The sequence below is a fragment of the Staurois parvus genome, unplaced genomic scaffold (assembly GCF_062004578.1).
Source record: "Staurois parvus isolate SC_StPar_1 unplaced genomic scaffold, SC_StPar_1.0 ptg001493l, whole genome shotgun sequence".
NCBI lineage: Eukaryota > Metazoa > Chordata > Amphibia > Anura > Ranidae > Staurois > Staurois parvus.
The window spans coordinates 51326-123414 of record NW_028319289.1 but is presented as its reverse complement, the minus strand read 5'-3'; the positions used below and the strand labels follow the sequence as shown (position 1 = coordinate 123414).

The 72089-nt window shown below is 46.5% G+C and overlaps 1 protein-coding gene and 1 long non-coding RNA gene across 3 annotated transcripts; one reads left to right on the top strand and one right to left on the bottom strand.

The window, feature by feature from the left end:
* Window positions 1-16365: 16365 nt before the first annotated feature.
* LOC149435515 (solute carrier family 66 member 2-like) lies at window positions 16366-43918 on the bottom strand. Of its 2 annotated transcripts, none has more exons than XM_089662579.1 (5): window positions 43762-43918; window positions 32925-33137; window positions 29629-29762; window positions 27052-27268; window positions 16366-19398 (listed from the first exon to the last, which is right to left on the bottom strand). In XM_089662579.1, exons 2-5 carry the CDS (start codon window positions 33113-33115, stop codon window positions 19224-19226), a joined length of 717 nt encoding a protein of 238 aa, XP_089518705.1. In that variant the 5' UTR covers window positions 33116-33137; window positions 43762-43918; the 3' UTR covers window positions 16366-19223. The 2 variants fall into 2 exon arrangements, with proteins under 2 accessions (XP_089518705.1, XP_089518706.1); XM_089662580.1 differs by lacking the exon at window positions 43762-43918 and adding an exon at window positions 38926-39060.
* Window positions 43919-53519: 9601 nt separating this feature from the next.
* On the top strand, window positions 53520-61614 carry LOC149435514 (uncharacterized). The gene is made up of 2 exons (XR_016308462.1): window positions 53520-53604; window positions 60540-61614. It is a non-coding gene; the product is annotated as an uncharacterized LOC149435514 (long non-coding RNA).
* Window positions 61615-72089: the final 10475 nt, after the last annotated feature.

Below are 72089 nucleotides of genomic sequence, written 5' to 3'. Positions count from 1 at the left end.
ATTACTCTGCTGCAGGCAGGCAATAGGAAGTATTCCCTCAGTTCCCCCCAGGACCACTCTACTGCATGCAAGTGGAAGCCTTTCTTTATGCTCCATTACCCTTCTGATCACTCTGCAGCAGGCAGTAGGAAGCATTTCCACAGTGTCAATCCCCCCCATTTCATGATCACTCTGCTGCAGGCAAGATGAAGCATTTCCTCAGTCTCCTCTAACCCATGACCACTTTACTGTAGACAAGAGGAAGCATTTTCTTAGTCTCCTCTACCCCTCTGATCACTCTGCAGCAGGCAAGAGGAAATATTTTCTAACCCCCCCGAACCCACTCCATGATTACTCTGCTGCAGGCAGTAGGAAGCATTTCCACAGTGTCAACCTTTCCCCCCATGAGCATGCTACTGTAGGCAGACTACAACATGTAACTCTGTAGCAAGTCATTAGGTGAGAGAGGTGAGAGACTGCAGCAGGGTCTGATCTATGTCAGACATTTGTGAACACAACCAAGAACAGCCCAGGCACCAGGATTTACATGATTGTGTCATCTCTGAGCCGGGATCTCAGTCCAGGAAGTAGATGGTGCTCCTGGTTGATGCCTGAACAAAGATGGCACCGTACTTCTGGAGCGAAAAGAAGAGGAAGGCATTGTGAAAATAAGATGACATTACATTTTTTACAGTGGTCAGCAGAAGAGAAGGTAAGCTGAGTATTTTCATTAGGTTGTCACCTGTTAAGGTGACAACTGTCTGAGCAGGAATCTCTCCCTCCTCTCACTTCCTGTTGTGTCTTGGAGACAGGAAATCCAACTGGAATACAGACATAAAAAAACCCGACAAGATCTAACCGTTCCCTACTCCACACCGAACTATAATGCTCTGGCTTTAGATGTATACTGATTCCACAAACCCCATATACTGGCAGAATCATGTGCATCAATGGATAGGAACTACTGTATATTACTGGAGTTCTGACAGCTTTCTCTATAGTAGTGATCACATGATGACACCGTGTGGCTCTGGGCGATCACATGATGACACCGTGTGGCTCTGGGCGATCACATGATGACACCGCATGGCTCTGGGCGATCACATGATGACACCGCGTGGCTCTGGGTGATCACATGATGACACTGTGTGGCTCTGGGCGATCACATGATGACACCGCGTGGCACTGGGCGATCACATGATAACACCTCATGGCTCTGGGCGATCTCATGATAACACCTCATGGCTCTGGGTGATCACATGATGACACCATGTGGCTCTGGGCGATCACATGATGACACCGTGTGGCTCTGGGCGATCACATGATGACACCGCGTGGCTCTGGGCGATCACATGATGACACCTCGTGGCTCTGGGCGATCACATGATGACACCGCGTGGCTCTGGGCGATCACATGATGACACCGCGTGGCTCTGGGCGATCACATGATGACACCGCGTAGCTCTGGGCGATCACATGATGACACCTCGTGGCTCTGGGCGATCACATGATGACACCTCGTGGCTATGGGCGATCACATGATGACACATCGTGGCTCTGGGCGATCACATGATGACACCGCGTGGCTCTGGGCGATCACATGATGACACCGCGTGGCTCTGGGCGATCACATGATGACACCGCGTAGCTCTGGGCGATCACATGATGACACCTCGTGGCTCTGGGCGATCACATGATGACACATCGTGGCTCTGGGCGATCACATGACGACACATCGTGGCTCTGGGCGATCACATGATGACACCGTGTGGCTCTGGGCGATCACATAATGACACCACGTGGCTCTGGGCGATCACATGATGACACCGCGTAGCTCTGGGCGATCACACGATGACACCTCGTGGCTATGGGCGATCACATGATGACACATCGTGGCTCTGGGCGATCACATGACGACACCGCGTGGCTCTGGGCGATCACATGATGACACCGTGTGGCTCTGGGCGATCACATAATGACACCACGTGGCTCTGGGCGATCACATGATGACGCCGCGTGGCTCTGTGCGATCACATGATGACGCCGCATGGCTCTGGGAGATTACATGATTACACCATGTGGCTCTGGGTGATCACATGATCTTGTGGCATAGGACAAGTGACTCCATCACGCCAAGTCCAATACTCGGCCTCCTGCACCTGACCTGCTGGACTTGCCTACTCCCCTCTGCCATGTCTCATGTGCTCGGAGTTTGCTATTTGCAGATAACTAAACACAGCGTCCGGGGATACAATGTAATTACAGGAATGAGATGGAAACGTTATGGATCTGTTCATTCAGGTCAGCGCCGGAGCTGATGATTCAATTACCAGCGACTGTGATGAAAAGTGGCGGTAATATTTGTTCTATAAATATCGAGGTGACCGCAGGGCTGCGCCGGCCTCTCTCTATCGGGAGGATATTACAGATGGTCAAAATGAGAGAATCACACGGCTCATCCAAAGGCCACATTTCTGCAATTGTGATTCAGGCTACACGCAAGTCAGCCTGATTTGAAATTTCAGCTAGTGTGCAGTGAGAGATGTGACCTTTGTATGTAATCTACTTCAGGGGGACACAGACTATCTAATCAGCTTCTGATTATCACCTTCTGCACCTGGCTGCCCTGCAATGGTTCCTCTTCCTCTGACTTGACATTGGGAAAATGCAGACATTGTGTACTCAGATTCCCAGCTCCACCCCCTCTCTGAGCCCAGGCCACACAATGAAGCATGAGAGGGAGGTTACACAGCAGCAAATTTTATAATTATAACTTGGCTACCATCCACCCACTCCCCCCATGCACACGCACACTGGAGCATGAGAGGGAGGTTGCACAGCACAGAATTGTATATCTTTGACCTGGCTACCATCCGCCCAACCCCAACTCATCCCCCCATTGCATACACACACTGGAGCATGAGAAGGAGGTTGCACAGCAGCGGATAATTTCATAATTATGAAATTATGGGACTTTAATGCAGCAATAGGATATATTAAAAGAGACATTTTGTTAAAAGGGATTTTTATCAACTTTATTACATACACTTTTCCATTGTAATATTAATATGACACAATATGCATTAATATGAAAATGTGTATGTGATGGGCAGCACAGTGGCTAAATGGTTAGCACTTCGGCCTGGCAGTAATAGGGTCGTTGGTTCGAATCCCAACCACGGCACCACCTGCCTGGAGTTTGCATGTTCTCTCTGTGCCTGTGTGGGTTTCCTCCCACACGCCAAAGACATGCTGGTAGGTTAATTGGCTCCTGTCTAAATTGGCCCTAGTATGTGTATGTATGAATGTGAGTTAGGGACCTTAGATTGTATGCCCCTTGAGGGTTAGGGACTGATGTGAATGTACAATATATATGTAAAGCGCTGCGTAAATTGATGGCGCTATATAAGTACATGAAATAAATAAAGTTGATAAAAATCCCTTTTCACAAAATGTCTCTTTCAATATATCCTATTGCTGCATTAAAGTCCTACTGGGGGTTCTTTGGGTATATGCATTTATATAGAGACCAGCAGCCAGATACTCATCCTTTTTGGTTATAATTATGACCTGAATGCCAACCCCCCCCTCCCCCCCATATACACGCACACACACACTGGAGCATGAGAGGGAGGTTGCACAGCAGAGAATTGTATAATTATGACCTGACTGTCCCCACACACTGGAGCTTGAGAGGACGGTTGCACAGCAGAAAATGTTATCCTTATGACCTGACACCCCCCCCCCCCACACGAGAATGAGAGGGAGGTTGCACAGCAGAGAATCATATACATTAACTAATGCTCTGTGCAAGGTGTCTGGATCACAACGCCACCTGAACAGAGTTACAAACCTTCCGGGAGGTTAAACAATCCCCACATTGTATTTCACTCTGTGTATTTTATAGTTTTCCTGGACTTCAGCTTCAATACACTTTTCCAGCTCATATGAATCAGACTTCACGTTGATTTATCGCTGAATATATGATTTATGGTTTTCACCAGTGACTGGAGCTCTCCGAATATATCCTCCATCTATGATGTGAGCGTTGATCCAGAAAAAACTCAAGTGATGGGATTGAAGAGAAATTCCAGATAAATAAAAAAGGGGAATGGAGAGCTGATCAACACTGCAACCAGAATCCAGAGAGCTGCTCACAGGGTGCCGGGTGGTGAACATCCTGACACTTCCTCTCTCTCTCTGCCAATCTCTACATCCGATAGTGCGGCTGATTATCTAAAGACTTTCTAAGTGAACAGGCTGAAGGGTGAGGAGGGTTCAGAAGGGAATACATAAAGCAAACTCTGACCTCTTCTAGTGAATTGTGGGCTCGGGGAATTTGGTGAGCTCCATGAACAGAAATAAATATGGTGGAGTTTGTCAAGTTCCATCCACCTTTCTGGGAATGCCAGACGCTGTCATGAAGGATACAATTTTATATTTGTAGAACACTTGTGAATGTTTATTACACAAACTCTACATCACGTTTTGAATTTAATTTTTACTTTTGGCCGGAGTGTCCCTTAAATTTCAGCGGGCACGAAATTTCAGGACCTCGTGGAAAGGAGTTTTGGTGAACAGTCGGTGAGCCGGTGCTGCCCAGCTATAATTACAGTGAAAATCCCCCTCTTATAAATCATGCAGAGTTGGGTCACCTCCTACCATCCTCCATATTGCCGGCGGGAGCGCCGCGGACTCTGGGAAACGTTTCCTAAATTAGCCCCGGAGGGCCTCATTTGGCGGCTCCTCCAACAGGCACAGCCTGTAGAGTGCAGCTAACATCCGCCTCACTTCACACGAGGGGGGGGGGGTTTGGCATGATTTATCACATGCTAGTATGACGGATGGTGGATATTGTCTGGACCGGAGCTGTCATGGCGTCTTTGATCACATTGCCATCAGCAGTGTTGTCAGCGTGCCATGGTCTATCACCTAACTAGTAAATAGAGTCCACCTGTGTGTAATTTAATCTCAGTATAAATACAGGTGTTCTGTGAAGCCCTCAGAGATTTTTTTTAGAGCATCATGAAGCCCAAGGAACACACCACACAGGTCAGGGATAAAGTTGTGTAGAAGTTTAAAGCAGGGTTAGGTTATAAAAATATATCCCAAGCTTTGAACATCTCACTGTTCAATCCATCATTCGGAAATGAGAAAGAGTATGGCACAACTGAAAACCTACCAAGACATGGCTGTCCACCTAAACTGACAGGCCGGGCAAGGAGAGCATTAATCAGAGAAGCAGCCAAGAGGCCCATGGGAACTCTGGAGGAGCTGCAGAGATCCACAGCTCAGGGGGGAGAATCTGTCCACAGGACAACTATTAGTCGTGCACTCCACAAATCTGGCCTTTATGGAAGAGTGGCAAGAAGAAAGCCATTGTTTACAGGAAGCATAATCGCAAAACACTATGTGTGGCTGAAAACTAACACTGCACATCACCCTGAACACACCATCCCCACTGTGAAACATGGTGGTGGCAGCATCATGTGGTGGGGATGCTTTTCTTCAGCAGGGACAGGGAAGCTGGTCAGAGTTGATGGGAAGATGGATGGAGCCAAATACAGGGCAATCTTAGAAGAAAACTTGAGACTGGGGCGGAGGTTCACCTTCCAGCACGACCCGAAACATCCAGCCAGAGCTACAATGGAATGGTTTAGATCAAAGCATATTTATGTCTTAGAATGGCCCAGTCACAGTCCAGACCGAAATCCAATTCAGAATCTGTGGCAAGGCTTAAAAATTGCTGTTCACAGATGCTCTCCATCCAATCTGACAGAGCTTGAGCGATTCTGCGAAGAAGAATGGGCAGAAATGTCCCTCTCTAGATGTGCAAAGCTGGTAGAGACGTCCCCAAAAAGACTTGCAGCTGGAATTGTAGCCAAAGATGGTCCTACAAAGTACTGACATATTTATTTGTAAATTTTGAAAACCATTTATCATTTTCCTTCCACTTCACAATTATGGGCCACTTTGTGTTGGTCTATCTATCACATCAAATCCCAGTAAAATGCATTTACATTTTTGGTTGAAAGATGATAAATTGTGGAGAATTTCAAGAGGTATGAAAACTTTTTCAAGGCACTGTATTGCTGTCTGTGTACCTCCTGGAGCCATTCACCCCTCTATTTGTTGTGGTGTCACCCGTATAGGAAGTGATGGGGCATCCAAAATATCACAGTTGTCACCAGGACATGAATTGAGGAGAAATCTTTCAATCTCCCAAATTTCTCTTTCCTTCCCTCCTATTAGACTCCAGCCGACTCCACCTTCAACTAAACTAAGAACTGTCTGTGTTGCCCCTATAACAGCACATGAGGTGTCTTGGAGAGATGATTGGGGTAGGACAGTCTGAACCTGATTGGTTGCTGTGGGCCAGCACAGACAGTTCATAGAGCACAATTATACATTGTATAAAAATCCTGGATTTCTACTGAATAAATATGTTCAGCCGCTGATATTGGTCCTTTCCGGAGTGGTTTCTTCTTCTGTTATTTCACCTTGAAACAATTTAAAATCCCAATAAAATACATTTAGGTTTTTGGTTGTAAGATGATAAAATGTGGAGAATTTCAAGGGGTATGAATACCTTTTCAAGGCACTGTAATATGTGATATAGGATTCCCAGAGCACTATAGGTTAGTACTATAGAGATAGCACAGGAGAACCTGCCTGATTTGTAGCTGACTTTGTCTGATTGGAAACTCTTACTAAGTCATCCAATGAGCGAGGGAGGGGTATGTCCCTCCTCTAAACTAGTAGTCTGTGCAATCTGATCTTTTTTGAAATTCTGGTCTATTTCACAGCATAGCTATAAAAAAAATTAAAACAAACAAAAAAAACAAACAAACATGCTAAAAAATGAGTAAGTGGGTGGAGCCAAAGGATGCAGAACAATTGAATTTTCACAAAAAATTTAATAAAATAACAGTAATGTGGTGGAATCATAGCAATTCCTTTCATGAGATGTTTGGTAAGCATGGGAACGATCCCAGTGAAGACTTCAGATATTAGCGGTCTCCCCTTTTATATGAGCTCCAGCCGCAGACTGAAGCAGTGCTTAGCTAACCGGGGCCTGCGGCCTTTACACACAGCGGGGGCGGCTCCTGCAGTGAAATGCGGCCCCCATCAATATGTATGGTGGTAAAGATTTGCATTCCATACAGATGTAAAGGCGCGTCGGGATAAATTATTTTGAACGTATTACGGATATAATTTTAATTGGAGCGGGCACTTGACGTGGCACCGCTGATATCTGATGCTAATGTGTGTAATGTTCTCTGATCCTCGCCAGGAAGGGCTGCCAGCGATTTAAGGAGTTTAATAAACGTGTCGCCCTGGGGCAGACTCCATGATGGAGGGCACTGCGTCCGCCCGGTGCACCGCTGATGACATTTCACACCCAGAGCTTGTCACAGGTGGATCATCCTATTAGGAGAGATGAGTGTGAACCCTCAGAGAAGATCTCTTCTCTTCTTTTCTCTTCTCTTTTTTTCTCTTTTCTTTTCTCTTCTTTTCTCTTTTCTTCTGTTTTCTCTTCTCTTCTCTTTTCTCTTTTCTTTTTTCTTCTCTCTCTTTTTCCTTTTCTTCTCTTCTCTCTCTTTTCTTCTCTTCTCTCCCTTTTCTTCTCTTCTCTCTTTTCTTCTCTGCTCTCTCTTTTCTTCTTTTCTCTTTTCTTCTCCTTTTTCATTTCTTTTCTTTTCTTCTCTTTTCTTCTCTTCTCTTTTCTGGCTTTTCTTTCCTTTCCTTTCCCTTTCCTTTCCTTTTTTTCTTTTCTCTCCTTTCTCTTTTCTCTCCTTTCCCTTTCCTTTTTACTTTTCTCTCCTTTCCCTTTCCTTTTTACTTTTCTCTTCTTTCCCCTTCCTTTTTACTTATCTCTCCTTTCCCTTTCCTTTTTACTTTTCTCTCCTTTCCCTTTCCTTTTTTCTTTTCTCTCCTTTCCCTTTTCCTTTTTTCTTTTCTCTCCTTTCCCTTTTTCTTTTCTCTCCTTTCCCTTTTCCCTTTTTCTTTTCTCTCCTTTCCCTTTTCCTTTTTTCTTTTCTCTCCTTTCCCTTTTCCTTTTTTCTTTTCTCTCCTTTCCCTTTTCCTTTTTTCTTTTCTCTCCTTTCCCTTTTCCTTTTTTCTTTTCTCTCCTTTCCCTTTTCCTTTTTTCTTTTCTCTCCTTTCCCTTTTCCTTTTTTCTTTTCTCTCCTTTCCCTTTTTTCTTTTCTCTCCTTTCCCTTTTTTCTTTTCTCTCTTTTCTCTCCTTTTCCCTTTTTCTTTTTTCTTTTCTCTCCTTTTCCCTTTTTCTTTTTTCTTTTCTCTCCTTTCCCTTTTTCTTTTTTCTTTTCTCACCTTTCCCTTTCCTTTTTCCTTTCCTTTTCTCTCCTTTCCCTTTGCATTTCCTTTTCCTTTTCTCTCCTTTCCCTTTGCCTTTCCTTTTCTCTCCTTTCCCTTTGCCTTTCCTTTTCTCTCCTATGGTGATTTGTAGTGCCCCCAGATTTTTATTTTACATCTAAAGCTGAAGTGGAATCCACTTTTATTTTGCTTTCCCTGGTTCTCCCTCCCCCCTTCAACATACTAATATCATTTGTAAATAAAACATTTCCATTTTATTGCATACCTTATTTTAGACCCAATAACTTCATCACTGTCTCTCTGCGCTTCTCAATACAATGCAGGCAAATCATGACTGGTGGGAGGGGCTGGCAGGATGCTAGCACTCTACCTCAGTACTCAAGAGCCCTCAGCTCTGATGCAAGCAGTGGGATGAGTTATGCAAATGTAAAATTCATTAATAGGTGTATGCCAGTGTGGAGGCATGTGCTTCTAGGCAGGCTGCATTTCCATAGGTAACGCCCACAAGTGACACTAAGTGTTCAAGATTGAAAGAACTGTGTCCAATGAATGAAAGGGGTGGGCCAGGGGCAGTCAGGCTGGGGAGGAACGTGCTAGATGATGCTGGACCAGGGGCGGACTGACCATTTGGAAACTCGGGCAATACCCGAGGGCCAGTAGGGGGCCCATGAGATGCCCCTGGTACCTTTTTCATAGGCTTTTTTGAGTTTGGGCAAGGACACAGGGGCCCCATGAGTTGTCAGTCCGCCCCTGTGCTGGGCGTCCTCCAGCCAGGAAATGAGGCGGGCTCTATCTGACTTCCAGCTTCTAATGCACATTGTGAGAAGCTCACAGTGTGCAGTGAAATCAGAGTAAGCCATTTCAGTCCAGGAGAGGAGCCGGTACAATGGTGCAAGACTGAAGGGGAGGCCGGTTAAAAGCAGATTTCAGCCTACAATAATGATTAGACTAAAGGTTCTGGCTGGAGTTGCACTTTAATGAAATGTTTTCTAGTTCCCTTTGTGCCGTTTACCCAGAATTCCTCAGACACAGGTCCGCCGTGTTTCTGTTCGCCGTCTGCTGACACTCTGCTTCACTTTCTTCGGAGTCGCCTTTTTCCTTTCTCATCAAATCGCTCTCACATGTTTTCTATTATCTGCGTCGGCTCTCCGGGTCCCATAGATAAGTTCTCCTATCGTTTCCTTTTATTGTTATCATAATCTTCAGACGCACAGCGACGCTTCAGGAACGTTTCTGATATACAATCCCCCACCGGCGATGTGGAAGAATTAGCCGTCTCATGACAAAGACGTCTAGAATCTTCCTTCTGCAGAGGACAATCAAAGGGCGCTTCAGATAAAAATCTCCCTCGTTTCGCTCTTTAAGACAATGGCGCGCGTCTCACTTACAATGGATCAGACGGCGTTCCTGGGAGTACGGCGCACTATCGTCTGGGAGAAGATGTCGGGGGCATGTTAGCGGTCGGAGGCGTCTTTATGTTTCGGATTCTTTGTTTAGTTATCGAATTTCCCATCTGTGAGCAGATCACAGGCACGGCGGCGGATGACAATGAAGATATAATCGCCGGCTGAACGCAACTTACCTGGAAACATCCTCCAGTGCCCAGAAAAGTCTCCGCGGAGAAAGAGAGGAAGAAAACGCCTAAAGTATAAAGAAACCCAATGACAAAAAACTAATGAGATCTTTAACCCCTTCAGCTCTCACACCTTGTACCCCTCCCCCGATCTGAGACATTTTTACATTCCCACTATGGATCTGTTTTTTTGACAACAACTTTGTCATTACTTAAGGTTCGTGCCTACAGGTGAGACCACACGCGTGCACATTCTGTGCATTTTCAGCGCATTCCCACACATTCATTTTAATGGGCTGCCCTATAGGTAAGAAACAGAGAAGAGACTCTTTTCCAAATACACTGCTCAAAAAAATTAAAGGAACACTTTTTAATCAGAGTCTAGCATCAAGTCAATCAAACTCCTGGGATATTGATCTGGTCAGTTAAGTCACAGAGGGGGTTGGTAATCAGTTTCAGCTGCTTTGGTGTTAATGGAATTAACAAGTGCACTAGATGGGCAACAATGAGACGACCCCCAAAACAGGAATGGTTTTACAGGTGGAGGTCACTGACATTTTTTTCCCTTCTCATCTTTTCAGACTGTTTTTCACTAGTTTTGCATTTGGCTAGGATCAGTGTCACTACTGGTAGCATGAGGTGATACATGGACCGTACAGAGGTTTCACAGGCAGTCCAACTTCTCCAGGATGGCACATCCATATGTGCCATTGTCAGAAGGTTTGCTGTTTCTCCCAGCACAGTCTCAAGAGCATGGAGGAGATTCCAGGAGACAGGCAGTTACTCTAGGAGAGCTGGAAAGGGCCGTAGAAGGTCCTTAACCCATCAGCAGGACCGGTGTCTGCTCCTTTGTGTAAGGAGGAACAAGATGAGCACTGCCAGAGCCCAACAAAATGACCTCCAGCAGGCCAATGGTGTGAATGTTTCTGACCAATCAGACTTCATGAGGGTGGCCTGAGGGCCCAACATCCTCTAGCGAGCCCTGTGCTCACTGCCCGGCACCATAGAGCTCGATTGGCATTTGCCATTGAACAGCCACCCTCATGAAGTCTGATTGGTCAGAAACATTCACACCATTGGCCTGCTGGAGGTCATTTTGTTGGGCTCTGGCAGTGCTCATCTTGTTCCTCCTTACACAAAGGAGCAGACACCGGTCCTGCTGATGGGTTAAGGACCTTCTACGGCCCTGTCCAGCTCTCCTAGAGTAACTGCCTGTCTCCTGGAATCTCCTCCAAGCTCTTGAGACTGTGCTGGGAGACAGGTCCACCACTGGCACCCTGTGCTTTTCACAGATGAGAGCAGGTTCACCCTGAGCACATGTGACAGACGTGAAAGGGTCTGGAGAAGCCGTGAAGAACGTTCTGCTGCCTGTAACATCCTTCAGCATGACCGTTTTGGTGGTGGGTCAGCGATGGTCTGAGGAGGCATATCCATGGAGGAACACACAGACCTCTACAGGCTAGACAATGACACCCTGACTGCCATTAGGTATCGGGATGAAATCCTTGGACCCATTGTCAGAACCTACACTGGTGCAGGGGGTCCTGGGTTCCTTCTGGTGTACAACAATGCCCGGCCTCATGTGGCGAGAGTATGCAGGCAGTTCCTGGAGGATGAAGGAATTGATACCATTGAATGGCCCCCACGCTCACCTGACCTAAATCCAATAGAACACCTCTGGGATATCATGTTTCGGTCCATCCGACGCCGCCAGGTTGCACCTCAGACTGTACAGGAGACTTGCCCAGTTTCATACAGAATTTCAGTTTTGCTCTTTGTTCTAACTTGCTATCCATGATGAAATAGCGGATGTGGTAACACATGTAGTCAGAACAGCACCAGCTGCACAGCTCCCGATGTACACAGCATGATGCCTTTTGGCACACTGACTTATGAAGGTCAGTGCTCCCTGTGACAGTGGATGCAGAGATGGGGGGGGAGGGGGCATGTGGATTAGATTTACCTTTCACAATACTGTTTTGCAAACAATTATTTATTTCCTATGAACTCTACAGACTTGAAAACATGACAAAATGCATTTTGCACCCATGATAGTTTTTTTTTTTTAAATAAATTTGTAGTTTTAAAGAAAATAAGAAGTGTACATTTCATTCTATGGTTTGTTCTATTTAGATGTTTCTGCTACAAAGTATTTCAGAGTTATTTGCAGATGCAGAAAGGTGTTTTTCAATTTTGCATATTCTCCTGTTATGTGACACTGGAAAAAGTAACAAACAAAATGATATTAATGGTAAAAAATAGATACAACAAATGAGCAGAAAAATAATAGCTAAGAGGAGAAGGGGAAGAAGGGGCTGACTTGGTTGTAATGTTTCTTTAAGAGCCCATTCACACTAGGAATTGCTTGTGAATTGCACAGGAATGCTGTGCAGTTCCTGTGGAATTCATATGCAGTTCTGTGCAGTGCAATTTCAGCCCTATTCATTTTGAATGGGCTGAAATCACACCACACTGCACCACAAGCAGTGCATGCACTACTTTCTGAAACTCACTGCAATTGGATCACATGGTAGTTTTGTACCATGTGATCTGGTTCGGGCCAGAGTAGGAAAACACACTGCATTTGCGACCTGGGTTTGGGGTGATGTTACCTTTGCACTGATACCCGCAGCAGGTCTCAAGGGCAGTGAGATTGGGATGTGGTGCGGGAAGCCATATGGGAAAACTGTTTTTCTGCACTGCATTCTAGTGTGAATGGGCCCTAAGTGATGTCATATGCAGTATAAAGGTCACACCTAAATGTGAATTAAATAAACACACATATCTTGAACTAGTCTGTACTGGGAACCATCAGAGCTCACACGCCATAATGGGAACCCTCGAGGCTCACACTCTGTACTGGGAACTGTTACAACTTACACTCCATAATGGGAACCCTCAGAGCTCACACTGTGTGCTGGGAACTATTACAACTTACACTTCATAATGGGAACCCTCAGAGCTCACACTGTGTGCTGGGAAACCTCTGAGCACACAATCCATATTGAGAATCCTCAGACATTACTCAGTGCGGAGCCCTTAGAGCTCACACGCCATAATGGGAACCCTCGAGGCTCACACTCTGTACTGGGAACTATTACAACTTACACTCCATACTGGGAACCCTCAGAGCTCACACTGTGTGCTGGGAACCCTCAGAGCTTACAATCCATACTGAGAACCCTCAGACATTATTCAGTACGGAGCCCTTAGAGCTCACACTCCGTACTGGGAACCCTCAGAGCTCACACTTTATAATGGGAGTCATCAGAGCTCACACTCTATAATGGGAACCCTCAGAGCTTACAATCTATAATATTAACCCTCAGACCTCACAATCTATAATGGGAGCCCTCAGAACTAACACTAATATGAATTCTCAGAGCTCACACTATAATGGGAACCCTCAGAGCTCACATTCTGTAATAGGAACCTTCAGAGCTCACACTCTAATGGGAAACCTCAGAGCTCACACTTCATAATGGGAACCCTCAGAGCTCACACTTCATAATGGGAACCCTCAGAGCTCACACTCCATAATGTGAACCCGCAGAGCTCACGCTCCATAATGGGAATCCTCAGAGCTCACACTCTATTTTGGGAACCCTCAGAGCTCACACTCCATAATGGGAACCCTCAGAGCTCACACTCTGTAATGGGAACCCTCAGAGCTCACACTCCATAATGGGAATTCTCAGAGCTCACACTTTTTAATGGGAACCCTCAGAGCTCACATTCTGTAATAGGAACCTTCAGAGCTCACACTCTAATGGGAAACCTCAGAGCTCACACTCTATAATGGGAACCCTGAGAGTTCACGCTCCATAATGGGAACCCTCAGAGCTCACGCTCCATAATGGTAACCCTCAGAGCTCACACTCCATGGTGGGAACCCTCAGAGCTCACACTCTATAATGGGAACCTTCAGAGTTCACACTTATAATTCATTCTTAGCATCAGATATTTCGGAGATGTTTTGTTCAGATTTTTGGCGCTGAGTTTTGCGATCCCACGGAGCCATCTGGGAGGATGAGAAAGACGTGAGTCAGAGAACGGAGATCGGCTTTAATTAGGAGAAGAAAAAATATGGCAAATCGACTCCACAGCAAATCATTAGACAATTAGAGGGGAACGCTACGTTTAATAATTTGTTTGGGAAAAACCATTCTGAATGTTTTTTCAGTTTATAAATCTGCTCCAGGTCTTCCTGGCTCATTTTTTCTCATTTCTACAGAGCTGAGGTCAATCTCTTTACCTCAAAGTAAAATTTCACAGAGAACCTTCTCCTCCCTAAAGTGGGGGGTAATCTGATGCAGGAGCCGACCTCACGGTGGCGCTACCATTGCTGGGGAGTTGTGTTATTGTGGAGGGTGGAGTGTAGAGTCCATTCTTTAAAGGTGAAATGACAGAAGAAGAAACCACTCTGGGAAGGACCAATATCAGTGGCTGAACGTCTTTATTCAGTAGAAATCCAGGATTTGTATACAATGTATCATTCTGCGCTATAAACTGTCTGTGCTGGAGTACCACAACCAATCAGGTTCAGACTGTCCTACCCCAATCATCTCTCCAAGACAGGTCTGTACCTCATGTGCTGTTATAGGGGCAACACAGACAGTTCTTAGTTGAAGGTGGAGTTGGCTGGAGTCTGGAGGAGGCTTATCCTGGAAAGTCTGATAGGAGGGAAGGAAAGAGAAATTTGGGAAGATTTCAATTAATTTCCTGTCCCAGAGACACAACAGGAAATAAGAGGAAATACTCTTAATAAGTGTCCCCATTGAAAGATTTCCCCTCAATTCATGTCCTGGTGACAACTGTAATATTTCAGATGCCCCACCACTTCCTATACGGGTGACACCAGGACAAATAGAGGGGTGAATCGCTCCAGGAGGGACACAGACATCAATACAGTGCCTTGAAAAAGTATTCATACCCCTTGAAATTCTCCACAATTTATCATCTTACAACCAAAAATGTAAATGTACTTTATTGGGATTTGATGTGATAGACCTCATAATTGTGAAGTGGAAGGAAAATGATAAATGGTTTTCAGATTATTTTAGAAATATTTATCTGAAAGGTGAGGCGTACATTTGTATTCAGCCCCCCCCCCCCCCCCCCCCCGGAGTCAATACTTTGTAGGACCCCCGTTTGCTGCAATTCCAGCTGCAAGTCTTTTTGGGGATGTCTCTCCCAGCTTTGCACATCTAGAGAGGGACATTTCTGTCCATTCTTCTTTGTAGAATAACTCAAGCTCTGTCAGATTGGATGGAGAGCGTCTGTGAACAGCAATTTTTAAGTCTTGCCACAGATTCTCCATTGGATTTAGGTCTGGACTGTGACTGGGCCATTCTAACACATGAATATGCTTTGATCTAAACCATTCCAGTGTAGCTCTGGCTGGATGTTTCGGGTCGTTGTCCTGCTGGAAGGTGAACCTCAGACCCCGGTCTTAAGTTTTTTGCAGACTCTAACCGGTCTTCTTCAAAGATTGCCCTGTATTTGGCTCCATCCATCTTTCCATCAACTCTGACCAGCTTCCCTGTCCCTGCTGATGAAAAGCATCCCCACAACATGATGCTGCCACCACCATGTTTCACGGTGGGGATGGTGTGTTCAGGGTGATCAGTGGTGTTAGATTTTTGCCACACATAGCGTTTTGCTTTTAGGCCAAAAAGTTCAATTTTGGTCTCATCTGACCAGAGCTCCTTCTTCCACGTTTGCTGTGTCCGCCACATGGCTTCTCGCAAACTGCAAACGGGACTTCTTATGGCTTTCTTTCAACAATGGCTTTCTTCTTGCCACTCTTCCATAAAGGTCAGATTTGTGGAGTGCAGGACTAATAGTTGTCCTGTGGACAGATTCTCCGACCTGAGCTCCTCCAGAGTTTCCATGGGCCTCTTGGCTGCTTCTCTGATGAATGCTCTCTTTTCCCGACCTGTCAGTTGAGGTGGATGGCCATGTCTTGGTAGGTTTGCAGTTGATTGGATTGGAGGGATCACTGTGATTGGAGGAATCTCTGTAAGATTGGAGGGATCTCTGTGATTCAGGAGCAGACTGACCATTTGAAAGCTCGGGCACTGCCCAAGGGCCCGGGGTCAGTAGGGGGCCCCATGAGATGCCCCTGGTACCTTTTTCATAGGCTTTTGTGAGCCTATTCAGAAGTGTTGAACAGTGCTCCGTGAGATGTTCAAAGCTTGGGATATTTTTTTATAACCTAACCCTGCTTTAAACTTCTCCACAACTTTATCCCTGACCTGTCTGGTGTGTTCCTTGGCCTTCATGATGTTATTTGTTCATTAATGTTCTTCAACAAACCTCTGAGGGCTTCACAGAACAGCTGTATTTACACTGAGATTAAATTACACACAGGTGGACTCTATTTACTAATTAGGTGACTTCTGAAGGTAATTGGTTCCACTAGATTTTAGTTAGGGGTATCAGAGTACAGAGATGGGGCTGAATACAAATGCACGTCACACTTTTATTTGTAAAACATTTTGAAAACCATTTATCATTTTCTTTCCACTTCACAATTATGTGCCACTTTGTGTTGGTCTATCCCATAAAATCCCAATAAAATACATTTGGTTGTAACATGACAAAATGTGGAAAATTTCAAGAGGTGTGAATACTTTTTCAAGGCACTGTACAAACCTGACAGAGGGTCCACCCTTCCACGCTCCACCCAAAACTGAAAGACGTTTTGGATTTGGATATGTGTAACAATTGCCATCCACATTGTACGAAGCAGAGTAATCACTTAGTACTAAAGAGCACCTGCAACCTATATCCAGTCTATCAGATTACTAGCTAAAGTCCCTCGCGCCTCGTTTTCCAGAGAACTGATTGGCTGCTCCACAGTACTAAACGTCTCTTCCTGGAGTCTTATAACTGTCTCATACAGAGTCACCTCTATACAACATCATTCATCAGAGACACCAGACCTGCAGATAATAGTCCAACAATCAGTGAGGAGGAAACATTGCAATACTTCTGTCTATGGCACAGTGTGACACAATACATAAAGAGATCCGTCCAATCACAGAAATCCCTCCAACCATACCGAGATCCCTCCAATCACAGAGATCCCTCCAACTGTACAGAGATCCCTCCAATCACAGAGATCCTTCCAACTGTACAGAGATCCCTCCAATCACAGAGATCCTACCAATCACGTTGAGATCCCTCCAATCACAGAGATCCTTCCAATCACGTTGAGATCACTCCGCTCATACAGAGACCCCTCCAATCATGCAGATATTCCCAATCACAGAGATCCCCCCCATCATAAAGAGATCCCTCCAATCATACAGAGATCCCTCCTATCACAAAGATCCCTCCAATCATACAGATATCCCTCTAATTATTATTATTATACAGTATTTATAAAGCGCCGATAGTTCGCTCAGCGCTGTACATTACAAAGGGGGACAGAACATGTGACAGAATAATACCAGAGAGATAACAGAGATCCCTCCAATCACAGAAATCCCTCTAACCATACAGAGATCCCTCCAATCACAGAGATCCCTCCAACCGTACAGAGATCCCTCCAATCACAGAGATCCTTCCAATCACGTTGAGATCACTCCAATCATACAGAAATTCCCAATGACAGAGATCCCCCCATCATAAAGAGATCCCTCCAATCATACAGAGATCCCTTCAATCACAGAGATCCCTCCAATCATACAGATATCCCTCCATTTACAGAGATCCCTCCAATCATACAGATATCCCTCCAATCACAGAGATCCCTCCAATCATACAGATATCCCTCTAACCATACAGAGATCCCTCCAATCATACAGATATCCCTCTAATCACAGAGATCCCTCCAATCATACAGATATCCCTCTAATCACAGAGATCCCTCCAATCACAGAGATCCCTCTAACCATACAGAGATCCCTCCAATCACAGAGATCCCTCCAACCATACAGAGATCCCTCCAATCACAGAGATCCTTCCAATCACGTTGAGATCACTCCAATCATACAGAGACCCCTCCAATCATACAGAAATTCCCAATGACAGAGATCCCCCCCATCATAAAGAGATCCCTCCAATCATACAGATATCCCTCCAATCACAGAGATCCCTCCAATCATACAGATATCCCTTTAATCACAGAGATCCCTCCAATCATACAGATATCCCTCTAATCACAGAGATCCCTCCAATCTTACAGAGATCCCTCCAATCACAGTGATCCCTCCAATCATACAGAGATCCCTCCAATCACACAGAAATTCCTCCAATCATGGATTCCCAATCACAGAGACCCCCCCCCCCAATCATACAGAAATCACTCCAATCACAAATATCCCTCCAATCATACAGAAATTCCTCCAATCATAGATTCCCAAACACAGAAATCCCTCCAATCATTATTCTTATACAGGATTTCTATAGCACCAACAGTTTGCTCAGCGCTGTACAAAATGAAGGGAGACAATACAGCAACAATATAATTTGGTACAATGTAGACAGAGAGCCCGGCTCGTTAGAGCTTACAATCTAAGATAATGAGATCCCTCCAATCACACCGAGATCTATCCAATAAGAGAGATCCGTCCAATCACAGAGCTCCCTGCAATAATACAGAGAACTTTCTAATCACAGAGATCCCTCCATTCACACAGAGATCCCTACAATCATACTGATATCCTACAATCACACAGAGAGATATCCAATCACAGAGATTCCTGCAATCACACAGGGAGATATCCAATCACAGAGATCCCTGCAATCATACAGGGTTCTCTCCAATCACAGAGACCCCATTGAAACACAGAGATCCCTCCATTCACAAAGAGATTCCTCCAATCATACAGAGGTCCTCCAATCAGAATAATACTTGATACAATTAGACAGGAATTCAGACAGGAATGACACTGTATCACTATACTCCTCCTGTGTCTCCATGCTGGACAGTTCTCTGCAGTGTGCAGGTACAAAAAAAAAAAGGTGATTTTCCACTGCTAATTACCCAGCAATGACAGTATGAATGTGAAAGGTGATTTCTACACTGCCTCCATCTGCTCCACAACACTGAGTTCTGTGAGAGGTAGGGGTCCAGAGGCTGGAGAGTGCAGAGAGGCTGACATAGGCCATTGAGATGTCACAGATAGATCTTTGTTCCAGTGTCAATGGTAGTATATAAATACTTCATGTGTGGGCCGTCAGAGACCTCCAAGTGTTGGTGAACCTCAGCCTCCAGCTCCCAAGGCCAGCTGAGACTTGTGGTTCTCCAGCAGGAGGAAGTCCCGGGGTGACATGGTAGGCAGTACAAAGTCATTTTCTTTACTGCTTGTGATTGGCTGAGTAGTCACCCAAATTTCGTATGAGTTCTCTGCTTGTAGTAATACACCTGAGAGAGGATGGCCATGTCCAGACCGATCTGCAGGGCCCCACACAGCCAGAACTGGGCGGGGGTCTCCTTTATGATGAAGTAGATGGTCTTGAAGCAATCACCAGCCATCCAGAGCAGAACCATTTTCACACTGAGGAGAGATCAGAGAAGAAGTTACAGACAGGATCTACCCCGGGGGGTAATACAGGGGCCCCTAAACCCAGGGACCCCACCATTCCTACTAACGATTTATTCCATACAGAAAGATGGGTTTCTGCTGTCTTCATATACCTTTGCTGCACTTATCTGAGCTATACCGGCATTGGCGATCAACCTGCTTTATATAGGGGGCCTCAACTGTGGCCCCTGACTGCAGACATACTACAGGAGATGGTCAGAGACTGCAGACTCACTACAGGAGATGGTCAGAGACTGCAGACATACTACAGGAGACGGTCAGAGACTGCAGACATACTACAGGGGATGGTCAGAGACTGCAGACATATTACAGGGGATAGTCAGAGACTGCAGACATATTACAGGGGATAGTGAGAGACTGCGGACATATTACAGGGGATGATCAGAGACTGCGGACATATTAGAGGAGATGGTCAGAGACTGCAGACATATTACAGGAAATGGTCAGAGACTGCAGACACAGTACAGGAGATGGTCAGAGACTGCAGACATACTACAGGAGATGGTCAGAGACTGCAGACACACTACAGGAGATGGTCAGAGACTGCAGACATACTACAGGAGACGGTCAGAGACTGCAGACACACTACAGAAGATGGTCAGAGACTGCAGACACACTACAGGAGATGGTCAGAGACTGCAGACACACTACAGGAGATGTTCAGAGACTGCAGACATATTACAGGGGATAGTCAGAGACTGCGGACATATTACAGGGGATAGTCAGAGACTGCGGACATATTACAGGGGATAGTCAGAGACTGCGGACATATTACAGGGGATGGTCAGAGACTGCGGACATATTAGAGGAGATGGTCAGAGACTGCGGACATATTAGAGGAGATGGTCAGAGACTGCAGACATATTACAGGAGATGGTCAGAGACTGCAGACATACTACAGGCGATGGTCAGAGACTGCAGACATACTACAGGAGATGGTCAGAGACTGCAGACATATTACAGGAGATGGTCAGGGACTGCAGACATTATACAGGAGATGATCAGAGACTGCAGACATACTAAAGGAGATGGTGAAATTGATGGTGAAAATAATCAGGACCTCCATGTGGACCTCACAGTGTCATTCTCAGAGACAGGAAATCTATAGACAATGTGTGTGGTTGGATGGGGCCCTGTGTCTTCCCCCTAGTGGCCCCATGTCTGGGGGGCTCATTATGACACTCTGTTCTATCGGTCTGTGCGCTCCATTTCCCTCTCGGAGAGTCCATTTGTCTCTATCGTCTGTCACCTTCACCAGTCTCCCACCTCAGTGACCATGCATTCTCACCGCCTCTGCTACTGACAGGATCATCCATCACCCAGCTAGAGAAGGGCCGTCCACACAGTGGCCCCAGGGCCAGAGGCGATCATGCTGCTATCTGACTGTGTGGTGTTTGAAGGACATGAAGGGTTCAGGACCCGGCAGGGTGGGCTCAGGGGTCACAGCAAGGGCTCCCGTGCTCCAAGAAGATCTGAAAACGAGCTTCCATAGCAAGGAAATCCTCATTAAACAATTTCTACGTGAAGAGGTCTCCTGAAATAATGCCACTCTAGATAATTATGAGTCGATCTGTGAGCAGACATATACTGTAATGTAAAGGGCAAAGCTGGAAATCCTGCTGGGGCCCCTGAGAGACACAAGTGCCATGTACATTTCCATTGTCTCCCTTCCCCCTACGAAGCACTGCTGCCACCTATAGGATTGATTTAAAAATATGGGGGTGGGGCCTAGTCATAAAAAATGTATGGTGGGAACCTCCGGGGTGGGCTTTAATAGAAGTGAGGGCGTGGTTACATCAAGGGTTGAGGGGTGTAAGAGGCACATCTAGCTTCAGCATTTACCCAGAAACCAGAGGAATAATGTAAAATATGGCCAATGCAATCACAGAATAAAAGGTACCAGGACTGGTTTAATTTTTGTTCTATTTATTATGTTCCCCAGCAGATATTTCTGTTTTAGTTGGGTAAATATTCAGCCAATGCGCACACGGCTGTCTGACAACGCTGCCGCTAATTGTAACACAGTGGCTTACTGTGGTCAGGCTGTAACAGGAAGTAATGTTACTGGCAGGATCTCCAGGGAAGAAACGTTGCAAGAGATGCATTCAGAATGATTTAATGTTCTGCTAACAATTTACATGAACTGTTTTATTTATTTTTCCCTCCTGCGTGCGACACCGTGTGACATTGAACAAAGCTCTCCCATAAAGTAAAACACATTCCTTCACTTTGAGCTTTTACCGTTTCACTACATTAATAAACGTCGCACTCATATGATATCATTGTAAAGGATAAGCTCACCTGTTGTAACGCACTCCCCGATCCCCCCATGACAGTGGGCGGGGGATCTACTCCCTTCACCCGCTGTTACAATTTAAAAACAGCGCAGCTGTGCGAAGCTCCGCCCACACAGCTGCATCATTCATTCAGAGTTCTGTGAATGAATGAACTACAAGTCCTATCTGCCACCGCAGCAAATGGTTTGTACATATCAATGGACTAAGAGGGCGCTGGTGAGCTCTCTCGTAGTTCATTGAGACTTCCTGCACTGTATCCCGTAGAGAGACCCAGCGTTCTTGCTACGTGATTTTGACATTTTGATTTTCACGCCATTCACTTGAATAGGCTTCCCTATGCACGTTTGCCACCCAACTAGAATCTCCTGCTCCTTTTTTCAGATGACAATGTTCAGGCGATTTGTGAAGGCATAGTTTGCTGCAGAGATCCTGTCGTGCGACAATCACAGCAGTATCGCATCCAGGGGCGGACTGACAACTCATGGGGCCCCCGGGCAATAGGGGATCATGGGGCCCCTGTGTCCTTGCCCAAACTCAAAAAAGCCTATGGAAAAGGTACCAGGGGCATCTCATGGGGCCCCCTACTGACCCTGGGCCCTCGGACAGTGCCTGAGTTTCCAAATGGTCAGTCCTCCCCTGATCGCATCTCATTTGGAGTGCCTTTGAAGAATTATGGCACCCAAATGAGTGCAGCACATTGTGCTACAATTGTCACATGATTTGGGATTACAGGCGATCCCAGATCATGAACTGTGAACAGGGCCTAACTCTCTGGTAAGGGCAGACATCTGTATTGATAGCCTGCAGAAGCCTGACATTGCACCGATGATATGGTGATCCGCTGATCGTGGGTACAATGCACATTTTTTACCTGCAAAATGATATGCATTTATTTTATTATTTTTTTTTTTAAAGGTAAAGTTAGCCTTTAATCAGCGGACTTTGTTGATTATATTTTCAGTAAAAATATGAAGGACGCAAATTAGTCAAATGTTGCGTTGGGAGGAATTAAAATGCTTCTTTTTCTAATTTTTTCCTATTTACTCCCAACCAAAGCCGAGGAAATAAAAATAAATGTATCCAAATCTGCTGCCAAATGAAATCTCTATCTGTCCTGAAAAAAAAACAATGTATAACAATGAATTTGCAAGTTCTCCCTGTGCCTGCGTGGGTTTCCTCCGGGTACTCCGGTTTCCTCCCACACTCCAAAGACATGCTGGTAGGTTAATTAGATCCTGTCTAAATTGTCCCTAGTATGTGAATGTAAGTTAGGGACCTTAGATTGTACGCCCCTTGAGGGTTAGGGACTGATGTGAATGTATAATATATATGTAAAGCGCTGTGTAAATTGACGGTGCTATATAAGTACCGGAAATAAATAAATAAACACGTTGGGGTGGGCAACAAACGCTAAAAGGTACAACTGAGACAAGCACTGAAAAAAATGCTGCGGGATTGGGAGGTGGGGGGGGGATTTACAGAAAAAATGTACTGGGATTAAACAAAAAAAAAAACAGGAAAATCAGATTGACAGAAAGCCTTCCCAATCTTCTGAACATAGAGGCGGCTGTCTCTTTAAATGAGGATTTTCCCCCGAATCCCCTCATCACCTCTCATCGCCCTCCATCATGTATAAAACATAACCGCCGTGCTGGCTGCTTCCCGCGTTCCTCCTTGTGGACGGGCGGAGTTAAATCAAAGTGATTGTAATGGGCTGGTGTTTATTCAGCGGGTTTCCCCTCCAGAAATCATTAATGACTTTCTCAGCAGACGGAAAATAATGATTTCTACTCCCAGCTCAGTAATGACATTGTGCAGTTTTCGGTGCTGATGGATCTCAAAGTATCCCTGGCAGGACTCAGCTTGCAATGCTAAAAGGGAACTCCTGCTGGACAGTGGAGGTACGTTCTGCATAATGGGAAACCTTGTGCTCCTGCAGGCATGCTGTGGAACTGGGAGGGTGACACCGCTATTCAACAGTGCAGCTTCCTGTGTTACCTCCCTACCTCCAGCCTGCTCACTAGACTCCAGCCTGCTCACTAGACTCCCTACCTGCAGCCTGCTCACTAGACTGTGAATACGCATCAGGACACAGCTGGAATACTGCTGCCATAAGCAGACAATGCCCCCAGTGCCTGAAACATGTTGCACCAAAAAAATCTGAAGGCTCACTGCTAATTTCTACTGTGGGAAGATGTTATCAAGACAGATTTCAGGCAGTTTTACCAGCGTTGTTTTATTGTATATCCTGAGGATTTTTTAAATGATCATAAAAAGGCTTCCTGTTCTGTTCGGAGGTCTGCTTTAATTTGAGTGCACAGCTGCCCCGGCTGCACGCTCCGGAGTAATTCCATATTCTTAGTTCTGTTCTGCAGACCCCATTTATTGGCGGTTGATGGCGGAGATCCGCCCGGAGCGGGAGGTAACAAATGATGTCATTTGTGTTCTCTGCATCTGGAGAATGTTTTCCTAGGACACAATGGATGGGCTCCTGCGGCTAGCAATCGGCTCTGAGGGGGTTATACTAATTATTCCTGTCTGCAACTTTTCCTAATTGTGCCTGGGGGGCAACTCTGCCGCCTGTCTCTGGTGGGAGGACTCCACATCACCAGACAAAATACCCAAAATGCCAGGACAGGGGCTCTGCGGCTTTCCCCAGGGCAAATACAGACAGGAATGGAGTGAAGATGGAGTGTAACACTCTGCAGGACACCAGACTGTGACAGGGGAGCTGAAATCTTAGTTTTTTGGAGCTGCCGAAACTGAGGTGAATACCAAGGAAAGGGAGTATATTCTTCTTGCCCCCATACAGGGTATCTACTGCTCTTGCTCAGGGGATATTCTTCCTGCACCACCAGGGAGATATCCTTCTTACTCCACTAGGGGGAACCCTTTCTGCTCCCCTGGAAGGATATCCTTCTTACCCCACTAGGGGGAACCCTTTCTGCTCCACTGGAATGATATCCTTCTTACTCCACTAGGGGGAACCCTTTCTGCTCCCCTGGAAGGATATCCTTCTTACCCCACTAGGGGGAACCCTTTCTGCTCCACTGGAAGGATATCCTTCTTACTCCACTATGGGGAACCCTTTCTGCTCCACTGGAAGGATATCCTTTTTACTCCACTAGGGGGAACCCTTTCTGCTCAACTGGAAGGACATCCTTCTTGCCCCACTATGGGGAACCCTTTCTGCTCCACTGGAAGGATATCCTTCTTACCCCACTATGGGGAAACCTTTTTGCTCCCCTAGAAGGATATCCTTCTACCCCACTACGGGGAACCCTTTCTGCTCCACTGGAAGGATATCCTTCTTACTCCACTAGGGGAAACCCTTTCTGCTCCCCTGGAAGGATATCCTTCTTGCCCCACTAGGGGGAACCCTTTCTGCTCCACTGGAAGGATATCCTTCTTGCCCCACTATGGGAAACACTTTCTGCTCCACTTGAATGATATCCTTCTTGCCCCACTAGGGGGAACCCTTTCTGCTCCACTGGAAGGATATCCTTCTTACCCCACTAAGGGGAGACCTTTCTGCTCCCCTGGAAGGATATCCTTCTTGCCCCACTATGGGGAACCCTTTCTGCTCCACTGGAAGGATATCCTTCTTACCCCACTAAGGGGAAACCTTTCTGCTCCCCTGGAAGGATATCCTTCTTGCCCCACTAGGGGGATAACTTTCCTACCCCACTGGTGGAATATCCTTCTTACCAGATTGCAGGGAAGTCCTTCTTTCCTCACTTTTTGGAAATCCTTCCGGCCCTACTAGGTAGATATCTTTGCTGCCTTCACTGAGGGAAAATCCTTCCTGCCCCACTGTGGGATATGCCTCTTGCTCTCACTTAGAAAATATACTTCCGGTTCCTCTTGGTGGAAATCCTTCCCATCCCACTATGGAGATATCCTTCCTGGTTCATTAGTGGATATCCTTCCTGCCCCATTGTAGGGATATTCTGCATACCCCACTGCAAGGGCATCCTTCTTGCCCCTACTACAAAGATATTCCTCCTGCTCCTCTAGGGGGATATCCTTCCTGCCCCATTGAGTGAATATCTGTCCTTTTCACCCACTAGGAAGATATTCTATTTCTTCCCCACTAGGTGTTACCCTTCCTGCCCCCACTGGGGAATATCCTTCCTATCGCACTAGGTGTTACCCTTCCTGCCCCCACTGGGGAATATCCTTCCTGTCCCACTAGGTGGTTTCCTTCCTGTCCCCACTGGGGAATATCCTTCCTATCCCACTAGGTGGTTCCCTTCCTGCCCCCACTGGGGAATATCCTTCCTGTCCCACTAGGGGGTTTCCTTCCTGTCCCCACTGGGGAATATCCTTCCTGTCCCACTAGGTGGTACCTTTCCTGCCCCCCACTGGGGAATATCCTTCCTGTCCCACTAGGTGGTTTCCTTCCTGTCCCCACTGGGGAATATCCTTCCTGTCCCACTAGGTGGTACCTTTCCTGCCCCGCACTGGGGAATATCCTTCCAGTCCCACTAGGTGGTTTCCTTCCTGTCCCCACTGGGGAATATCCTTCCTGTCCCACTAGGTGGTACCTTTCCTGCCCCCCACTGGGGAATATCCTTCCTGTCCCACTAGGTGGTTTCCTTCCTGCCCCCCCACTGGGGAACATCCTTCTTGTCCCACTAGGTGGTACTCTTCCTGCCCCCACTGGGTAATATTCTTCCAGTCCCACTAGGTGGTACCCTTACTGCCCCCACTGGGGAATATTCTTCCAGTCCCAATAGGTGGTACCCTTTCTGCCCCCACAGGGGAATATACTTCCAGTCCCACTAGGTGGTACCCTTCCTGCCCCCACTGGGGAATATTCTTCCAGTCCCACTAGGTGGTACCCTTCCTGCCCCCACTGGGGAATATTCTTCCAGTCCCAATAGGTGGTACCCTTTCTGCCCCCACAGGGGAATATCCTTCCTGTCCCACTAGGATGGTATTGTTCCTGCTTTCAAAAGGGGGTATCTTTCCTGTCCCCAATGGGGAGGGGGAATATTGTTTCTGCCCCCAATGGGGGGTATCCTTCCTTTCCCCAATGAGGGGGTGTCCTTCCTGTCCCCAATGGGGGCATTCTTTCTGCCCCCACTGAGAAATATCCTTCCTGTGCCACTAGAGTAGTATCCGTCCTATGCCATTAGGGTGGTATCACTCCTGCTCCTAATGGGGGATATCTTTTGTCCCCCATGAGGGGACATCTTCTCTGCCCCTATTTGTGGGATATTATTCCTTTCCCATAAACCCCTGTTCTCAGGGTCTGGCTGACAATATCGGTCACATAAGCTGGAGGGATTTTGAGTGGTGTTACCTCATCCCCCGGGTAGAACAGTTCCTCCTGTTCTGCAGGAACTGGGGGAGTCCAAGTGTCGCCTCCGTCATTAGAGCCAGCAGGCCGAGCCCCTCCACAAAGACAGGGACATCGATGAGGATGTAGGTGAGGAGAGCGCCGCACACCGCCAGCGCGAGGCAGAACTGCACATAGTCCTCGAACCGGCTCCAGTTCCAGAAGTGCTCCAGCTGGAAATCTGCAAAGAATTGCCAACACTGTAAGTGTGACATCACCAAATTCAAGCACCTGTCACAGCGACCAATGAAATGCCCTGAATGTTGGCTCCGCCTCTGCGGAGCACCTGTCACCCAGAAAATGAAAATAGAAGGCATTGCATGGTAGCTTAGTGGGTCTGAATGAAACACCATCTGCATGGAGTGTGTATGCTCTGATCATGTTTGTTGGTGTTCATGTTTGTTGGTGTCGGTGAATTGGCACGCAATCAGTGTACGGCATGGAGTATAAATGGCGCACTGCGGGGGTGGAGAAAACTTCCCTGGATGGCGGATATTTCATTTTTACTGCTGAAAGAACTGAGAATTCAGGGCAACAGAGCTCACTGTACTCCCTTAATGATCTGTATTTCTCAGAGTAAGAGTCGGCGTGACAAGAGAGTGTATTATAATACAGAGGGCGCAGAGACGCAGGAAGTTTTGTCTAGAGTTATACTTTAAATGAATTTATTTCCATGGCTGCTAGTATAACCTGATCCCTGTCTCTGTATTCTCCATCCCAGTCCCTGCACACCAGAAATCAGGCAAACAGTGGGAGTGTCAGCACTGGGAGTCAGCTAGGATTTATGGCATTCCACGTTGCTATTATCCTTACATGTTTCAGGCCCTGGGTGTTTAGGCATGGAAACCCTCAGCACTATGGTGATGATGCTGATTGTCATTTTGGTGAGCAAGCCAGTGATGAATGAACAGTATAAAAGTTACAGTTGTGAATAGCAGTGTCACCCCCACCCCCGGCTATGCTGTGTGGCAGTGGTCAGGATTACAAGACAGGCTGAACAGAATTAGAGGAATTCTGAAAGGCAAAACAGTTTGCTTACATGAATTACAATTGTATATTTAACTGTTTGGTTGCTTTAGTAATTTATACAACAAATAAGTTGCATACAAAATATAAACCACCGCTTCCTATTTCTACCGCTCGCAGAGATGATGCACCATGAGATATCGCCTTCCTCTCTGACCAGATTGCAGAATTCAGAGGAGGAAGAAAAACTAGAAGGATTATTTTAAATTTCATCTTATTTTTTTTTACTTTTAAATTTTTTTTTCTTCTGGTAACAGCAACAAAAATAAAAGTAAAAAATAACTGCCACCACCAACAGGGGGCTCCAGAGGGAGGTGGAAATTGGGGGAAATCCAACACTGCTGATCAGCTTCATGAAACTCTGTACTCCACCAGCTCTCAATGAGATCTGATCACACATGGCACAATCTGATTGTGTATTTAGAAATGTCAAAATTTGGGAACAAATATAGCCATTTCAGCATGTATTGAAGGCAAAGGGAACATTAAGGCATTATAGGAGATTTTGGGGTGCAATGGTCTTTAAATATCTCCTGAAGGTTATAGAAGCTCCTATCACCCATCCTGTATCTGTTTTTGTACTAAGGAATGATAACTGTAATGGGAGCCTAACACTTTGTTTATAAACAAAGTCATGTGATCACTGAGGTAGGATAGAATGAATGGATAGACAGATGGATAACACAGGATGGGATGGACAGACAGATAATGTAAGATGGGATGGAAAAGCAGACAGAAGGACAACGCAGGATGGAGTAGACAGACAGACAGATGTATAATGAAGGAATGAATGGACGGGTAGTCAGATCGATAATGTAAGATATTATAGATGAATAGACACATGTTTAATGAGGGATGGGATGCACAGATGGACAAATTGGTAAGTCAGGACAGGATGGACAGATGGATAACATAGGATGGGATAGATGTGCAGATACATGTATAATGCAGGATGATATGAATGGGTGGACATATGGATAACATGATCTGGGATGGATGGATGGACAGACATGTGGTTAATGCGGGACAGAATAGATAGACAGAATAAAACATGGGATGGATGGATGGATAATTGGCTGGATAGACAGATGAATAACATGGGATGGACAGGCAGACAAATGGATAACATGGCATGGGATGGATGGACAGATTGATGGATGACATGGAATGGATAGACAGACAGATGGATAGCATGGGATAGGATGGGATAGATGGACAGACAGACGGATAACATGGGATGGACAACATGGGATAGATGGACAGACAGACAGATGGCAGAGAAACATATGTGACTGTCTCAGTGTTCTCTGTACAGCACTATGGTATATGTCAGAGCTATATAAATGTATAATATTAATAGTGTGGGACTGTGAGGGACATTTGAGTGTAAGCTCTTCTGGTGCAGAGACTGATGTGACTGGGCAGTACGGGAGGTTTTTGTAAGTCGGTGGCCCCGTCAGTCAGATCTGCTCCGTCATGTCTGTTACAGTCACCAATGGCATCCGTTGTTCTCACCTGTGAAGGAGCGTTGTTTAGTGGAGACGCGGTTTGCCGACTGGGTGGAGCAGCACAGGTTCAGAATGGCCAACATGGCGCCGATCATTAGAACACTCTGCAGTAGTAATGGGAACTCAAAGTACTTCCCAAACCTGTGAAGAGCAAACATGGTGGTCAGCGAGCAACACGTGACACCCAGATAACCAGGGAAGGTGTAATCTGCTAGGGTAGAGTTACATCTGAACTGCACAGGAACACGGTCCGCATTGCTGTGCGATTCCTGTGCAACTCTCATTTGAATGGGATGAAATCACACCAAATGTTGTGAATACACTACTTTTCAAAAATATACCTCACCACGTTGCATGGTACTGCAGTACCATGAGATCTGGTGCAGGCAAACACACTGCATTTGTGATCTGCATTTCCCGTTCAAACATACCCAGTGCATTTTGAACAGGAAACATGCACAGAACGCCTGGATTAGATGACACTTAGATGGCTTTTTGTATCATATAAAAAAAATTACTTTTTCAGTCCTTTCCATTCTTTGTTACATTTCAGTGTCGCTTATCTCCTGCAGCCCCTTTGCAGTCACTTCCTGTCTACATGTACACCAGTGATGGCTGCATTACATTTCTCAGGGCAAGTTTCATGATGGTGACAACAGTGGTCCATGTCTGTGTAATGTGTGTTGAAACGGCCATTTGTAGTCTCCATCAGAAATTGGAATGATCCCATGTTTGGTCTGATGGTATGGGGACAGTTGGAATGATCCCATGTTTGGTCTGATGGTATGGGGACAGTTGGAATGATCCCATGTTTGGTCTGATGGTATGGCGACAGTTGGAATAATCCCATGGTGGTTCTGATGGTATGGGGACAGTTGGAATGATCCCATGGTGGGTCTGATGGTATGGGGACAGTTGGAATGATCCCATGTTTGGTCTGACGGTATGGGCACAGTTGGAATGATCCCATGGTGAATCTGATGGTACGGCGACAGTTGGAATAATCCCATGGTGGGTCTGATGGTATGGGGACAGTTGGAATGATCCCATGGTGGTTCTGATGGTATGGGGACAGTTGGAATGATCCCATGCTGGGTCTGATGGTATGGGGACAGTTGGAATGATCCCATGGTGGTTCTGATGGTATGGGGACAGTTGGAATGATCCCATGGTGGTTCTGATGGTATGGGGACAGTTGGAATGATCCCATGGTGGATCTGATGGTATGGGGACAGTTGGAATGATCCCATGGTGGTTCAGATGGTATGGGGACAGTTGGAATGATCCCATGGTGGTTCTGATGGTATGGGGACAGTTGGAATGATGCCATGGTGGTTCTGATGGTATGGGGACAGTTGGAATGATCCCATGGTGGATCTGATTGTATGGGGACAGTTGGAATGATCCCATGGTGGTTCTGATGGTATGGGGACAGTTGGAATGATCCCATGGTGGTTCTGATGGTATGGGGACAGTTGGAATGATCCCATGGTGGATCTGATGGTATGGGGACAGTTGGAATGATCCCATGGTGGTTCTGATGGTATGGGGACAGTTGGAATGATCCCATGGTGGTTCTGATGGTATGGGGACAGTTGGAATGATCCCATGGTGGATCTAATGGTATGGGGACAGTTGGAATTATCCCATACTGGGTCTGATGGTATGGGAACAGTCCCCGTGTATCAAGGTGACAATGCAGGAGCACAATTGGGGAGACAGGGACAGAGCACTGTCACTCTATAACAGGAAGTACCAGAACAAGGACCTTTGTGGCAGGATCACCAGGAATTATTTTCTATCTGCAGATTTAGAAAGACTGAAAATAAAGCTTCTAAAGCCTACTAAAAAGCTTATATGGTATTTTAGTAAATGAGGCTTGAGGCCTAGGGTATCCAACAGTGGGTCTGTAGATAGTTGGGGCCCAGAGTATTCAACTGGGTGTGTGGTGATGGTTGGGACACTGGGTATCCAACTAGGAGAGGGTTGAAGCCCTGGGAAACTGATTGGGGGTCCAGGATATTTAAATGGGAGCCTGGAGAGGGCTGGGGCTATAGGTATATAACTTAGGGCCCAGAGAGGTCTTGTGGCCAAATGTATCCAAATGGGAGCCTGGAGAGGATTGGGGCTCTAGGTACCCAATTGGAGGCCTGGTGACAGTTGGGGCCCTGAGTGGAGAGGGACTGGAGAGGGTTAGGGCATTGGGTATTCATCTGGAGGTCCAGGCTCCCATTTGGGCCCAGGGTATCCAAATGGGAGCCTGGAGAGCCTGACTCCACGTCTCTAGCTGGGGTATTGGTGATGCTTGAGGCCCAGGGTATCCAGTTGGAAACCTGAGGAGCCTGGCTCTAGGTCTCCAACTGGGGGATTGGTGATTGTTGGGTCTCAGGGTATCCAACAAGAGGACTTGAGAGAGTTTGGAGACTGGGCATCTAGGTGGGAGCCTAGAGAAGGTTTGGAGTCCAGAGTATCCAAATGTGAGACTGGAGAAGGTTTGGGCTCCTGGTATTTGCCCCTTTCTATCACCAGTCCTGATTCTGGATGTCCTATTAGCGGAATGGCAAGGAGACGTGGAGGTGCTCCCATTAAATCCACGCACATTTTATCCTGCTGGAGTGATCTGAGGAGATCAAAGGAAAAACTGACAATTTCAGGAATTTGATCCAATGACTTTCTCGGCAACAATCAGATCATTAAAAATCCCCTTCACTCCCCACAACTCCGCCATTAATAATTACCATGCGTAGCCAGAGCAGTAATGAGAAATAAAACATCCCTGTAGGGGACGATGACTTCCTAATTGGGAGAAAGGTGACCGCGCAGAGCAGCCAAAGGTTGGGAAACTTCCAGCTGTGAGATAAGACGTCCAGGAGGACTGGGGAGGATTAGGGATTAAAGTGTGACTCCGGCCAAAGCTTTTTTTATACACAAGGGAGGTCAGAACGTTTGTCAGGTCCTGGATATTCCCTTTTACTTTCCAGGATTGCTGTTCACTTCCCCCCAATATAAGAGAGCTATTAGGAGGGAGCCTCATGCTGCAGCAAGAAGAGTGAGACTCCCTCTCTTGGCTTTTGATTAATTTAACATTGAAAAACCAACCACATATCAGGGAGAGCCAGGCTGTGTCCACCTTAAACTGAAACATGTGGTCTTCCTAAGTTGAACTCGTTGGTTATATTGGCATGTCCAAACCAACAGTACCATCAGATTGTAGAGCCTTGTGTGGCACCAGCCCTCAATTTCTGCCCAGCATGAAGCTAACTGCCTCATCTTTCAGTTTTGAGTGGAGCACTGTTCACCTACCAGAAGAATATGCGGAGGATATTGGCCACCAGCAGAACCAGACAGACCCAGGTGGAGAAGCCCTCTGTGTTGGAAGTCCTCTTAATTTCCTGATACTGGGGGATGTATGGGAAGATGCCTCCGACCACCATGAGACAGGACGAAAGCCAAGAGAGGAGGAGCCAACCACCATCATCATCTGCGTCCATCATCCTCTACACGGAGCACTTATTCCTGAGAACAAACAATCCACACCATTGGTAACACCAAGGGATCTACTTATAAATACATTCTCTGTTTGAATGCCTCAGCATGAGAAAAATCCTCACAATGTGTCTAATATGTGTATTTCCTTTGATTGTCAGCTCCATCTAGTGGTCATAATGCATTATTTTTCTGATTGGGATATTTGAGGAAAATACTGCATTATGGCCACTAGATGGAACTGATGATCATAGGAAATACATATTTTAGACACACTATGGGGATTATTCTCCTGCTGAGGCATTCCCATAGCAAATTTTATATAACTACACCCTGTGTTTTACATGTTTTAAAGTGGACCTGTCATCAGTTATAATTTCATGGTAGATGCAACATGCTGAGTAATGAATCAGTTTAACCCAAGTATTTATTCCCTCACAGGACTCCCCCTGACAATGCATTCATCTGATTTTCTCTCCATCTTTGTTCAGGCATCATTGAGGGTTACTGACTGAGATACCAGCTCAGTGGTGAGACAAATATGTAAATCCTGGTTCCTGTGAGGTTCTGGGCTGTGTTCACAAACATCTGACACAGACCACATTGTTTCAGTTCCTCAATGATCAGAACACATTGTGACCTTTTTTTTACAATGTTACACTTCTTCAGTGATCAGGCTGCAATGTTGTAACTTTGTAGCTACTGCAGTCTCTCACTTTGTGACTGGCTACAAAGTTACAATGTAGTCTGATCAGTAGGGGAGACTGAGGAAATGCTTTTTCCTGCCTGCAGCAGACTAATGACATCATCTCAGCTTTTCTGCAAAGTGATATGATCATTTATGAATTGAGATTGTAAAAGTGAATTTACATCCCATCACTAAGAGTTAACCCCGTACATTGTGTCCTCCTGACGCGCGGTCAGTGTAGCGCAGCGGCAGAGGGTGTGTGGCGTCCTGCTTCTGCTCTCTTGATGAAAGATGCCACTGCCGCTCTCTCCATGTCCTGTTTGTCTTACTCTCTAATCCATCAAACAAGCTGACATAGAAAACCCTGAGTCCGCTCCATGTCCCCCCGCATCGAGCGTCCGTACAAATAAAACCTCAAATCATTCAAATCGCAGAAAAATAAAATAGTAAAAGATGGGATCAGGAATGGCGATGTATTGACAGATAATACGATGACGTGTCACATCTGTGGAGGGAGAGGGGAGCGACCATTGTGGACAAGACCAACGCAAAATGCATTAATCATCACAGCTCCAACTTATTACATTACCTGGCAACTTTCACCTCCATTGTGACACAGATTGTGACTGTGGGGGGACATTAGAGTGTAAGCTCCTCTGGTACAGAGACTGAGGTGTCTGGCTCAGTGTTCTCTGCACAGTGCTGCGGTATATGTCAGAGCTATACAAATGTATAATAATAGTATGTGACTAAGGGTGGGGGGGGGCATTAGAGTGTAAGCTCCTCTGGTACAGAGACTGATGTGACTGGCTCAGTGTTCTCTGTACAGCACTGCGGTATATGTCAGAGATATACAAATGTATAATAATAGTGTAAGACTAAGGGTGGGGGGGGGGCATTAGAGTGTAAGCTCTACTGGTGGAGAATTGATGTGACAGGCTCAGAGTTCTGTGTACAGCACTACAGTATAGGTTAGAGCTACATAATAATAATACTAGCATGTGACTCTAGGGGACATTAGAGTGTAAGCTCTTCTGGTACAGAGACTGATGTGACTGGCTCAGTGTTCTATGGTATATGTCAGAGCTATATAAATATATAATAATAGTGTGTGACTGAGCAAGTGGTTGGGGGGGCCATTAGAGTGTAAGCTCTTCTGGTGCAGAGACCGATGTGACTGGCTCTTTGTTCTCTGTACAGCACTGCGGTATATGTCAGAGCTTTATAACAGTATAATAATATGTGACTGGGCAGGGAAAGGTGGGGGGGCATTAGAGTGTAAGCTTTTCTGGTGCAGAGACTGACATGACTGGTTCAGTGTTCTCTGTACAGTACTATGGAATATGTCAGAGTTATATACATGTATAATAATAGTGTGTATGTGTGTGTAGGGGGGGAGGGGCATTAGAGTGTAAGCTCTTCTGGTGCAGAGACTGATGTTGTGACTGGTTCAGAGTTCTCCGTACAGCACTATGATATATGCCAGAGCTATATCAATGTATAATAATAGTGTGTGTGTGTAAGGGGAATTAGAGTGTAAGCTCTTCTGGTACAGAGACTGATTTGACTGGCTCAATGTTCTCTGTACAGCACTGCGGTATATGTCAGAGCTATATAAATATATAATAATAATAATGTGTGACTAAGCAGTGGGGGGGGGGCATTAGAGTGTAAGCTCTTCTGGTACAAATATTTATTTGACTGGCTCAGTGTTCTTTCTACAGCACTGTGGTATATCTCAGAGCTATATAAATGTATAATAGTGTGCAGAGGTGGACTAACCATTTAGGAACTCGGGCACTGCCCGGGGGCCCAAAGTCATAAGGGGGGCCCATGAGATGCCCCTGGTACCTTTCTTAGGCTTTTTTTGGTGTGGGCAAGGACACAGGGGCCACATGATCCCCTATTGCCCGGGGGCCCCATGAGTTGTCAGTCCACCTATGATAGTGTGTGATGGTGCGTGTGTGTGTTGGGGGGGGGGGGGGGGGGCGGTCATTAAAAGTGTAAGCTCTACTGGTGCAGATACTGATTTGACTGGCTCAGTGTTCTCTGTACATCACTATGGTATATGTCAGAACTATATAAATGTATATTAATAATACTAGTACTGATTATGGTGGAATGTCTAATTGACGGTTCACACACACTGCCAAGCCCCAATGACTTGGTGCAGGGTCACAATGTTACAGTTGCTCTGGCTCTCAAAACTGGTTGTGTAAGGTGTGCAGGACGGCTGACATATATCAGCAATGACAAGCTGAGGCACATACAGTGTACAGGAGGGAAGGGAAGGGCACTGTTCCTTCCTGAGTGTGTCTGTAATCCCTAATCCAAGAGAACCTGTCTCTGTGTCTCTGTGCACCACAGTCTGCAAAGAATGTGATTTAATGATTGGCGCTTAGGATAGAAAAATCCTCTGATTACTGTGAATGACAGGTCCCCCTTGAATGGCAGGTCCCCAATAAATGACAGGTCCCCAACAACAAACTGAATAATATTTACCATACCAGCCAGACGAGACAGACGGGTTCAACTGCATAAAATTATCACTAAAGACACTTCCCCTTTTGGCTCAGCTACAGAGGAGATGTTTTGTAACACTTTCAAGTAGAGAAGTCTGTCCCCTTCCATCAGGTTGCAAAGCACCGTCCTTGTTCTTTTGTCTGGAAGCAGCAGTCTCTCTGCAGAGGTCCAGCTTGTCCCCTGCTGAGTCCATGCTTGAGAGCTCCAATCAGCAAAGCTTCTGCTGATTGGAGAACTCTAGCTGTACCTCACCTGAGGGTGTTGATGGACCTCTGCAGAGAGACGACTGCTTCCACACAGAGAAGAAGGGACTTTGTTCACAGCATGTTGACAGGGGACAGGCTTTTCTATTCAGACTGTATGTGCTTTCTGGAGGAAATGAGCTGTTTGAAAATCTTTTGTGTCGATGTACCTGGAATGGATTTAGCTGATTTAAACTGAAAGTTCAATTGGGCTTTAAATAAAAAATATTTCCAAATGATGTTTAGTGTCCCTTTAATGTAATATAACAGAATCCATTCCCGGTGTGCCTCTTCTGGAAACATATTCAGACATCAATCATTTCCCCAGACTTGTCCCGTGTGTCACCCAGCAGAATGGATTACAGGCAGGCGTGATAAAGTGACACAGCGAAAGAGAACGATGTTCGGTAAACCAAAGTGACTATATACAGCAGAATGGGAAATCAATGGTGATTGGTTGAAAAAAGTTACCATATTTCTTCATTATTCTAGTAAATTACTCTAGGGATGGAGGGGTCAGGGTACAGTAGATGGACAGCTGTGGAGGGAAGGGACGGAGGGGTTGGGGTATAGTAGATGGACAGCTGTGGAGGGAAGGGGACAGAGGGGTTGGGGTACAGTAGGTGGACAGTTGTGGAGGGAAAGGGATGGAGGGGTAGGGGTACAGTAGGAGAACAGTTGTGGAGGGAAAGGGACAGAGGGGTTGGGGTACAGTAGATGGACAGCTGTGGAGGGAAGGGGATGGAGGGGTTGGGGTACAGTAGGTGGACAGTTGTGGAGGGAAGGGGACAAAGGGGTTGTGGTAGAGTAGGTGGACAGTTGTGGAGGGAAGGGTACAGAGGGGTTGGGGGTGCAGTAGGTGGACAGTTGTGGAGGGAAGGGGATGGAGGGGTTGGGTTACAGTAGGTGGGCAGCTGCGGAGGGAAGGGGATAGAGGAATTGGGTACAGTAGGTGGACAGCTGTGGAGGGAAGGAGATGGAGGGGTCGGGGTACACTAGGTGGATGGCTGTGCAGGGAAGGGGACTGACGGGTCAAAATATAGTAGGTGAACAACTGTGGAGGAAAGGGGATGGAGGGGTTGGGGTACAGTGGGTGAATGGTTGTGGAGCAAAAGGGATGGAGGGGTTGGGTACAGTAGTTGGACAATTGTGGAAGGAAGGGGATGGTGCAGTTGGGGTACAGTATGTGGACAGCTGTTGAGGGAAGGAGACGGAGGGGTCAGGGCACAGTAGGTGGATGGCTGTGAAGGGAAGGGGACTGAGGGGTCAGAAAATAGTAGGCAGACAGCTGTCGAGGAAAGAGGACGGAGGGGTTAAGGTACAGTAGGTAGATGATTGTGGAGGGAAGGGGATGGAGGAGTCTGGGTATAGAAGGTGGACCGCTATAGAGGGAAGGGGACAGAGGGGTTGGGGTACAGTAGGTGGACGGCTGAGGAGGGAAAGGGCGAAGAGTTTGGGATACAGTAGGTGGACGGTTGTGGAGGGAAGGGGATGGAAGGTTTGGGGTACAGTAGATGGATGGTTGTGGAGGGAAGGGGGCAGAGAGGTTGGGGTAGAGTAGGTGGACAGCTGTGGAGGGAAGGTGGTGGAGAGGTTGGGATACAGTAGGTGGACGGTTGTGGAGGGAAGGGGACAGAGGGGTTGGGGTACATTAGGTGGACGGCTGAGGGGGGAAAGGGCAAAGAGGTTGGGATACAGTAGGTGGACAGTTGTGGAGGGAAGGGGATGGAAGGCTTGGGGTACAGTAGATGGATGGTTGTGGAGGGAAAGGGGCAGAGAGGTTGGGGTACAGTAGGTGGACAGCTGTGGATGGAAGGTGGTGGAGAGGTTGGGGTACAGTAGGTGGATGGTTGTGGAGGAAAGGAGGCGGAGGCATTGGGGTACAGTAAGTGGATGGTTGCGGAGGGAAGAGGACGGACAGTTTGGGGTACAGTAGGTGGACAGTTATGTAGGGAAGAGGATGGACAGTTTGGGGTACAGTAGGTGGACAGTTACGGAGGGAAGAGGACAGACAGTTTGGGGTACAGTAGGTGGACAGTTATGGAGGGAAGAGGATGGACAGTTTGGGGTACAGTAGGTGGACAGTTATGGAAGGAAGAGGACGGACAGTTTGTGGTACAGTAGGTGGACAGTTGTGGAGGGAAGTGAACAGAGAGGTTGGGGTACAGAAGGTGGACGGTTGTGGAGGGAAGTGGACAGAGAGGTTGGGGTGCAGAAGGTGGACGGTTGTGGAGGGAAGGGAATGGATGAAAAGTTGTCAGCTGTGTAGATAACAGAGGTTAGTCCTGTACTCAGTGTGTACAGGATAGCAGTGCCCCCCTCTTGTGTCAGTGATGGAGAAGAGAGAACTCCTGGCTGTACTCACCATCAGGGCTCCGGCACGGTCCGGGGACAGAATTGGTGTAGTAGAGCAAGGAGGAGGAGACGAGGCTAAGCTGAATATGTAAACAGCTGGAAGCAACTTCCTGCTCAGGATGGAATTACCGGCTACTGTAACAACTACAGCTGGAGCGTGCACTGAGGGTGTCATTACAGAGTGTGCATGTGAAGGTTCTCATTATCCAGGTCATGATATATCTAGTAGTAGTTGGTCACCTTCATCTGGGTCTGTTCTATAATGATGAAGACATTTTGTTTCTCCTCTTAGCCATTTCTTCAGTTCTCCATGTCACAAGAGAGCGTGCACCGACTCCATGTCACAAGAGAGCGTGCACCGACTCCATGTCACAAGAGAGCGTGCACCGACTCCATGTCACAAGAGAGCGTGCACCGACTCCATGTCACAAGAGAGCGTGCACCGACTCCATGTCACAAGAGAGCGTGCACCGACTCCATGTCACAAGAGAGCGTGCACCGACCCCATGTCACAACAGAGAGTGCACCGACCCCATGTCACAAGAGAGCGTGCACCGACCCCATGTCACAAGAGAGCGTGCACCGACCCCATGTCACAACAGAGCGTGCACCGACTCCTTGTCACAACAGAGCGTGCACCGACTCCATGTCACAAGAGAGCGTGCACCGACTCCATGTCACAAGAGAGCGTGCACCGACTCCATGTCACAAGAGAGCGTGCACCGACTCCATGTCACAAGAGAGCGTGCACCGACTCCATGTCACAAGAGAGCGTGCACCGACCCCATGTCACAACAGAGAGTGCACCGACCCCATGTCACAAGAGAGCGTGCACCGACTCCATGTCACAAGAGAGCGTGCACCGACTCCATGTCACAAGAGAGCGTGCACCGACTCCATGTCACAAGAGAGCGTGCACCGACCCCATGTCACAACAGAGAGTGCACCGACCCCATGTCACAAGAGAGCGTGCACCGACTCCATGTCACAAGAGAGCGTGCACCGACTCCATGTCACAAGAGAGCGTGCACCGACCCCATGTCACAACAGAGAGTGCACCGACCCCATGTCACAAGAGAGCGTGCACCGACTCCATGTCACAAGAGAGCGTGCACCGACTCCATGTCACAAGAGAGCGTGCACCGACTCCATGTCACAAGAGAGCGTGCACCGACTCCATGTCACAAGAGAGCGTGCACCGACCCCATGTCACAACAGAGAGTGCACCGACCCCATGTCACAAGAGAGCGTGCACCGACCCCATGTCACAACAGAGAGTGCACCGACCCCATGTCACAAGAGAGCGTGCACCGACCCCATGTCACAACAGAGCGTGCACCGACTCCTTGTCACAACAGAGCGTGCACCGACCCCATGTCACAACAGAGCGTGCACCGACTCCTTGTCACAACAGAGCGTGCACCGACTCCATGTCACTATAGAGCGTGCAAAGACCCCATGTCACAACAGAGCGTGCACCGACTCCATGTCACAAGAGAGCGTGCACCGACTCCATGTCACAAGAGAGCGTGCATCGACTCCATGTCACAAGAGAGCGTGCACCGACCCCATGTCACAACTGAGCGTGCACCGACCCCATGTCACAACTGAGCGTGCACCGACCCCATGTCACAACAGAGTGTGCACCTACCCCATGTCACAACAGAGCGTGCACTGACTCAATGTCACAACTAGGCGTGCACCGACCCCATGTCACTATAGAGAGTACACCGATGTGTACCCCTCCACTATGTGATATGTGTTTACTCTGTGTCCCCCTGTGTGACATGTGTGCTCTGTGCCCCCATGTGATATGTGTGTGCTCTGTGCCCACTTGTGTGATCTGTGTGTGCTCTGTGCTCCCCTTTGTGATATGTGTGCTCAGTGCCCTCTGTGTGATATGTGTGCTCAGTGCCCCCTGTGTGATATGTGTGTGCCCTGCGCCCCCCCCCCCCCCCGTGTGATATGTGTGCTCAGTAACCCCCCCCCCCACGTGTGATATTTATTTATTTCAGGTACTTATATAGCGCTGTCAGTTTACGCAGCACTTTACATATATATTGTACATTCACATCAGTCCCTAACCCTCAAGGTGCGTACAATCTAAGGTCCCTAACTCACATTCATACATACACATACTGGGACAATTTAGACAGGAGCCAATTAACCTACCAGCATGTCTTTGGAGTGTGGGAGGAAACCGGAGTACTCGGAGGAAACCGACGCAGGCACAGGGAGAACATGCAAACTCCAGGCAGGAGGTGCCGTGGCTGGGATTTGAACCAATGACCCTAATACTGCCAGGCGGAAGTGCTAACCATTTAGCCACTGTGCTGCCCATATGTGTGTGTTCTGTGCCTCCATGTGTGATATGTGTGTGCTTTTTGTGCCCCCCTGTTTGATATGTGTGGTCTGTGGCTCCCTGTGTGCTCCGTGCCCCCCTGTGTGATATGTGTGCTCAGTGTCCCCCTGTGTGATATGTGTGTGCCTTGTGCCCCTCCCCCCGTGTGATATGCGTGCTCAGTACCCCCCCCCCCCCATGTGTGATATGTGTGTGTTATGTGCCTCCATGTGTGATTTGTGTGTGCACTGTGCCCTCTGTGTGTTCTGTGCCCCCCATGTGTGATATGTGTGTGCTCTGTGCCCCCCCCGTGTGATATGTATGCTCTGTGCCCCCCTGTGTGATATGTGTGCTCTGTGCCCCCCCGTGTGATATGTGTGCTCTGTGCCCCCCTGTGTGATGTGTGTGTGCTCTATGCCCTCTGTGTGATGTGTGTGTTCTGTGCCCCCTGTGTGATATGTGTGCTTTGTGTCCCATGTGATATGTGTGCTCTGTGCCCCCCTGCATGATGTGTGTGCTCTGTGCCCCCCTGTGTGATATGTCTGTGAAATGTGCCCCCTTGTGTGATTTGTCTCTGCTCTGTGCCCCCCTGTGTGATATGTGTGTGCTCTGTGCCTCTGTGTGATGTGTGTGCTCTGTGCCCCCCTGTGTGATATGCGTTCTCCGTGCCCCCCTGCATGATGTGTGTGCTCTGTGCCCCCGTGTGATATGTGTGTGCTCTGTGCCCTCCTGTTTTATATGTGTGTGCTCTGTGCCCCCGTGTGATATGTGTGTGCTCTGTGCCCCCGTGTGATATGTGTGTGCTCTGTGCCCCCCCTGTGTGATATGTGTGTGCTCTGTGCCCCTGTGTGATGTGTGTGCTCTGCCCCCGTGCGATATGTGTGTGCTCTGTGCCCCCCCGTGTGTAATGCCACATGCCTGATGAAGGGGTCCTGCGAAACTCCGAAACGTTGTTTTGCTGTAACTATGTGATCGTTTATTAAAACCTTTGGACCTGTATTGGTGATCCTCGGTGTGCTGGTGACATTTTTTCCTTTCCCGTGTGATATGTGTGTGCTCTGTGCCCCCCGTGTGATATGTGCGTGCTCTGTGCCCCCCCTGTGTGATGTGTGTGTGCTCTGTGCCCCCCTGTGTGATATGTCTGTGCTCTGTGCCCCCCGTGTGATATGTGTGTGCTCTGTGCCCCCCCCCCGTGTGATATGTGTGTGCTCTGTGCCCCCCGTGTGATATGTGTGTGCTCTGTGCCCCCCCGTGTGATATGTGTGTGCTCTGTGCCCCCCCTTTGTGATATGTGTGTGCTCTGTGCCCCCCCCCCCGTGTGATGTGTGTGCTCCGTGCCCCCCCGTGTGATATGTGTGTGCTCTGCGCCACCCCTGTGTGATATGTGTGTGCTCTGTGCCCCCCCGTGTGATATGCGTGTGCTCTGTGCCCCCTGTGTGATATGCGTGTGCTCTGTGCCCCCCCCTGTGTGATATGCGTGTGCTCTGTGCCCCCCCTGTGTGATGTGTGTGTGCTCTGTGCCCCCTGTGTGATATGCGTGTGCTCTGTGCCCCCCCTGTGTGATGTGTGTGTGCTCTGTGCCCCCCTGTGTGATGTGTGTGTGCTCTGTGCCTCCCTGTGTGATGTGTGTGTGTGCTCTGTGCCCCCCCGTGTGATGTATGTGTGCTCTGTGCCCCCCCCCCCCGTGTGATGTATGTGTGCTCTGTGCCCCCCCTGTGTGATGGTGTGCTCTGTGCCCTCCTGTGTGATGATTCCATCCAGGATCTTCATGTGTTCTCTCACCTGTACACACAGCTACTACTATACACAGCACAATGCTGCCATCTAGGGTTCAATATACAAAGTGACAGTTTGGGGGAGAAACTTCATATCAAATTAGTACACAGCGCTATTAAAGTGACGTCTCATCAGACATAGACATGTACGCTACATATACCTCCCTCAGATATCACAGCACTGCCGCTAACAATGCCTCCTGCTGCATTCACCATGATATAAAATAGAAAGAAATCCACAGGGATGGTGGGAACCCCTCATAATGGGCACAGCAGGTGTACAGACCCGGGAGCTCAGCACAAGGATGGTGGGAACCCCTCATATTGGGCACAGCAGGTGTACAGACCCGGGAACTCCACATGGTTCCAAAACAGAATATTTAATTCCTCATAAAGAAAATGTTCCTCAGCGCAGCTCACTTCCTGTCTGGATCCCTCACAGAGGCTTCCTTTACCAGATGCTCCTTAAACCTGAAGAGAACCTGTCAGCCATTTTTGCACTTTTAAAAGTAAAAGTCATGTCTTGGAACCACTAAATGATGCTATTACCTTCATTAGCCAGAAAACCTTCCTGGGTGCGCCCCTCTGAAACTAGCAGTACCCCAATTTGACCACTAGATGGTGCTGAAGATCATAGGAAATAAGTCCCCGTTTATCATTGTACACAGTGACCCCCATGTATCACCCCCCCCCCCCCCCCCCCCCCACACACACACACACACACACCAACCTGCCATGGAGGGCTCTCAATCCGGCACAAGACGTTCCATCACCGACACTCCATAAGTGAGGAATATTTCCTATGGGAATGACAGCGCTGATCACTGGATGTCCAGGGCGTTCTCTCACTGCGAGGGTGATATCAGCTTGGGTCGCAGGGTAATCCTCCAAGGACTCCGGCTAAATATAGTTTTACAGAGTGAGTGGGACAGGTGACAAGATGGGGGCTGAGAGGTCGTCTTCCCAGCCGGAAATTCTCTGCAGATCGCCGATATGACATCTCACCTGTGTATATGGACTGTCAGCTGATCATATACAGCGATGGCAATGACCCTTCCCCCAACATTCTACAGATATCCCATCACCCACAGCCAGGAACATAGTAGTACATGGCATGCAGGGTATGGAGGGTGAGATCTGTGGACGGTCATTAGGAAATCCTTTATATAAGAACAGAAGTGTCATCCACCTATAACCGTCCAGAAATCGATTTTAATGACAGATGAAGTTTATTTTGCCTATATTTTGCCTTTACTGGTTCCCCCCCCCTCCTCATCAACATAATGACTTTTATTATTAAATAAATCCTTCACATTGTCCTTACATACCTTGTAATAGACTGTGTGATGTCATCACTGGGTCTCTGTGCTTCTCTATGCAATGCAGGCAGATCATGGCTGATTGAAGGGACCAGCAGTACATAGCTTCCTGAAAACATTACAGCACTCTTCCACAGTATTCGTCTTAAGAGCACTCAGTCCTGATGCAAGCAGTGGGCTGGGTCTTGAGAGGAGTTATACAAATATAATAATGCCTTAATGGGTGGGTGTCAGTCTGGAGGAGTGGACATTCCTAGGCAGGCTGTATTTGCATGCAGACCTTCCTAGGTAACGCCAACATGTGATGCTGAGCCTCCATGATTGACAAAATTGAAATCCAAAAATGAAAGGGGTGGGCCAGGGACAATCAAACTGGGGAGGGAAGAGCTAGATGATGCTGGATGTCCTCCAGTCAGGAAATGAGACAGGTTCTATCTGACGTTTGCTGCAGCTTGTAATGCACATTGTGAGAAGCTCACAGTGTGCAGTGAAATCAGAGTAAGTCATTTCAGTCCCGGAGAGGAGCCGGTACAACTGTGCGAGACAGAAGGGGAGGCCGGAGGTCAGATTTAACTGCTTCCCACCCGGCCTATAATGGAATGACAGCCGAACAGCTGAACGGGAGCACTGCCTTCCTGGGTAGACGTCGTAGGACAACCTACCAGGATTGCGCCTCAATCTGTCACCTGCTGTATGCACCCTACACAGCGAATACCAAATCAGTGTACCAGACTGCTTCTGGTACCATGTGATTGCAGTGACCAATCACAGCAGATCACATGGCAATTGTACACAATGAAAGGATGTCATTCAGTGGGTACTATTAAGTTGATCTCTCTGATTGATCATGTTGATTACATGGTACAGAGAGCAACAGTCACAGTTCATCTGTACCATGTGATAGCTGTGGCCAATCACAGCTGCACAACAGTACATACTGGATGAATGGAATCAATTAATAATACATGGTTGCTTATAACAGTGATTATCACTGCTATAAGCAATCATAAGTGTGTTAAAAAAAATCCTGATCACCTCCCCAGAGTAGTACAATCATCTGTCATCTTCAAAAAACTCGCCATGTCTCTTACTAAACACCTTGGACTGTCTACTTTCCAAAAAGGAGAAATGTGGGGGGTATTTGTGCTATCCTGTCTAGATATGTGTGGTTTGTTTCGTTCTGAATCAAAATTCGTATGAATTTTTTGTTATTTGGAGATTCGGATGTATCTGAATTTCCAAATAACAATAGTAATGAATCTAAATGAATCCGAAATAACAAAATGAAATTACACCTGCAGTTTGAATAGGATTTGAAAACAAGAATAGAAATAGAATAGAAAATAAAAGAAGGGAATATAATAGAATACAAAAGAATAGAGTAACACAGAACAGAATAGAATAGAAAATAATAAAATAGAACAGAAAAGAATAGAAAAAAAATAGAAGATAAACTAAAAGAATAGAATAGAAAAGAATGGAATTGAATAGCCAAAACAATAGAATAAAATAGAAAGAATATAATTGTCTTCTGAAATTTTAATTTCGAATAGATAAAATTCAAATTCGGACAGAATAGATTAGAATAGAATAGAAAAGAATAGAAGAACCAATAAAATAGAATGGAAAATAATAGAAAGAATGTAACTGTTTTCTGAAATTTGAAGTTTAAATAGAATAAATTCGAATTTGGATAGAATAGATTAGAATAGCATAGAAAAGAATAGAATAAACAATTGAGTAGAATAGAATAGAAAAAATAGAAAGCATATAACTGTCTTCTGACATTTGAATTTTGAATAGAATAAATATGAATAAATGAAACAAAATGAATTCCAACAATGAAATAAACAAATTTAACTAAACAAAATGATTTAAATAACAAATTGAAACAAAACAAATGTATTCCTTCTGCACATGTCTAGTCCTAGTGTTTTGGGGACTCAAGAAATGAGATCGGCCGTCAGTACATCAGGATTGATTGATATATCCCATCATTTGTGGACTCTATAACTTTCACACAAACCAATTAATATACACGGATTGGGGTTCTTTTTACCAAAGATGTAGCAGAAAACATTTTCGCCTAAATTTATGAAGAGAGATTTGCAAAATGTGATAACAGAAACACACATTTTGTAATCAAAATTTTTGGTCTTTTTTTCTTTATTTAGCAAAAAGAAAACCCCAGTGTTGATTAAATACCAACAAAAGAAAGCTCTGAAAAAATGCTAAAATTTTAATATGGTTATCGTGTTGCATGACGGAGTAATTGTCATTCCAAGAGTGCTGGCAGCTGAAAATTGGCCTGTGCAGGAAGGGGCGAAAGTGTCCGGCATTGAGGTGGCAACAGAACTCCTAGGAAAAGATGAAGTGTGTTGGAAGAGGTTTATGTTCAGCTCTATAAAGGAGATCACATGATCACTCACAGATTACAGATCACTCACAAATCAGAGATCACAGATCACACATAGATCACTCACAGATCACACATAGATTACTCACAGATCATTCACAGATCACTCACAGATCAATCTCAGATCACACACAGATCACAGACAAATTACTCACAGATCACACAAAGCTCACTCACAGATCACACAAAGCTCACTCACAGATCACAGGCAGATCACACAGAGATCACAAAAGGATCACACACAGATCACAGACATAATTTACAGATCACAGACATCCCACACAGATCACTCACAGATCACAGACATTCCACACACATCACTCACAGAGCACTTACGGATCACACACAGATCACAGACATCCCACACAGATCACTCACAGATCACAGACATCCCAAACACATCACTCACAGAGCACTCACAGATCACACACAGATCACAGACATCCCACACAGATCACTCACAGATCACAGACATCCCACACAGATCACACACAGATCACACACAGATCACAGACATCCCACACAGATCACAGACATCCCACACAGATCACAGACATCCCACACAGATCCCACACAGATCACTCACAGATCACAGACATCCCACACAGATCACACACAGATCACTCACAGATCACAGACATCCCACACACATCACTCACGGATCACACACAGATCACAGACATCCCACACAGATCACAGACATCCCACACAGATCACACACAGATCACTCACAGATCACAGACATCCCACACAGATCACAGACATCCCACACAGATCACACACAGATCACAGACATCCCACACAGATCACTCACAGATCACAGACAAATCACACACAGATCACAGACATCCCACACAGATCACAGACAAATCACACACAGATCACAGACATCCCACACAGATCACTCATAGTTCACACACAGATCACAGACATCCCACACAGATCACTCATAGTTCACACACAGATCACAGACAAATCACACACAGATCACAGACATCCCACACAGATCACTCATAGTTCACACACAGATCACAGACATCCCACACAGATCACTCACAGTTCACACACAGATCACAGACAGATCACTTGCAGATCACAGACAGACCACTCACAGTTTACAGACAGACTACTCATAGTTCACACACAGATCACATGCAGATCACAAACAGATCACTCACAGATCACAGACAAAACACTCACTGATCACTCACAGATCACTCACAGTTCACACACAGATCACACGCAGATCACAAACAGATCACAGACAGATCACTCACAGATCACAGACAGATCACTCACAGATCACAGACAGATCACACGCAGATCACAAACAGATCACAGACAGATCACTCACAGATCACAGACAGATCACAGACAAATCACTCACAGTTCACACACAGATCACTCACAGTTCACACACAGATCACAGACAGATCACTCACAGATCACACACAGATCACAGTTCACACACACATCACAGACAAATCACTCACAGATCACATGATCATATATTGGGGAGTCATACAATCAAAGCCCAGAATATAACAATGGTATGTCCTCTGTGCCGGTTCACCATGCCCTCCCTGGAATGCTCTGTGCGGTTCTCTGCGATTCACATGCAGCTCTGTGAAGTGAGATTCCAGCCCTTGCATTTTGAATTGGTTAAAATCGCCCCAAAAGTAATGCATGAAATACTTGTAGAAACTCACTGCAGCCAGATCACATAGTACTTCTATACCAGGGGGAGGCAACCTGATAGAGGGGGAGATCTACCAGAACAACATGGGAGAGGTCAGAGATCACCGGGTGCACTGTCACCCCCTCACACCTGATTTAACCACTTCAGGTCCGGGCACTTTCACCCCCTTCCTGTCCAGGCCAATGTTCAGCTTTCAGCGCTATCACACTTTGAATGACAATTGCGCGGTCATGCAACACTGTACCCATATGACATTTTTAGAATTTTTTTGAGACAGATAAAACTTTATTTTGGTGGTATTTATTCACCACTGGCATTTTTATTTTATTTTTTTTTGCTATATAAATGAAAAAGTCCAAAAATCTTGAACAAACGTATTTTTCTGATAAAATGTTGCAAATAAATAATCTTTCTTCATAAATCTCGGCCAAATTGTATTCAGCTATCTTTTTAGAAAAAAAATAAACAAATTAGTTTATAACCAAAAATTATAATTTAAAAAAAAATGTTTTACATTTTTAATTTTTTTTTATATTATTGTTTTTTTTTTTTACATACTGTCACACAAAGATCGCACAGTATCGTGACAGTATGGGAAAAAAAACATAAATAATAATATAAACAAATAAACTAAAAATGTAAAACTTTTTTTAAATTATAATTTTTGGTTATAAACTAATTTGGTTTTTTTTCTAAAAAGAGCCGAATACATTTTGGGCCGAGATTTATGAAAGATTTTTTTTTTCTTTTTTTACACTGATTGCTTTTATAACCTATATGGGTGTAAAAGCAATCATTTCTCCTCTCTGGCTGCGTTCTTGCAGCCAATGAGAAATACTGTGAGAGATGTGATTGGTCGCAGCTTGTCACATGGTACAAAGCTGTTGTGAATAGCCCTGTACCATGTGATCTCTGTGATCTTTCACGGATTTCACTAGTAGTAAGCAATGATGTCAGAAGTGACATCTTTACTACTGTTCATGTGATCACTGATTGGCCAATCACACAGAAGTCCCGTACAGCGATCAGTGTTCCGCTATGGCACTGATCGCGGTGCTGCGTGCTGCCAGGGAGTGCACACAGGCAATGCTCTCCCTTCCGGCTGTTTATCAACATGGACCAGACGGGAAGAGGTTAAACCTCTAAGTGCCATACTACCGTGTCACAGTCGTGTGCATTGCACGCCAATCATGGGTTTACTGTAAATCAGGTGATGAAGAGGCAACATATCACCTCCACACCAGGGGCGGACTGACCATTTGGAAACTCGGGCACTGCCTGAGGGCCCGGGGTCAGTAGGGGACCCCATGAGATGCCTCTGGTACCTTTTTCATAGGCTTTTTTGAGTTTGGGCAAGGACACAGGGGCCCCATAATCCCCTATTGCCCGGGGGCCCCATGAGATGTCAGTCCGCCCCTGCTCCACACCACGTGTCAGACGCACTCCAATCACTCTGCAGAGGAGCAGGGAGGGGCAAGGGTTGGGACAGGGAGGGGCAGTGCTGAGATAATTCATTTTAGGGGTGGAGCTGTATCGCTGGTAACCAATCACAGCTCTGCTCTATACAGATGTGCAGCCTTGAGGGGAGGACAAAGCAGATGACCAATCAGTATCCAGCTGCTCCTTTGTTGTCCTATCAGCAGGCAGGGGGCGGGGATATCCCTCTACCCCGGAATTTCAGGGTCTGATCAGTCATGAAGGGCCCCTTACGTTCCTGGTCGCCGTCATGTTCCGGTGTTGCAGCAAGATCTGTCCCCCGTGAAGATCTGCCCCCCTTCACACAACTGAGCATGTGCAAGTTTCAGGCATAAGCAGACGATCGGCGATCTCGCTCTGTTACACTGTTAACCCCTTTTATGCTGGATTGCAATTACACTAACCGCTGAATCACATCCCTCAGAACACTGCCGCTGACGATCCTACCGCAACATGTCGCCAAGCTGCGGGGGGTTGTGACATGGCGAGTACACTCACATGTGGGGGATCAGTGACATGGGGGGGCCATAACATGTTTCGGTGGTGCAGTTACACGCGGGGGCCAGTCACATGGGGGTGGGGATTTGCATCGAGGCAGATGTTCACGGGGGACTGAGGGGGGTGTGTGTGTGTTTGCGTCAAGGGGGGGGGGGGGCAGATCTGCACGTGAGGTTGCTGCTTGGGGGGGGGGGGAGAGGTTGCTTGCGTCAATGGGGGGCAGATCTTCATGGGGTACTTATCCTGGGGTGGGGGGGGGTAATGACAAGGGGGGCAGATCTTCATGGGGTACCGATCTTGGGGGGGGGGAGGGGTAATGACAAGAGGGGCAGATCTTCACGGGGTACTGATCTTGGGGGGGGTAATGACAAAAGGGGCAGATCACGGGTACTGATCTTGGGGGGGGTAATGACAAGGGGTGCAGATCTTCATGGGGGACTGATCTTGCTGGGGGATAATGACAAGGGGGGGCAGATCTTCACGGGGGACTGATCTTGCTGGGGGATAATGACAAGGGGGGGAAGATCTTCACGGGGGACTGATCTTGGGGAGGGGAATGACAAGGGGGGCAGATCTTCACGGGGGACTGATCTTGGGGGGGGGGGATGACAAGGGGGGCAGATCTTCACGGGGGACTGATCTTGCTGGGGAGCAGATCTTCACGGGGGACTGATCTTGGGGGGGGGGATGACAAGGGGGGCAGATCTTCATGGGGGACGGAGCTTGCTGGGGGGTAATGACAAGGGGGGCATATCTTCACGGGGGACTGATCTTGCTGGGTGGTAATGACAAGGGGGGCAGATCTTCACGGGGGACTAATCTTGCTGGGGGATAATGACAAGGGGGGCAGATCTTCACGGGGGACTGATCTTGCTGGGGGATAATGACAAGGGGGGCATATCTTCACGGGGGACTGATCTTGCTGGGTGGAAATGACAAGGGGGGCAGATCTTCACGGGGGACTAATCTTGGGGGGGGGGATGAGAAGGGGGCAAGATCTTCACGGGGGACTGATCTTGCTGGGGGATAATGACAAGGGGGGCACATCTTCACGGGGGACTGATCTTGGGGGGGGGGGATGACAAGGGGGGCAGATCTTCACGGGGGACTGATCTTGCTGCTACAGGTGTAGGGAAGTGACATGGGGAGGACAGTGACATGGAGGGGGGGGCATGACATGGGGTGTACAGTCACATGTCGGGGGATCAGTGACATGGGGGGGCCATAACATGTGTTGGTGGGGCAGTTACATGTGGGGGCCAGTCACATGGGGGGGTAATGACATGGGGAGGACAATGACGTGTGGGGAGGATGGGGGTGTGACATGTGTAGGACATTGACATGTGGGGTGAGGATGGGGTGGCCTGACATGGGGAGGACAGTGACATGAGACGGGGAAGTGACATAGGGGGGCCATAACATGTGTTAGTGGGGCAGTTACATGTGGGGGCCAGTGATATGGGGGGGGAGTAATGACATGGGGAGGACAGTGACGTGGGTTGTGACATGGGGAGTACAGTCACATGTGGGGGGATCAGTGACATGGGGGGGCCATAACATGTGTTGGTGGGGCAGTTACATGTGGGGGCCATTGACATGGGGGGGGGTAATGACATGGGGAGGACAGTGACGTGTGGGGAGGATGGGGGTGTGACAAAGGTAGGACATTGACATGTGGGGTGAGGATGGGGTGGCCTGACATGGGGAGGACAGTGACATGAGAGGGGGAAGTGACATGGGGAGGACAGTGACATTGGGGGGGCATGACATGGGGAGGACAGTGACACTGGGGAGGACAGTGACATGAGAGGGGGAAGTGACATGGGGAGGACAGTGACATTGGGGGGGGCATGACATGGGGAGGACAGTGACATGAGACGGGGAAGTGACATGGGGAGGACAGTGACATTGGGGGGGGGCATGACATGGGGAGGACAGTGACATGAGAGGGGGAAGTGACATGGGGAGGACAGTGACATTAGGGTGGGCACTGAAATGGGAAGAGGACAGTGACATGGTGGTGCAGTTAGTGGTGCATTTTTGTTCTGTGCTGCCCTAGGTAAGACTAAAATCGGGCACCCCCGCAACTAAAGTTGTCCCACCAACTCATCTGCAAACTCCACCCCTTCCTCTTCAGGCCCCACCTCTTCTTTTTAGAGCTCCGCCCACTAACAATGATGGGGCACTATTCCTCCCGCTGACACCAATGATGGGGCACTATTCCTCCCACTGACACCAATGATGGGCACTATTCCTCCCACTGACACCAATGATGGGGCACTATTCCTCCCACTGATACACTGATCTACCTCACATACAGAACAGACAGATGCTTATCTTGCAATTGCAAAGTGAGTACAATTGCATTTTGGAGCTAGAAACATTCCAGATTGTTGCAGTGCAGAATATTGCGGTGGATGCAGGAATTGATTTACTAAGGAATACCTAGCCAATAAATGTTAGTGAACAAGGGGAGCTGTTTTCACTCAATACCAACTTTTCTAGTTGAACAGCCTATTCTTAAAGTGCATCTAAGCCACAAAAAAATGAATATATTGCAGCTTTCTAGTCCTTAGATGTGGTGGCTGCACTAGTTTTCTTCCTTTATTTTTTCCCCTGATGATTCTCCAGTAACAAAACTGCCGTAGGATGACAATGCCTACTCTTCCTTTTGTATCAGCAGAAACAAGACAGGACTACAGAATGCTGTCCTTCTCTTATTGTACATACCGGAGGGGAGTGCTTCTGTACACCTTAGAGATAATAGTTAGCAGAGTGCACAGTAAGTTATCAGCTCACGAGATTTCTAACAAGATCAACAGGTATTTTTGCACTTATCAAGCAGATATAACAAAACCCTTTCAGGCTGAATTCACACTAGAGCGGACAGCTGCCAGAGTGCTTTACCTCTTTGGCAAGCAAATTCAGCTAAAACAACCCCATGGTGTATAATCTTCCATTCTGATCTTTAGAACTATTTAGTGGTGAATATTCCTTCAAGTAGAACATTATATTCCACAATAAAATATTTAGGGTAATGTATATCAGTTTGTGTGTAATAATTTGACATTTGTCCTCCTTTGTAGCCGTCTTAGTGGAGAAGATGGGAAAGTTTTCAATGTCTTGGTTGGAAAGCAGTTCTCTCGTCTCTTTGAAGTTTTTAAGGTGAGAAGGATAAAAGTCTTACCTTTTGTGTATGATTTATCTTAACATAAAATGTGTGATTATTGGGGATGAGCGATTAAAGCTGATCTCCGGGTTTTAGTGAACTTTGAATAGTTTGGACCAAGCTAGTCCAAATGTACTGTTTACATCATTAACAGATGCAGCACCTCTATAAACTGTATGTAGCATCAGCTACATATGCGTTGCTGTGTTCAGGCTATGGGACTATGAATGAATACAAAGGTTCCTCAGGCTGAGGTGGAGACTGTGAGGGCACCCAACCGCCTGTGAATGTCTGAGCAGCACTCAATCCAATTTGACAGCTGCTGGAACACAGTGCTGTATGTGGCTGAGACGACATACCTGTTTATACAGCGCTCACATCCACTTCATCTGTTAAGTGAAGTAAATTTGTTTATGCCAGCTTGGTCCAAATGACTTAAGTTCACTGAAATCTGCAGTTAGATTTGAATTCACCTACAGTTGACACCCATACATTTTTGCGGAAAATCTCTCCTGCAAGAATGGGGATCGTACATGAGATTGGTAGTCATAGGTTTAATTTCTGGCTAACTGCATTCATAGTACATTTTAAGGTCTTAACAGGCGTAGGGTAACATGCATGCATCAGCAATCATTGGAAAATAGACATCTAAATGTCTGACCAGCATTTGTGCTGCCTTAATGTTATCTAGTGCTTCACCTTGCAAATAAGCCCTATAATTGAAGTAAGAAACTACATTTCCCAGGGGGAGGCCTGCGGCAAGGTAAGGGCCTCCTTTGGCTGCCACTCATCCCCCACCCCCCACTGCTGACTTTTTAGGATGTTGGGGGAGTGCATGGGGGGGGCCAATCCCTGGGGGGAGGCCTCCGCGGTTGATGAATACCTATGTCTCCTTGTCCCCAGATGGGCCCACAGGAGGAGGATAGAGCGGAAAGAGAAGCTCCTTGCGAGCTGAAAAAGAAATGCGCCACCTGCAGAAAGAGGCTGGCGAGTTCCTGGCGGAAGCAACTCTGCCAAGACTACATAGATAAGCTTATCAAAAAGGAGTCTGGGTCCCTCTTTAAGGATTTCTTACAGAACATGATGCAAGAGATGTCCAAGATTTTTCAGAGCTTTAGGGAGCAGAAGCAGGGACCAGCCCAGGACGATCCCCAACCGGGCACTTCAGGCAATGCCCAGGGGGGGAAAAAGAGGAAGCAGGACCAGGTAACTGTCACAAGAGGAGCCGAACTGTCGAGTACTTCAGACTCGGAGGAAGGCGAGGTCGAGGATCATGACCCAAAAGCACAAAGATTCTTTTTTCAGGCAGAAGACACGGAGGGCCTTCTGAAAGTGATCTACGAGACTCTGGATCTGGAGGAGGAACAGCAGGACCTCTCTCTCCATGACCAGCTGTACGCAGGGCTACAAAGAGCAGCCCCACATTCCCAGTGCACTCTGCCCTATGGTCCACTATCAGGAGGGAATGGGAAGAGCCGGAGAAAAAGGCTTTCTTTCCCAAGAACCTTAAGAGGCGATTCCGGTTCAAGGAAGAAGACGCTTTCGTGTGGGAAATCTGCCCAAAGCCAGATGCCACCCTTTCTAGAATCTCGAAAGCGACGGACCTGTCCTTCGAGGACAGCGGGTCCCTGAATGACCCAATGGACCGGAAAGCGGATACATTCCTGAGGTGAACATGGGAAGCGTCCGCGGTGAATTTCAAGCCAGCAGTTGCGACGACGTGTGTCTCCAGAACTTTGGATGTATGGTTGGGGCAGCTCCGCTCGCACCTGGAACAAGGCACCCCGGCGGAGGAAATCCTGAAGTCGCTGTCGGTACTGTAAAAAGCGGTGGCTTTTATTGCAGACGCATCAACAGAAACTATCAGATTCTTAGCTAGATCAACGGTGCTCATAAATTCTGCGAGAAGAGATATCTGGCTAAAGTCTTGGCAGGGGGACCTTGCCTCTAAGTCCAAACTCTGCGGTCTGCCCTTCGAGGGAAAACTCCTCTTCGGGCCGGAACTAACTTCGGTCCTGGAAAAGTCGGCCTATAAAAAAAAAAAGAGCTTTCCAGTCCCCAGCAGACAAGTAGGACGAAAGGGGTTTCCTCTCAACAGGCAGTACACGATGATTTCAAAGCCAGCGCATAGGCTGGGGCGCAAGGAGGGGCAGGAACGAGTCAAGGGGCAGGGGAGGTTTCCTCTTCAACCCCAACCAGAATAGACCCAAGACCCAGCCCAAGTGACTGGAGAAGCCAGGTGGGAGGAAGGCTGGGGCACTTCCACACACAATGGCTGAAGATCACCCAGAACACTTACATTTTAGAGGCCATTCGCAGAGGTTACAAAATAGAGTTTTTAAGGCCCCCCCCCCTCAAAGATTCTTTGCAACACCCCTGCCAAGGGACAGGGAGAAGGCAGATGCATTGGTGGACCTCCTGGAAGGGATGCTCAGGCAGAATGTGATTTGCCAGCTGGAGGAGGAAGAGAAGGGAAGTGGGTTCTACTCCCATTTCTTCCTAAGGAAGAAGTCGTCCAGTACCTACAGGATGATACTAAATCTGAAGAAGGTAAACAAGTTTGTGAGACCCAAGAAGTTCTGCATGGAGACCTTATACACGGTAAAAGAACTCTTGTCGCCAGGAGCATTCATGGCCTCAATAGATTTGAAAGATGCATATCTGCACGTCCCGATAAGGGAGGAATCGAGGAAGTTCCTGAGGTTTGCACTGGAAGGCGCAAAAAGAACGATTCTGTTTTAGTTCAATGCACTCCCCTTTGGCCTGTCATCAGCTCCAAGGATATTTACCAAGATCCTGGCGGAACCCCTAAGAGTCTTGAGGCTGGAAGGAATAAATATCATCCCCTACTTGGACGACCTGCTTCTATTTTCAGATACAGAAAGAGGCCTGAGGTCCCAGGTCAAACGCACAATATCTTTTCTAGAGAGCTTGGGGTGGTTGATGAATGAGGAAAAATCACAGCTAGTACCCTCCAGGAGGATCACGTACTTGGGGTACGTCCTGGACTCCGCAAATGTTTGCTCATACCTGACAACGGAAAAAGCTCTCAAACTGCAGCAAGACACAAGAGCCTTCCGGAGGATGTCGACCTGCACAGTAAGGACCACAATGAAGCTAGTCGGGAGCATGACAGCCGCAATGCCAGGGGTGCAATGGGCACAGCTCCACTCCAGGGTACTACAGAATCACACCCTCTCCCACTGGGATGGCAGCCAAGCAGGTCTGAATTCCAGGATCTGGCTCACGCACAAGGTGAGGGAATCACTAAGGTGGTGGGGGAACATCCACACCTTGGAGGCGTGAAGGAAATGGAAGCAAGCCGGCTCAGTGAGGATCACCATGGATGCAAGCATGACCAGGTGGGGTGCTCATATGGGAGACTGCCTAGCCCAGGGCAGATGGGATGCAGAAAATTCAAGGAAATCATCGAACTACAAGGAGCTGTCGGCAATCTTCAAAGCGCTTACGGCTTTTCAGGAGAGGATAGAGGGGAGAGAAGTCCAGATTCTATCCAACAACACAACGGCAGTAGCATACTTGAACAGGCAGGGGGGCACGAGGTCCCCGAGGCTGATGGAATTGGCAGGAACCCTCCTGACCTGGGCAGAGAGGAACCTAGAGTCCATCACTGCGGTGCATCTAAAAGGGAATCTGAACCAGTTGGTGGACCAGTTGAGTCGGAAGAGGTCACCCAGACAGAATGGTGCCTCAGCTGTCCAGCATTCAATCAAATATGCACCAGATGGGGCACCCCCTCTACGGATCTCTTCGCCAACAGCCAAAATGTGAAGCTGGAGAGATACTTCTGCCTGCAGAAGGACCCCAGGAGTGCAGGGATAGACGCGCTAGCCCAGCATTGGGAAGGAAACCTCCTCTATGCCTTTCCTCCGTTCAGATTATTACCAAAGGTGGTACAGAAGATCCAGTCATCTCAAGCCACAGTCATCCTGATTGCACCATTTTGGTCCAAAAGATCATGGTTCTCCCGACTGAGGGAACTAAGCTTAACAGACCCATGGATGATACACCTTCACACGATTTACTTGCCCAAGGGGGAGTGCTACATCCTCACCCAGAAAGGCTGTCCCTAGCAGCGTGGCTTCTGAACGGGACAGGCTAGTGGAGAAGGGACTGTCTGAAAGAGGGTCGCCACCATCTTGGACGGAAGGAAGAAATCAACAAACGCCATATATGATAAAGTCTGGAAGACATTTTCCACCTGGAAGGACAGGAACGAGGAACTCGGGGCTCCCATCTTGCATACAGTGCTTGAATTCCTCCAAGCCAGGGCGGATAAGAACCTGGCCGCTAATACCCTTAAAGTGCAGGTAGCGGCTTTGTCAAGCTTTCTGGAGTTGAGGTTGGCGGCAGACCCGTTGATAATCAGGTTCCTGAGGGCTGTCTCCAGGCGCCGAGCCCCGTCCACATCAAAGTACCCCACATGGGACCTGGGCACGGTCCTGAAGAGCTTTCAGCAAGGGCCTTTCGAACCACTGGAGGAATGTTCCCTCAGATTTCTAACTCTGAAAACTACCCTCCTTATAGCATTAGTTTCCGCCCGCAGAGTCAGCGAATTGCAGGCTCTATCAGTGATCGAACCATACTGCACGGTCCTGTTGGACAGAATCATCCTCCGCACAGATGCATGGAGACGTTCGTCCCGTCTTTTCATCCTATTCCAGGGTCCAAAGAAGGGGGACAGTGCCTCCAAAGGCACCATCGCAAGGTGGATAAGGGAGGCAATATCAGAAGGTTATAGAACTGCGGCCCTGTCACCGCCGGCCGGCCGGCCTAAAAGCACACTCGACAAGGGCCACTGCGGCCTCCTGGGCGGAAAAGGCGGGGGCCTCCCCCGGACAGATCTGCAGAGCCGCAACGTGGTCCAGTTTCGCCACCTTTGCTAAGCACTACAGATTGGATCTGATTGGCAGCAAGGACCAGGCGTTCGGCAGGAAGGTCCTACAAGAAAGGGGCCCACCCTAATGTATGTATTTCTATTCAACTCCTTTTAAGTGAAGCTGTCCTAGAAGATGACACGGGAAAACACAGTTATTTACCCGTTAACTGTATTTCCAGGAATCTTCTAGGACAGCAAAACTCCCTCCCGATTGCTGTGTGATTATGTACTGATGTCTAGGTATGTTATGAACCTGTGATGGGTTGTCTCTATTACCGTTTTTATTTTATGCTTTCTCCTAGGCCTTCGGTCATATTCTGAGGGCCCACTGGGAGAGAGGATACTTATAAAGGGGAAAAGGTGGAGCGGGTGTTTCCTGGGAGGAGCCCTATCTCTCAAGTGAAGCTGTCCTAGAAGATTCCTGGAAATACAGTTAACAGGTAAATAACTGCGTTTTCACCACATGCCAGTAATAATCCGTGCATACAAAAAAAAAAAAATACTTCATCCAAAATCCTTGTTGGTAATAACTGCTTCAAGATGCTTCCTATATGGAGAAACTAGTCGCATTGCATTGCTCAGGTGTGATTTTTGGCCCATTCTTCCACACAAACGGTCTTCTAATCTTGAAGGTTCTGTGGGCCTCTTCTGTGAACTCTGATCTTTAGTTCTTTCCATAGATTTCCATAGGACTGTGTGTGTAAATCGCACACGTTCCCGCAGCCGCACAAAAAGTGTGTTGCTTTAAGGAAAGTGGTGTCAAAGCACCATGTGATTTCTGTGCGTCCATGTTTTTAAAAAAGATTGCAGGAAACGCAGCTGTGCCCTTGCAAACGTGACACGCAGAACTGCGAAGTTGTGGAACCTACCCTTAATGATTAAGCTGTTTTTTAAGACCCGTGAGCTGTATTTAAAGCTATGGGGCTTTAAATTATTAATCTGCTAATTTTTCTTGCTTTTTAAAATTGAATTTAAAGATTGCCTCAATTAAAATAAAAAAAAAAGCAGTCCAGGTTATAGGCCATTTTATCTATTCTGTTCTCAGTTTAATTCTGTCTGATCCAGGCTGCGTAATTCCATGAATTCTGAGCCTGCAACATTGCAGCAGATTGCTGTGATTTTAGTTCCACCATTCCTCCCAAGCTCTTTCCATTCCTGTATTTTCCAGTTTAGGCACGTAATGTATGGCAGTGCTGTGCAAGTACCATTGATACTACTGTATATTACAATTGAGACTCTAAAAAGGTGACCACCGATAGTTGTAAAGCTTTCCACACACATTACAATCTTATTGTAGGGTCTGGGGTTTGGTGGAACATTGTAGACTGAAATATCCTGAGGAGCTCACCAGGGGTCTTTCGTTTCCACTGCAAAAGAGAGGGAGGTAGGAGAGCCCTTATCGTGTACTAAATTCAGAAACAAGGGTAAAACGGTTCCACAATAAAAAGAAAAAGGTCAAAATGGACTTGCAGCTGTTGACTGGTCACCCAGCAAGGGGGATGGGGGACATGCAGCATTCCTAGTGCACAGTGTGGACACGGTCTATGCCTCGGGCATTCCCGTTCTGTGGGGGTTCTCAGGTGGGTGAACGCATTGATAGGAAGAGCCAGCACATAAAAGGCTCTCGGTAGTTCGATTGGCTGAGGTGTCCGATGTGGTAGTTCATAATAATAATAAAAAAATGTATTTGGTGAAATAAAGTAATTGGATGTTCTACTAAAGCAGACGACTCCTGCCTATCCTTGGAACAACCACATTGGGTGTCTCTGCAAATCAAACTACTGATGGGCATTTTTTGCACTGACTTTCTGCCAATATCTTATTGTAGTCTTCTTTTGGATCTACCAATTATGTAATGCAAGGGCTTGATTGAATACAAACTGACTGGAAAGTTTAGGAAGGTTCTCCTATTATGTTTTGATGTATTGCAGTCAGATTGTAACATGTATGGTGACCCCTAGAGTATTGGCATATTTCATTAGTTTTTTTTTTCAGTTACTTCACCATAACTAATCCTTGCTTGCTTTACAGACCTGCCTGAAGCATCTGCCACAGCACCTGTGGAATCTGCAGCCACCCTAGACCTTGCTGCACAGATTAGTACACTTTCTTTGTTGGTGACTACAGAGGAACTTGGAAAATATTCTGGAAGACAGCTTTTTGAAATGCAGGAAAACTTGGGACGATATCGAACAGCATTCTTCGGCATCTGCAGTCACGATGGAGTTCACCACCTCACGACAGCTCGGTTTAGTTCAGCTCCACGTGTCCTGTGAAATTGCCATTTATCAGGACGCTTTTACTTCCTTCTGATGAAGCATTTTTAATACAAAGACTGCCTACATTTGTAAGAGATCCATCATGTTTTGTTCCTCTTTGAGTTGTACCACTCTATACACTGCTTCAACTAGATGTTTAAACAGATTGATTCATTATTGTAGGTTTAAGACAAAGAATGAAAGTGTTATTTAAAACAAGTCTTTATTGTATAGAGCAGTTCCAGGACAGAATGCTGATATTTCTATATCCCTGGTAGCTCTGTGATTGGTCACCCTTTGGGAGAGGATTATCTGGACGTGAAAGAAAAGATATTCATTTGCATGCCCAAAGCAACCAGCCAGATGTCACCTGAAGTTTTCAAGGTTCAAAGGTGAAACTTGTGGGCAGTATGTTAATTTGTTTCTTCCCTTCAGTTTTATGAAATTGTAGTGTACAATGCTATTTTTAAATGTTCACCTTGGTATTCTGCTTATGTACCTAATATTGTAAATTTACTTTGGTGACATGTTTTCTTGTGGACTGGAAAGAGTATTTTTGGTAGCTTTTTGCTTCTGAAAGCTTTATTCGATACAAGTCTCAGAATACCACAGTATGCTAAGTTTCATGTTGCCTTTGTTGTACTGATACACTTTGTCCTTTTTTTCTTTTTTTGTAAATTCTGTAAATAGCCTCACTGAAGGTTACTAGTTTTGATAGTAATCCTCTCTGTACATATAATTTAAACAGTTGGTTCCAGCAGAATTCTTAATATTCACTTGCTGCATGTGTTCCTTTTTAGATCTAAAATGTAAAATTAAAACTATTAAAGTACTTTCTCAAGTTTGCAGTAATAGTTTTTTCCTTATGAACTGTTATGCATTTGTGGTATTTGTAAATGGGTGGCTTTGGAACTGCATTTTTTTTAATTGAACAATGCTGTATACAGATTCCATGTGAATGGGAACTGGGGATATCGTTGGGAAAAAAAACTTTTATATAAAAATACAAATCAACCTGAAGTCTTTATAATAACAGACCAACAGAGAGGCTCAAAACCTGGCCAAATTAGACTTTAACCACTTGATCTCCAGAAGGTTTTAACCCCTTCATGATCATGGCACTTTTTTGCTTTTCAGCACTGCAGCTTTAACTAACAATTTCTTGGTCATGCAACACTGCACACAAATGAGATGTATATAATTTTTCCCCCCCGGTTGTCTTCCAGGACAGACCTTGAACGATTGAGCTCCTTCAACCAGGACAGGAAACACATTGCTTCAAGCTTCTTAAGATGGTCCTACAGGAACATGGCCATTTTGTGTTTACTCTGTCTGGAAAAAGCATGTTGACTAGAACTGCTTTTTAAGCAGCAAGCCATATCTCAAGGGCTGCCCAGGAAACGTGCTGCCCTCACCTGCAGTTCTTTACTTTTTGGCCTCAAGTCCCCTCTGCATCGGTGTAGGAATGTACCCGCTTCTACCTCTTTCCAGTGCCAGTGAAGGAGCTGGTTAGAATGGCATCCATCCTTGGCGCGTTTAGGTCAGGCAGTGCTGAGGGAGTGCCTTCCTGGAGGCTGGATGTGACGCAGCTAGCCTGGAAGATGCTGGGTGTCATGATTCTGGGGGATGTGATGTCCTCTCTGCACCAGAGGCTTCTGGTTTCGGCCTCAGAGGCGCAAGAGAAAGGGCAGGGCTGATGCTTATTGCTGGACGCCGACAGCATGGGCCAAAGGGTGCTGGGCGCTAAAGAATGCAGGGGACATCATGGAGGCTTCCTCCTAGGCTCCTGCTATAAAACAGGTAGAAAAGCAGGCTATATACAGTATATTACCAAAAGTATTGGGACACCTGCCTTTACACGCACACTGGCATCCCAGTCTTAGTCCGTAGGGTTCAGTACTGAGTTGGCCCACCCTTTTTTATTATTATTATACAGTATTTACAAAGCGCCAATAGTTCGCTCAGTGCTGTACATTACAGAGGGGGACAGAACATGTGACAGAACAATACCAATACAATACAAAACATGAGGGGATTGAGGGCCCTGCTCTTTGGAGCTTACAATCTAAAAGGGAGGGGATGGTGGCACAGGAGGAGATAGCTGTGGGGGATGGAGTGGTAGGAAGAGTGGAGGAGGTCGGCAAGTTAGCAGGGGGTGGGGTAGGCTTCCCTGAAGAGATGGGTTTTCAGGGTGCGCCTAAAGGAGAGGAGAGTAGGTGATAATCTGATGGGTTGGGGCAGGGAGTTCCAGAGGATGGGTGACACCCTGGAGAAGTCCTGGAGGCAGGCATGGGAGGAGGAGACCAGGGAACTAGAGAGAAGGAGGTCTTGTGAGGAGCGGAGTGTGCGTGCTGGGTGGTACTTGGATATTAGGTCAGTGATGTAGTTTGGGGCAGTATGGTGGACAGCTTTGTACGTCAGTGTTAGGATTTTGAATTTGATCCGTTGCGCAATCGGAAGCCAGTGGAGGGATTGGCAGAGGGGGGTGGCGGAGATGGAGCTGTTGGAAAGGTGAATGAGTCTGGCAGTCGTATTCAGAATGGACTGAAGCGGGGATAGCCAGCGGCGAGGCAGGCCAGTGAGGAGGGAGTTGCAGTAGTCGAGTCGTGATATGATGAGGGAGTGGATGAGCTGTTTAGTGGTTTCTGGAGTTAGGAACATGCGGATTTTGGCGATGTTGCGGAGGTGGAGTCTGCACGAGTTTGTTAAAGAGTGGACTTGGGGCTGGAAGGATAGGTTGGAGTCCAAAATGACACCAAGTACTCTGGCCTGTGGGGCGGGTTTGATGGTAGCATTGTTCGATGTGATAGAGAAGTCAATGGGGGGGTGGTGTCCGGGCTGGGGGGAAGACAAGAAACTCGGTTTTGGAGAGGTTCAGTTTAAGGAAGTGGAGCGACATCCAGTCTGATATGTCGCTCAACAGCTGTATGATTCGGGCAGAGACCGAGGGGGTGAGGTGGGGGGTTGAGAGATAGATTTGTGTGTCGTCGGCATAGAGCTGGCAGTTGAAGCCGTGAGAGTGTATGAGTTGGCCAAGGGAGGAGGGAGAAGAGAAGGGGCCCGAGGACAGAGCCTTGAGGGACCCCAACAGAGAGGGGGAGTGAGAGGGAGGTGGTAGCATTATAGGTAACGCTGAAAGAGCGTTGTGACAGGTAGGATGAGAGCCAGGAGAGAGCAGAATCTCTGAGGCCGAGGGAGTGTAGTTTTTTTTTATTATTGCTATTATTTTATTTATTATCTATTATTATTGATTATATCTGGTGTTATTATTGACTTTTTTTATCTATTTTTAGATTTTTTTTTTGTATTTTACCTATAATGTTTATTGATACAGTCAATATTTTATGTATTATCTATTATTGTTATTTGATTTATTAGTTTTTTTTTATCTATTATGGATCCCTCATGGATGTCCATTGGGACATCAGTCGGACTGCCTGCATTGAACATCTGTGCATCCCCAAGCAGGTTAAAACAGCTTCTCCTGGGTATTTGCTGTGGGATGCCCCATGTGAATAAGGAATTTTTTTTTTTGTGTTGCAATGTTATTATTACAGCCCTGGTGGGGGATCTTTGGTGAGATATCAGTGGGCAGCACAGTGGCTAAATGGTTTGCACTTCTGCCTGGCAGTACTAGGGTCGTTGGTTCGAATCCCAGCCACGGCACCTCCTGCCTGGAGTTTGCATGTTCTCCCTGTGCCTGCGTGGGTTTCCTCCCACACTCCAAAGACATGCTGCTAGGTTAATTGGCTCCTGTCTAAATTGTCCCTAGTATGTATGTATGTGTATGTATGAATGTGAGTTAGGGACCTTAGATTGTATGCCCCTTGAGGGTTAGGGACTGATGTGAATGTACAATATATATGTAAAGCGCTGTGTAAATTGATGGCGCTATATAAGTACCTGAAATAAATAATAAATATCAGGGGTCCAAACAGACCACCAAAATCTTTATTGAGACGCAGAAAAAGGGACTGAGGATGGAGTCTTTATTTTTTTTCTCTGCAGCCTCAGGTGCACCGCAGATAATTAGGAAGCTTCTGCTTTCTATTTATTTATAAACAGAAGCATAGAAAAGTAAAAACTATGCTTCAGTGATGAATAAACACAGCAGCGATTGCTCACTGTCTTCATTCAAGAAAGGAAGGGGCTGGTAATCCTGATGTGTTTACCATCGCCCCACCCCCCTGCACATTCTTTTGCAATGCCCCTCCCTGCCTGCTCGCTGTCCTGTCACCTGAGCTGCACATACTCAGCTCAGCTTACAGCACTGGGCCTGTCTCTGTATGCCAGAATGACTAGCCTCATCCCAAGTTGACCAACGAAGATAGCCTGACACAGGAGAAGATGCTGGGAGGCAGTGCAGCTTCCACATACGTGTACAACTAAAACCTCTGTTATTTAATGTATATTTTTAGGGTCAAATTGTGTTTTGTTTAAGGCTAGCTGGTAAGCGTGCTGGGAAATTTCAGTTTGTACTGTGCAATGCCCTCCCATGTGCACCTTACTTCAATAGCTAGTTATTAATTGAAGTGCTTCAAATTCCTGTATAGATTGTTCAATTGATTTGGTGTGGGGGACATACTGGACACCTTTTAACCCTTTCACTGCCAGGTCTTTGGATGGGGGCGTCTGTATATCTGACAAGTATACCAGTATGGCTGGGAAAGACTAATGCAATGCGATCTGCACTGGATTCCATTAAGTGGAGCACAGGGGAGAGATCAGATGTTTCATTAAAGAGTACATGTCATCAGAAAAAAAGTTCATGGACTTACTGTGCAATGGGCTAAAGAGAGCTTTTAGACAGTCCTCCTTTGGGCTACCTCGAGGGGAATTTACTTAAAATGGGTGCAGACAGCATCCGGAGTAGTTGTGCATCGTAAGCAATCAGCTTCTCACTTCAGCTTGTTGAGTGAAGGTTTGAAATGGACACAAGGAGCTGAGTGGTTGCCATACTCAGTGGCTCCAGATTCTGTCTTCTCCCTTTTTAGTAAACGCCCCCTCAAAATACTACAAAGCTCTTTACTGCTGTCCCGTCTGTGTGTGCACGCTCGACTGTAAAACGGGGAAGAAGGTGTACCCCTTTACGGAGGATAGACAGCAGGACCTGTTCGCCCAAAGTGTGGTTTTCCCATGGGCGTGGTCAACCTGGTTCTTTACACAACAGCCACTGTTGTTAGAGAGAGGTGGGTGGTCAAAGTTGGCCAGACAAGCGACAAACCGCTGGCTGTTTTATTGCAGCACGGGTAGGGTGGTTGCGTGCCTCGTGCGCACCCCCTACTTGTTTTGCAATATCACGTTTTAAACGTGATTTTGCCCAGCGGTGCCACCTTGTGGCTGTTTTTCCACAGTGGCTGGATGGCAAGCAGTTAAATGCCCCTACCTGCCTGCTCGATGTCCTCTCCAGCTCTGTAACCTGATCTGCACATGCGCAGCTCAGCCTACAGCTCCGGGCCAGTCTCTGTGTGTCAGAATGAATAGCTCCTGTGCATGCGCAGAAGTGATGTCATCTCGTGCCAGCCAATGAAGATGGAGAAGATGCAGGACAGGATTGTTGGCGGAAACATGAGTATATCGCTCCTTTTGGTTCCATTTTTATTTCTGTTGTGAATGCTCCAACAGGAAGACTCTCACATTTATGAGTTGGACCGCACTTTACATAGGAGCCTTGGTAAGGCAGTGCGGCTTCCACATACATTTGCAAATGTCTGCAACTAAAATCTCTGTTTTTAATGTAAATTATTAGGTTGAGTAATTTTTTCTTTTTCAAGCTAGCTGGTAAGTGTGCTGGGACATTTTCTGTTTGAACTGTGCCATGCCCTCCATGTGCATCTTCAATAGCTAGTTATAAATTGGGATTGTTGTCATTTTTTTTTTTGATAGCTTGTTCACTGGATTTACTGTGGAGACACATTGTAGGCCTTCAGGTGCCATTGTGCTCCTGCTGGGCTTCTATTGGGAGGAATGGGCTCCCTCCAGGTATACTTGCCTTTACCCGCTTGATGCCAAATCACGTACATGTATGCCATTTGGTGTTAAGTGGTTGTACTGGGATGATAAATGTAGCTTCATGCAGGCATCATCCCGGTACCATTTTTAGAGCCGACGGTCTAAAAACAAGAAGCTGGAGGGGACACCCCCACCGAGACACCTGATCAACCAGTCCGCGCTTCTGCCGGCTGATCACAGAGCCGAACAAGGAGGGGAACCGCTCCATTCGGCTCTGTGATTTAGTGAACTGGAAACGATGACCTTACATCACTTCCTATTTATCTGGATGTAAACGGCACCATTTTTAAAAATGAAAAGCATGTGATCAAATACTTTTAACCACTTCCCGACCGGCCGTTGTATATAAACGGCCGGACGGTGGCACTGCAGGGTCGGGTGGCCGTCTATAAACGGCCTCCCCGCACCCTGCTTGTGCGCGCTCCCTGGGAGCGCGCAGCACCGCGATCCGGTGCCCGCTGTGTCCTCCGGACACAGTGAAACACGGATCGTCGGACGGGACCTCTGTACGAGGTCCCGATCATGTGATCACTGATTGGCCAATCAGTGATCACATGCAAAGTAGTAAGCAAGATGTCACTTGTGACATCATTGCTTACTATGTGTGAAATCTGTGAATGATCACAGAGGTCACATGGTACAAGGCTATTCACAAAAGCCTTGTACCATGTGACAAGCTGTGACCAATCACAGCTCACTCTGTATTTCTCAATGAGTGCAGGAATGCACACAGAGAGAAAGAGAAATGATTGCTTTTACATCCTATATGGGTGTAAAAGCAATCAGTGTAAAAAAAAAAAAAAAAAAAAAATCTTTATCACCCCTCACAATTAGTACAGTGTCACCATGGTGACACTGTACTGCTAGGGTGACAGTATGTAAAAAATAATAATATAAAAAAATAAAATAAAAATGTAAAAAAAAATGTTAAAAATTATAATTTTTGCTTATAAACTAATTTGGATTTTTTTTTTTTTTTTTTACTAAAAAGATAACGGAATAAATTTTGGCTAAGATTTATGATGAAATATTATTTATTTGCAAAATTTTATAAAAAAAACACTTTTTTAAAAAATTTTTGGACATTTCATTTACATAGCAAAAAAAATACAAATCCCAGTGGTGAATAAATACCACCAAAATAAAGCTTTATCTATCTAAAAAAAATGGTAAAAAATTAATTTGGGTACAGTGTTGCATGACCGCGCAATTGTCATTTAAAGTGTGATAGCGCTAAAAGCTGAAAATTGCCCTGGTCAGGAAGGGGGTAAAAGTGTCCGGTCTGGAAGTGGTTAAGGGCAGAAGAGGGATTTGGGGTCTTATTGACCTCACAACCCTCCATAAAGTGTACCTGTCACATGCCTTTTGTTGTCACAAGGGATATTTACAATTCTTGTGACAGCAATAAAATTGCTAAAAGGAAATTAAAGTGACAGTGTAAATATAAAAATTAAAAAAAAAAACATTCAAGTGCTCTCATTCCCTTGTGCTTGTTCGCAAAGGCAAATGCACTCATCAGTCACGCACTCAGGCAGTGATCGTCCCACACGTGAGGTATCACTGTGAACGTCAGGCACTAATTCTAGCCTATGGACAGTCAAATTTTCATCTTTGTCGCACAGGCAAATTTTAAAGCGTGACATGTTTGGTATCTATTTGCTTGGCGTAACATCATCTTTTATATTTTGCCCCAAAAAATTGGGTTATGTATTGTTTTTGCATTAAAATTAACAAAAATATATATTTTTTTCCCCCAAAAAATTGCATTTAAAAACTGCTGCGCAAATACCGTGTGACATAAAAAATTGCAACAACCGTCAATTTATTTTCTTGAGCAGGGGTGTCAAGCTGGCGGCCCTCCAGCTGTTGCCAAACTTCCAAGTCCCATCATGCCTCTACCTTTTGGAGTCATGCTTGTAACCGTCAGTATTGCAATGCCTCATGGGACTTGTGGTTTGGCAACAGCTGGAGGGCTGCCAGTGTGACACCTCTGCTCTAGGGCATCTGCTTTAGAAAAATATATCATGTGTTTTGGGGTTTGTGACGGGAGTCACTTAGGGTGGGGGGGGGGGCCATGGAACCCAGCTCACTTAGGAGAGGTGGGGAGACCCCTGTCTCAGCTCCCCATATCCCTCTTATGTGTAAATATAAAAAAATATAATAAATACATTTTAGTAAATTGTTTGACTGGACAATCGAGAGTACGTGTATGCACTTTTTTTTGCACATTCAATGCATGGACAAATGAAGTTAGAAAAATTCACTTGCTTTTAACATTAAATTTTAAAATAAATATAATTTTTTAATGAAAACCACATAAAGCGTTCAACCCACTAACGATTAGGAAATCGAAAGGAATGTTCTGAAGGTAAAAATTTTCATACAAAAATTGTATATTTGTATGGCCAGCTTAATAGATGGACAAGCCGAAATATCAGACAAGTGTTTTTGAATCTGCGGATTTCCGCTGATAATAAAGGGATGCCAGCAATTCTATCCCTTGACACTGCCGAAGAGTTTGACAGCATTGAGTGGCATTATTTTTGGCAGGTGCTCTCTGCATTTCAGTTTGGCCCATGTTTCATAAAATGGATATGGTTACTGTATACCACCAATGTACGTATAAAATTGATAATGTATTGTAGGACCCCATTTCCTCTGCATGGGGAATGAGGCAGGGGTGTCTTATTATCGTCCTTGGTACTGGTATGTCACTGTATTGGAAGAGTGATATCTCTTTCATTGCTGCAGCTACAAAAATGATGGCGATATAATTTTCTTCTGCCAGTAATCCCCTTCCCTGTAAAAGCAATCCTAAGAAGCTGCTGGATTACTGTTACCTGTGACGAAAGCTGGTCCCACTCCCGCCGCCGCAGATGCCGCCTTTACCTGGCTCTTCTGACCAATCAGGGAGCCCCTTAAGGATGCCACTGGCAGCATCGGCTTCCCTGAACACAGAGGAACTGATCTTACTCCTCCCACTGTATGATGTCAGAAACCGGCTGGTTTCTGACGTCACACAGTGGGACGAACAAGATTTCAGTTTTTTTGTTTGCAAGCCATTCCTAGCTTGTGTAGCAGCAGATCAAACCAATCTCAGTTTTTTGTCTGCTGCTTTGGAGGCCAGAGGAGAGATCTGGGGTCTCAGGTCCTCTTTATGGAGACATCTGGGGTCTCTGTCATGGTCCATGCTATTACAAGGGCTGTTGTTCATCCTTTGTGATAGAAATATAGGTGATAAAAAAAAAATATAAAGGTACAGTGTAAAAACAAAATGAATAAATGAAATTGAACCACTTTCCAGCTGACTTATAGCAGCAGTAATGCTACAGGGCGGCAGGGCTGCGCAGTTACGTATATATATATATTTATGTGATTTAGTACAATTGTAGAAAGTGCAGCGCTAATAATAAGACTGGATAAGTAACTGGATATTATCCAAATAAAGTGCTTAGTAATAACAAAACAAAAGGCTTAATATCCAGATAAAGTGCTTAGTAAATAACCACCTTAGGAAATAATTGATATGCAAATCAATGAATAAATATTAATAATGTCCAGATATATAATAAATAAAAACAGTCCCAATAAGTGTAAGTGATTTGGATATGAACTAATAAATCTTGTTATCCCAGTGGCATATAAACAGATATTCTGGAGACGTGTGGAGTATGGTAAAAATGCACACTCACCAGATGTGCATTTTAAATGCGCAGTGTATAAATATGTTGTTGTCAGCCAGAGGTCCCCTTTAGGGTGGGATGAAATACAGCCTGGTCTGGATATCCCTCCTCTAGAGTCTGGGGTGGTTAGAAGTCAGCCAGAGGTCCCCCTTAGATATTCCATCCCACCTAAAGGGGACCTCTGGCTGAAGGTTGTCTGAAAGTACTTCAAGTTACCCTTTTCTTTTACCATTGGATTGTCACATGAATGGACTTTCTTGATTGAAAACTGCATACACTGTTAGAAATGAGTTTCATGACACACTGCATTTCAAAACAAACATCAAATTGACCAATTAGTAAATGAAAGGAATGTTCTTAAGATGAAAAGTCACAAACAATTCTTGTCAGGGAAGAAGATTGTTACAGCTGCGCACACGTGCATGTACTGACGAGCACAGGCGGGCTATTTAAACCCCTGCTGCAAACAGAATGGTGCCTTCTGATCTACTACTTCCTGTTTCCTGTATCTTGACTCCTGTGACCTCCTTGCTTGATTCCTGACAAACAATTGAACTCCACCTGCACTGACCCGGCTCTCCCTTGACTATCTGCTTTCTTGTTCCTCTGTACCTGATCCGTCCGATTGACCCTGCCCCGGCCTGCCTGACTATTCTACTCTGCCTATGACTATCCTTGGCTACCAGCTGACACGGTCATCCACATCTCAGCTACACGTCTCTGCTGCACCTGCTCACCTGCATCCTGCTACCCGCATCCTGGTATTCTGGGTCTCCACCTGCCAGCTGTCACCGCAGACCCGTCAGGCACTCATGCCTCTCCCAGCTCGTTACTTCCTGTCTACCTTATCAGGGGTCCCAAACAGGAGTGGAAAGAGGACGCCCTCTCTCCACATCAGGCTCCACCACCAGGTATGTTACAATTCTTTTCCTATATGAGCAGATATAGATTTTTTCCGTAGGTTACCTTGGTTATATAGCTTATAAAGTTCATGGACTTACTGTGCAATGGGCTAAAGAGAGCTTGTAGACAGTCCTCCTTTGGGCTACCTCGAGGGGAATTTACTTAAAATGGGTGCAGACAGGATCCGGAGTAGTTGTGCATCGTAAGCAATCAGCTTCTCACTTCAGCTTGTTGAGTGAAGGTTTGAAATGGACACAAGGAGCTGAGTGGTTGCCATACTCAGTGGCTCCAGATTCTGTCTTCTCCCTTTTTAGTAAACTCCCCCTCAAAATACTACAAAGCCCTTTACTGCTGTCCCGTCTGTGTGTGCACACTCGACTGTAAAACGGGTAAGAAGGTGTACCCCTTTACGTAGGATAGACAGCAGGACCTGTTCGCCTAAAGCGTGGTTTTCCCATGGACGTGGTGAACCCATCATTCTTTATACAACAGCCACTGTTGTTAAGGTGGTGAAAAGTCAAGGTAGCCAGACAAGCGAGAAACCATTGGCCGTTTTATTGCAGCAAGCTCAGACGATCTCCATACTGCTTTATGGGGAACAGACAGCAAGACCTGTTCTTCCAAAGTGCAGAAAAGCGGTATGGTATTGTATGTGATATGCATGCAAAAGAGATGATGCTTATAGTTTGTAAACTTCTCAAAGAGGATCTACAGTCATAAAAAGA

What these genes read in the sequence shown, in the direction of transcription:
- LOC149435515 (XM_089662579.1), bottom strand. Translation starts at nt 33,115, where the DNA reads ATGATGGACGCAGATGATGATGGTGGTTGGCTCCTCCTCTCTTGGCTT. An exon ending in ATCCTCCGCATATTCTTCTG is followed by an intron (nt 29,763 to 32,924) that starts GTAGGTGAACAG and finishes TGCTCTTCACAG; the next exon opens with GTTTGGGAAGTACTTTGAGT. An exon ending in TGTTCTACCCGGGGGATGAG is followed by an intron (nt 19,399 to 27,051) that starts GTAACACCACTC and finishes ATCTCTCCTCAG; the next exon opens with TGTGAAAATGGTTCTGCTCT.